This window comes from Cupressus sempervirens, chromosome 5 (assembly GCF_028749045.1).
Source record: "Cupressus sempervirens isolate cs-2001-9-10 chromosome 5, ASM2874904v1, whole genome shotgun sequence".
NCBI lineage: Eukaryota > Viridiplantae > Streptophyta > Pinopsida > Cupressales > Cupressaceae > Cupressus > Cupressus sempervirens.
The window spans coordinates 715857181-715929269 of NC_143122.1; the positions used below are offsets into that span (position 1 = coordinate 715857181).

The following is a 72089-nucleotide window of genomic DNA, read 5'->3' on the forward strand; positions in this document are numbered from 1 at the left end:
GTCATAGCCATCCTATAACCCCTCTCGATCGATATAAATTATTATAGCATGTCCCTAAGATTCCTATGACCCCTAGGGACATATGTTGTCATTAAACATGTGGAAAGGGGTCATAGGGTTATCCTATGAGTTCTTCAACCCATATAAAAAATTATAATATGTCCCTAGTGTTCCTAAGAGCCCTAGAGACATATTTTGCAATGAAATGTGTCGAAAGGGGTCATAGGTCATTCTATAGCCACTTTCAACCAATGTAAATGATTATAATATGTACCTAGGGGTTTTGAGAACCATAGAGACATATGTTGTACTGAAATGTGTCAACCTATGACCTCTTTTGAGTCATATAAATGATTATAATATGTCCCTAGGGGTCCTGAGACCCTTAGAGATACATGTTGTAATCAAATGTGTTGAAAGGGATCATAGGTTATCTTATGACCCCTTTCAAACCATATAAAAGATTCTAATATGTCCCTAGGGGTCCTAGGGCCCCTAGAGACATATGTTGTCATGAAATGTGTCAAAAGGGGTCATAGGTTATCATATGAAAACTTTCGACACATATAAATGATTATAATATGTCTTTAAGGATCTTAGGATCCCTAGAGACATGTTGTAATGAAATTTTTCAAACCCCTTTCAAACCATAAAAATGATTATAATAGGACCCTAGGGGTCCTAGGACCCTTAGAGACATATGTTGTAATGAAATGTGTCGAAAGGGGTCATAGGCTATACTATGAGCCCTTTTGACCCATGTAATTGATCATAATATGTCCCTAGGGCTTTTGGTACCCTGAGAGATAGATGTTGTAATGAAATGTGTCAAAAGGGGTTATAGGTTATCCTATGACCTGTGTCTATCCCTAGGGCTTTTGGGACCCTAAGAGATAGATGTTGCAATGAAATGTGTTGAAAGGGGTTATAGGTTATCTTAGGACCTATTTCGACACATATAAACAATTATAATATGTCACTAGGGGTCTTGGGACCCCAAAAGACATATTTTGTAATAAAATGTGTTGAAAGGGGTCATAGGGTATCCTATGACACCTTTCAACCCATATAAAGGATTCTAATATCTCTCTAGGGGTCTTGGGACCCCTAGAGACATATGTTGTCATGAAATGTGTCAAAAGGTGTCATAGATTATCCTATGACTCATTTCAACAAATATAAATGATTATAATATGTCGCTAGGAGTGCGAGGAACCCTAGAGGCATATGTTGTCATGAAATGTCTCGAAAGGGGTCATAGGTGTATCACCTATTTTAGTAGAGTAACATGAACACTAATGTATAAAAAGGATTCTCAATACTAAAAACAAGTAAACACTTATGATAGGACCGATTTGTTATCACCAAAAATGGAGGCAAACCAAGAATTGTAAGCTCCAAATGGTATAACACAATGATGCAATGGATCTGACCTTTATTGTAGGAATGTATGCTCACAAGTTATGCTTCAAACTTCAAATGGATGGGTGGAGTGAGTGAAGTAAGGTTTCAACAATGGATTCATAAAGTTATTTTTCCATTATAATGGTATTTTGGTAGTTTATGAGCTCTCAAAATAGCATTATAACTTTGCATGGAAGGTGGATGATTTTAGTGAAGGGAGAGGGTTCAATTTATAGGCCAAGGGCTTGAGGGATGGAGGGCTAAGATTCAAGGATGACAAGATGGTGAGAGAGGGTTAGGATGCACCTAAAGGGAAGTTCATGGATTGTGCTTGTTTAGTACCAATAGGGAGGTGACACTTGTCACAAGGAGGATGAGTGTGAGAGGATGGGATAAGGGTTGGTCAAAGGCTTGATGAGGGTGGTTGAGGATGTAAGGGTCATGAGTAAGGATGTAAGAGCTATTTATGGCTTTGTAAGAGCATTGAAGGTTTATGGTTGGGATATTTTGGCGGGAGTTGAGATTGTTGACTTTGCTTGAATTAGGAAAGTCTTAAGCTCACTTAGGAAAGGTGACAAGGTTAGGGGGAGATTAGGTTTGGTTTTAGGATTAGATTAAGGATGTTAGAGATGTGCAAGTGGATGGCATTCATGAGGGTGGGTGAGTTAGTGGCTAAGCTAGGTTAGTATGGGTGGATGGGGTGGATTAAGCTAAATGGAGGATTTAGAATAGGTTAGGGGCTATTAGATTTTAGGGCTTTATTTATCAAATAGATTTATTTAATAAAATGAGGTTTTTGGAATTAGATAGGAGAATAGGATTAATTGACAAATAATAGGTTATTTGACTTATCAATTAGGACTATAGATGATTAATTAAATTAATTAGCTAGGGGATGGAAAAGGTTTAATTAAATAAAAATTAAATTAATGATGCCTTTAGAGATAGCTAAATAGGATTACTAAAGTGGTGTAATCAAATTTAGGTGTCTACAATAGGTTATACTATGACCCCTTTCAAACCATAGAAATGATTATAACAAGTCCTTAGGGGTCTTGAGACCCCTAGAGACATATGTTGTAATAAAATGTGTTGAAAGGGGTCATAGGTTATCCTATGACCCCTTCCATACCATATAAAAGATTCTAATATGTCCCTAGGGGTCCTAGGACCCCTAGAGACATGTTGTCATGAAATGTGTCGAAATGGGTCATAGGTTATCCTATGTCCCCTTTCAACACATATAAATGATTATAATATGTTCTTAGGTGTCTTATGACCCCTAGAGACATATGTTGTAATGAAATGTGTTGAAAGGAGTCACAAGTTATCCTATGACCCCTTTTGACACATGTAAATGATTATGCTATGTCCCTAGGGCTTTTGGAACCCTAAGAGATAGATGTTGTAATGAAATGTACTAGAAGTCATCATCGGTTATCCTATGAACCCTCTTGACACATATAAACAATCATAATATGTCACTAGGGGTCGTGGGATCCCTAGAGACATATGTTGTAATAAAATGTGTTGAAAGGGTTCATACGTTATCCTATGACACATTTTAACCCATATAAAGGATTGTAATATGTTCCTAAGGGTCTTGGGACCCCTAGAGACATATGCTATCGTGAAATGTGTTGAGAGGGGTCATAGGTTATCTTATTACTCATTTTGACACATATAACAATTATAATATGTCCCTAGGGTTCCTAGGACCCCTAAAGGCATATGTTGTGATGAAATGTGTTGAAAGGGGGCATAGTATAAACTATAGCCCCTTTCAAACCATAGAAATTATTATAATATGTCCCTAGATGTCCTATGACTCTTGGAGACATGTTGTAAGGAAATATGTCAAAAGGGTTCATAGGTTATCCTATGACCTCTTTTCACCTATATAAATGATCCTAAGAGACATGCTATTGTGAAATGTGTCAAAAGGGGTCATGATTATCCTATGACCCATTTCATCCCATATAAATGGTTATAATATGTCCTGAGGGGTCATGGGACCTCTAGAGACATATGTTGTCATGGAATCTGTTGAAAGGGGTCATAGGTTATCCTATGGCTCCTTTCCACTCAAATAAATTATTATATGTCACTAGGGGCCCTGGGACCCTTGGAGACATATGTTATAAAAAAATGTGTTGAAAGGGGTTATAGGTGATCCTATGACCCCTTTTTACCCATATAAATGATTATGATGTCCCTAAGGGTCTTGGGACCCCTAAAGAAATATGTTGAAATGTGTCATAGGATATTCTATGACCTCTTTCAACCCATATAAATGATTATAATATTTTTCTAGGTGTCCAAGGAACCCTAGAGACATATGTTGTAATGAAACGTGTCTAAAGGGGTCATAGGTTATCCTATGACCCCTTTCAACCCATACATATGATTATAATATGTCCCTAGGGGTCGACCATTAGAGACAGATGTTGTAACAAAATGTGTTGAAAGGGGTCATATGTTGTCCTATTACCCCTTTTGACCCATATAAATGATTATATTATGTCTGTAGGTGTGTTAGGACCCCTAGAGACAGTTGTTGTAATGAAATGTGTCGAAAGGGGTCATAGGTTGTATTATGACCGCTTTTGATCCATATAAATGAATATAATATATCCCTAGGAATAATAGGAACCCTAAAGACATATGATATCATGAAATGCATCAAAAGGTGTCATAGGTTATCCTATGAACCCTTTCAACCCATATACATGAATGTAATAGGACCCTAGGGTTGCAGGACCCCTAGAGACATATGTTGTAATGGAATGTGTTGAGGCCCATATAAATGATTATAATATGTCCATAGGAGTGCAAGGACCCCTAGGGACATATGTTGTCATGAAACATGTTGAAAGGGGTTGTAAGGTTATCTTATGACTCTTTTTGATCTATGTAAATGGTTATAATATATCCTTAGGAGTCTTGGGGACCCTAGAGTCATATGTTGTCATGAAATATGTCAAAAGGGGTCATATGTTATCTTATGATGCCTTTCAACTGGTATAAACAATTATAATGTTTTCCAAGTGGTCTTAGGAACCTTAGAGACATATTTTGTAATTAAATGTGTCAAAAGGGGTTATAGGTTATCCTATGGCCCCTTCCAACCCATATAAATAATTATAATATTTCGTTAGAGATCTTGGGACTCTTAGAAACATATGTTGTAATGAAATGTGTGGAAAGGGGTCATAGGTTATCTTATTACCCCTTTTGACCCATATAAATGATTGTAATATGTCCCTAGGTGTCCTACAACCCCTAGAGACATATGTTGTAATAAAATGTTTCAAAAGTGCTCATAGGTTATACTATGACCCCTTTCACCCCATATAAATGATTATAATATGTCCCTACGGGTCCTAGGACCCTTAGTAACATATGTTATCATTTAATGGATCAAAATAGGTCATAGGTTACCCTATGACCCCTTTCAATCCATTTAGAGACATGATTTATTTCTCTAAGGATCTTAGAACCCCTAAGAACATATATTGTCATATAATTTATTGAAAGGGATCGTGGGGTACTCTATGACCCCTTTCGACTCATTTGAAGACATGATTTTTTTTCTATGGGTTCTAGAACCCCTATGAAGATATGTTATCATTAGATGGTCAAAAGGGGTCATAGGGAACCCTATGACCCATTTGAGCCTATTCAAACACATGATGTATGTTAATAGGGGACCTAGGACCCTTAGGAACATACATGATGTGTTGTAATGGGTGAAAAGGGGTCATAGGGCATGCCATGATATATTTCAACCTATTACATGAAAAAATACCTTCATAGGGCTTGTAGGACTCCTAGGGACATATATGTTGTGTTCTAATGGGTCAAATTGGGTTAAAGGATATCTTATGACACCTGTCCACCCTTTACATGACAAAATATGTTATTGTGGGTCCTATGACCTCTAAGGAAAAGCATGTTGTGTTGAAATGGGTTGAAAGGGGTCATAGGATAATGTATGACCCATTTAAATCAAATAGATGACAACTTATGTTCCTAGGATCCTAGGGCCCCTAGGGACATATATGTTGTGTTTGAATGGATAGAAAGTGGTCATCAGGTATCCTATGACCCCTAAGGACATACTTGTTATATTCCAATGGGTAGAAAGACATCATAGGTTATTCTATGACCCCTTTTGACACATTTCATGAGAACATATGTTTCTAGGGGTCCTAGGACCCTTATCATCATGTGTGTTGTACTCCAATAGGTCAAATTTTAACTAATTACATGATAACATATGTTCCTAGGGGTCCTAATACCCTAGAGACATACATGTTGTGTTCCAATGGGTCAAATGTGGTCATCAGATACCTTATTACCCCTTTTGACCCATTACATGACGACATACATGTTGTAATGTAATGGGTCGAAAGGGTCATAGGATACTCTATGGACCCTTTCAACCCATTGGAACACAACATATATGTCTATAAGGGTCCTAGGAACCCTAGGAACATATGTTATCATGTATTAGGTTGAAAGGGGTTATACAATACTCCATAACCCCTTTCTACCCATTGAAACACATGATCTATTTCCCTAGGCATCCTTTGACCCTTAGGAATATATGTTGTCATATAATGGATCAAAATGGGTCATAGGTATCCCATGACCCATTTGGACTCATTGGAACTGTACATGTATGTCCCTAGGGAGACTCCTAGGGACATACATCATCATATAGTTTATTAACTTAGGTTACTAATATATATAATATATAATAGTAGTATATGTGATATATAATTAGGGTATCCCATGACCTATATATAAAATAATTATATAATAAATAATAAATATTATTTAATACTAGATGATAAATTTTCGTAACTATATATAATTATTGGTACCCCCCAATTATGCTATAACTATATTATACTAGGACAAGATATAACTTAAAAATTTGTCCCTCATTTAAGGTTGGTAAATAAAAATCAATATTTATCTTAAAAATTGGTCTCCACTCCCTTTAAATTTGAATTTGACGCCTTGATTTTGGAACATAGATCGGGTACCCATTCTCAAATCATATACCTATTCCCAAATCGAATACCCATGCTCAAATCGGATACCCGTTCTCAAACTGGATACCCAATCAAGCAAGGTATTACATTTTTGGTTTGGTACTAGGATGGGTGGAAAAAAGTCAAAGCACATTTTGAAATTCTTTTAGGTGTTTCACAATTACATTTTTTCACATCGTAACTTTTTGGAACACCATGATCCTCCGCATAGCCAAAATAATGTGCAATTTATATTACTTAAATAGGAGAGAGGATATATATATCAAATCATTTGTCAATTATTGAATAAGCACTTAATAATTTGGTTGGTTACATTGCTACCAAGCTTCATAGTGTAAACTGAGTTGTTGCAGTGTAAGTCGAGCTTCAACATCATAAACTAAGTAGAAGATAGTGGTTCTTGAGCTTCAATATAAACTAAGATAGTCATGTTAACCAAGTAGAAGGAAGGTAGTGTTGACTAAGTTTTATTGTAAACTAAGCCCTTTAGTGTCAATCGAGTTCTACACTATTCATTGAGTTATTAATGCTAATCAAGCTAAAGTCTACTCTTGAGTGATTAATCTAGATTGTGCACCAGTGTCAATCGAGTGAAAGAGTTTTCCAAGTTAAATGTGTTTGCGAGGGTTAGAACATTACCCGAGTGGTCTTTAGAACCCAAGTATCATCAATTAGCCAACTTGGTGAAAATTGTTGAATAAGGTGTTGTAGCTGACTTAAAAAGGTAATTATTTGGATTGCTATATATGTAAGACATCTTTTTTAATCCAAATTTGTAAGCAAGATAACAAGGAAGAAGAATAATGAATGTAAATAAGAAGATAAAGGCTACAAGCAGTATTAGGAATAATAGAGTCTCATCCATCACATAAAGGGAGTAGTTCTACATCAAAGGATCGCATACAACAAATTGATTTGCAGAGAAAGATCATCTACTAGCTCATCCTAATTGGTGCATTAGCAAAAATGCTCTAACAAGGTAGACTTAACAGTCTTATGTAGAAACTCCTAACTAAGTGCATATTTTATTGTATTTCTTAAATCCTCTCACAAAGTGGACCTAACAATCCTTATTGCTCCTAATAGGGAAAATCATTAGAAATGATCAATTGTAAGCCTTAAAATTCTAACTTTATACTATAGTAATAAAGCTTGTAGGTATCATCCCCATCTAGTTTTACTTTCTATTCGAAAGGTTGTTGGATCATCAAACATTGTGTGAAGTGTTATGAATGTGTTATTGCTTTCAGTCTTTCATGCATGCAATTAGATTACAGTAGCTTATAAAGGTTTGATTGGTGAAGTAAAATTAAAGCTTTATCGCTTCCTAATTCACCCTTCCCCCCCATCCCCTAGCCTACTATACTTTTCCAATAATTGGTATTAGAGCATTGGTTCTCACATTTGTAGTTTAGCATCTTGAGAAAAGATTAGAGTGTAATGGGCACCCCTGGATGTCCCAAAAGACTAAACCAAATTGCTGAAAGGAATTATGTCAAACAGTTTGCATTCAACTTCTTAAAATCCCTTATAACTCCGGAAATCAAATGTTTATTTGTTTGTTGTGTTTTATGCATGGAATTGGTATCATACAACATAAACAAGAAAGGAACTACAATAATATGCAAAGTGGAAATGAACTGCTGCTAATAAAATGTTATTTTCAGAATTCATAAAACCAAATACATGGCAGATTTATCAACTCACTAATTACTTCAGCAATATTGTCATAATACTCCAGCCCATGCTTACGAACTTGCTGCTACAATACTTTGTCCTTCAATCAGTCCACTACCTTCGTAATACCATTCCCTCAAAGCGGCATAAGCGTCGGACAAGTAGTGAAGAAGATATGAGCAAAATACCAAATCTGCCTGTAGCCGGAAATGCAACTAAACTGCCTGATAATGAAGCCAAAAACAAAGAATTCCAAAGGCCAAACCCCAAGGGAATGACGTCTAGAATGTTACAAGAGAGGATAGATGTCCTCAAATGCCAAGAACTGAGCTGCAACTCACATACCAATTTCTTCTCATATTCAACCTGCCTAATGAAGCCACAGATGCTTCCTTTTATTCTATTCCCACGGGTCCGCTCAACTCATATGGGCAATGTGGGATAAAAGATGTGTAATATAAAACATATATTAAAATACCCCTTATGTCTCCCTTGGGTACACATCACCATAAAATAAATATTAAAGTAACACTTTAATATTTTACAATTAAATTAGACGTTACTTTAATAAAACTTCAGGCATTAAAATGTATTAGCAATCGAACTCCGAATAATGCGAGTGATAGCTCATCGGAAAGCTCTCACCGAGGAGTATCGAATCCAATCACCAAAATTGACCTGTACTGTGTCCTGCCGACTTACTAAAAATAGTAAGTATGCCTGAAACTGAGTAAATCAACTTCGTTTTGGCCCAAACTGGAAATGACTAGGCCAAAACACTCCAAGATCCCATTAAACCCTTCGTTAGCCCTCGGGACCATGTAGAACAAGGATAACGCACACACACTTGGTCAACTACTAAAATGGGGACATTACAGTCCGCCCCCCTTGAAATTGCTTGTCCTCAAGCAACCTCAGTCCAGCCTGCTGAATAACCTGCTCACTCTCCCATGTAGAATCTTCCTCCGGCAGGTCTTTCCATCTGACCAAATACTCCTCCACTATCCTGCTTCTAAGCTTCCTCTCTCTGGTATCCAGAATAGCCTCAGGTACTAACACAAGCTTCCCCTCCTCATCCAAAGGGGGTAAATCTGCAGAAGGCACTACACTCTGACCAATGGCTTTCTTAAGCCTAGACACATGAAACACATTGTGCACTCGATTGCCTTCTGGAAGCTCAAGCTCATAGGAGACTTTGCCCACTTTGCGAATCACCCTGTATGGACCATAAAATCTAGGTTTCAACTTTTCAGCTCCGCTCTTCTTGAGCGATGACTGTCTATATGGTTGTAGCCTCAAGTAAACCATATCCCCTACCTCGAAGCTACGCTCTATTCGGTGTTGATCAGCATACAATTTCTGTTGATTCTGGGCCTGTTGTATATTCTCTTTGAGCACTTTCAGGATGTCCTGACTATCCTGCAATAAGTTTTTGGCTTTGGGCACTCTACTGTCCCCCAAAACTAAATCCATGAAGCTAGGTGCTTCATAACCATAGAGTGCCATGAAAGGAGTCATCTTGATGGACATATGATAAGTGGTGTTATAACAATACTCTCCCATATGCAACCATCTGATCCAAGCCTTTTGTTGTGTAGTTACATAGTTCCTCAAATATCCTTCTGCCCATTTATTCACAATCTCTGTTTGCCCATCTGTTTGCGGATGATAACTAGTGCTAGGTGTAAGATCTGTACCACACAACCTAAACAACTCTTGCCAAAAAACACTCATAAACTTACTATCCCGGTCACTGACAATGAATCTGGGCAACCCATGTAACCTGAATATCTCTTTAAAGAAAAGCTCTGCCACCTGTGCTGCTGTGTAAGTGGACGGAATAGCAATGAAGTGAGCAAACTTCATCAAGCGGTCCACCACCACATAGATGCAATCCCTTCCCTGTACTCGTGGTAAGCCAGTGATGAAGTCCATCGAAATACTTTCCCATTTCCTATCAGGAATAGGCAAGGGCTGTAATAAACCTGCAGGAAATGTGTGTTCTCCCTTATTCTGTTGACAAACCACACACTCCCTGACATACCTCTGAACATCATCCTTGAGCCCTTTCCATGAAAACTGCTCTCGGATATGCCTGTAGGTCTTGAAGACCCCCGGATGTCCAGCTGTGGGTGCATCATGAAATGCCTTCAGTATCGCCTCTCTCAAATGTGATGATGGAATCAAATAAACCCTGTCCTGAACTCTGATCAATCCATCTATCACCTCATAGCGATCATCTTGTATGGTACCTGAAATCAATCCAGAAGCCCAAGCATCTCCGACATACTCTGCTATAATCCGATCTCTCCAATCTCCTAAAATCTCTGCCAGAGCACATAAGTGAGTTCTCCGAGATAAGGCATCAGCCACCACATTTTTCTTACCTTTGACAAACTCTATGTCAAAGTCATAAGCCTGCAATTTAGTCACCCATTTTTGTTGCCGATCATTAAGATCACGCTGGCTCATGAAGTATTTAATACTGTTGTGATAAGTCTTGATCAAAAAATGTCCACCTACCAAATATGATCGAAATTTGGCCAATGCATGCATTATGGCCAACATCTCCCGGTCATAGACAGAATAACTTTTCTCAACTCCTCGAAGCTTCCTACTCTCGAATGCAATGGGATGCTTCTCCTGCATCAATACTGCCCCAATCCCATCACTAGATGCATCACAATGAAGCTCAAAAGGCTTCGTGAAATCTGGTAGAGCTAGAACTGGACATGAAGACATTACCTGCTTGAAATGCTCAAAACACCTCTGTGCTGCCCTTGTCCACACGAAGGCTCCTTTCCTGGTAAGATCTGTCAAGGGTGTAGCAATCTGTGAGAATCCCTTAACAAACCTCCTATAAAAACCACATAAACCAAATAATCCCTTAAGCTGTGTAAGGTTTGTGGGAGTAGGCCATTCTACAATAGCTCTAATCTTTTCGGGATCAACTCGAACGCCATCTGCACTAATGATATGCCCCAGGTAAAGGAGCTCAGTCATGCCAAACTCACATTTAGATTCCTTGGCATACAATGACTCTCTCTCCAGAATAGATAACACCTCCTCTAGATGATGTAAGTGCTCCTCCCAGGTCTTACTGAAGACCAAGATGTCATCAAAGAAGATCAAGACAAATCTCCTCAGCTGCTTCCTGAATACCTGGTTCATACAACTTTGAAATGTAGCAGGTGCATTGGTTAGACCAAATGGCATAACCATGAACTCAAAGTGGCCATAGTGACATCGGAAGGCTATTTTCTCAATGTCCTTTGCTCTCATCCTGATCTGATGGTATCCGGATCGCAAATCAATTTTGGTGAAGAAGCATGCCCCATGCAACTCATCAATCAGCTCATCAATCCTAGGAATGGGATACCTATTTTTAATTGTTTTCTTATTCAGTGCCCTGTAATCGATGCACATGCACATCGTCCCATCCTTCTTCTTTACCAATACTACTGCTGAAGCAAAAGGGCTCTTACTGGGCCTGATATGCCCCATCTCCAACAAATCCTTAATCGCCTTCTCTATCTCATCCTTGTGTTTCTTTGGATGACGATAGGGAGTAATCATAACTGGTTTGGCTCCCTCCTCGAGCTCAATAACATGTTCCATCCCTCTGTCAGGAGGAACCCCATGAGGAATATCGCTAAATACTTTAGCGTGTCTATCGAGTATCTTCTGGACATCTAGTGGATGACTCTTTTCTTGTGGCTCTAGTGAAGTTGGCATAATGTGGTACTCTGCCGCCCACTCTATGTCATCATGATGAAAAAGTCTCTGCATTCTCCTCAAGGACACTATTCTGCAACCTCCATCTGAAAGCCCTCTAAGTACCACAGTTCTCCCCTCATGCTGGAATCTCATCTCCAATTTCGCTAGATTGAGTGTGAACTCAACTAGTGAAGCCATCCATGTCATGCCGAGGATGACATCATAATCTCCCATGTCCACAACATAGAACTCATCCTCCAACTCATAGCCATCTCCAAACTTGATGCGAAGATTAGATATCTTCTGAGTGCATAATAACTTATCACCGTTAGCCACCATGACTCTAAACCCATCATGCTCCTCTGTCTGTAACCCTCTCCTGGCTACCAACTATGCATCTATGAAGTTATGTGTAGCCCCAGTGTCAATAAGAGATATCACTTTCTGCCCTTGGATAGTACCCCTGACCTTAAATGTGATTGCCTTTTGGGCCCCTGTCAAGCGTGCCAACAATCTATCATCCTTAGGAATGTTGCTCTCCTCTATAGTGTTACCCTCATCTGAATCGGAGTGCTGATCCTCCCCTTCTGACTCTGACTCTTCTGCTGAAAAATACTCCATTTGATTTGCCTTAGCCTTGAGAGAACATTTATGAGATAAGTCCCAAGGCTCTCTACAATGGAAGCACAGCTTCTTCTTTCGAAGTTCATTCAAGGTTTCATTGTCTAGTCCTTTTGATCCTTCTTTGGGTTTGCTATACTCTTTCTGAAATGATTTTTTGTCTTTGTCCTTGCGGTAGGAAGAATCTGTTGAATGGTTTTTTCCTTTGTATACCAAAGGGGCTAAATCTCGTGCCTTTTTAGTTGCTTCAGCTAACATGAGTGGATCATGTCCCTTCACCCAACCTCGTAATGGATCAGCAAGACCATCACAAAATAACACCACCAATCTCCTAGGAGAGATATCAGTAACAAGTACAGACAAGCGCTGAAACTCGGCAATGTAAGCATCCATAGAACCTGACTATTTTAACTGTGCTAGCTCCTTGAAATGTAACTCGAGATCCTTAGTGTCAAATCTCCCAATCAATGTTTCAGTGAATTCCTCATAGGATGTAATCTGATTATGCCCCAAAGTCACCATGCCATGATGTCACCATTCATGTGCAATGCCATCCAAGTGCATAGCCGCATACTTGATAGCCTCCTCCTCAGGCATAGGATTTAGCTGCAAGTATGTATCTACCTTCTGCACCCAAGCTCGTGCAGTCATCTTCCCTGAAGCATCATAATAAGGTAAAGAAAGTTTTCCAACTTTCTTCCTCAGCTCAAAGTTTTGATTCCTCCCTCCTGCTTTAGGCATGTGTCTCATCCTCAAGTCCATATAATCTCTAAGAGAAATATCCGCCTGAAACTCTGGTCCACTAGCCTCCCAGTCCCTCCTGAACTGATCCTGTAACTCGGTAATCTGCGGTTCGTTTACTGGATGAACCGGATCTCTTGGTGGAAAAGTGGGTAGAAGAGGTCTCGAGCTCGCAGTCCGTGCTGGGCGTGCAACGTGTCTAAAGTTATCAGCCTCATTCCCATCATTGCCGTGTCCATTATTACCATTAATGTTATTCTCAGGACCATTGTTGTTGCCTTGGCCTTCATGGTTATTGTTTCCCCCGTTGTTATTGTTTCCCTCGTTGTTATTGTTTCTGTTGTTGGCATCACCTGGATTAATATTGACATTTGTCTAGCCATGAGCTGCAACATCATGTCCATTCGCCTATTCTGCTCCTGCTGCATACGCTGCCCCTACTCTAATGTATCCAGTAACTGTCGGAACAGTACCTCCTCCTGATCTGGACCAGCATTTCTGCCTCCGCCTAATCCTGTATTCCTGTCATCTCGATCACCCATATTATTGTCCTGATCACAGAATATCTCCTCTGTGTCTGTATGGTTGAATTCAATGTCCCCCTGCACGGATGTACTAGACTGTTTGCTTTGCAAGTCTGAAATCCTATTTTGTCTTGCTCTGGTATCGCGGAAATTATAAGACCCCTGTCGCATGCTCAAACATAAATGCTTAGCCTGTGTTTTTTACTTACTTTTTCCCTCTATCCGGCTATTCCAAATTCCCTATAAGACCTCCACAGGATGGCAGGACTTATAGCTCTGATACCACTGTAATGGGCACCCCTGGATGTCCCAAAAGACTAAACCAAATTGCCGAAAGGAATTATGTCAAACAGTTTGCATTCAACTTCTTAAAATCCCTTATAACTACGGAAATCAAACGTTTATTTGTTTGTTGTGTTTTATGCATGGAATTGGTATCATACAACATAAACAAGAAAGGAACTACAATAATATGCAAAGTGGAAATGAACTGCTGCTAATAAAATGTTATTTTCAGAATTCATAAAACCAAATACATGGCAGATTTATCAACTCACTAATTACTTCAGCAATATTGTCATAATACTCTAGCGCATGCTTACGAACTTGCTGCTACAATACTTTGTCCTTCAATCAGTCCACTACCTTCGTAATACCATTCCCTCAAAGCGCATAAGCGTCGGACAAGTAGTGAAGAAGATATGAGCAAAATACCAAATCTGCCTGTAGCCGGAAATGCAACTAAACTGCCTGATAATGAAGCCAAAAACAAAGAATTCCAAAGGCCAAACCCCAAGGGAATGACGTCTAGAATGTTACAAGAGAGGATAGACGTCCTCAAATGCCAAGAACTGAGCTGCAACTCACATACCAATTTCTTCTCATATTCAACCTGCCTAATGAAGCCACAGATGCTTCCTTTTATTCTATTCCCATGGGTCCGCTCAACTCATATGGGCAATGTGGGATAAAAGATGTGTAATATAAAACATATATTAAAATACCCCTTATGTCTCCCTTGGGTACACATCACCATAAAATAAATATTAAAGTAACACTTTAATATTTTACAATTAAATTAGACGTTACTTTAATAAAACTTCAGGCATTAAAATGTATTAGCAATCGAACTCTGAATAATGCGAGTGATAGCTCATCGGAAAGCTCTCACCAAGGAGTATTGAATCCAATCACCAAAATTGACCTGCATTGTGTCCTGCCGACTTACTAAAAATAGTAAGTATGCCTGAAACTGAGTAAATCAACTTCGTTTTGGCCCAAATTGGAAATGACTAGGCCAAAACACTCCAAGATCCCATTAAACCCTTCGTTAGCCCTCGGGACCATGTAGAACAAGGCTAACGCACACACACTTGGTCAACTGCTAAAATGGGGACATTACATAGAGGCAATGAAAGTATATAAATTGGAGAAAGCTATTGAGAATGAAAAGTTGGATCTACAATTGGCCTGTAGTAATTCAAAAAAGTGAATGAGAAGTTACTCTATAAATCATTGCAAAGAAGGAAAGAACTTATAGCACAAATGAATGATAATCTCTACATAGAAGAAAAAGTTGGAGACATTTGCCAAGATAGAAGTCCAAATTAGGCTGATGTAGCAATCAAAGATCTACTTGAAAATAATTCCACTCTACATGAATAAGTAAGAGAACACAAAAAGAGAGCAAGAGATAGTTAGCTAGAATGTGTGAGAATATGGAACAAAAGGACAATGAAAAAGAAGAAAAAATATTATCAACTGAAAAGATAGAAGAAAATGATAATGAAATTCATCACCCATCTCTTCAGCAAGAAGATTTGATAAATCAACTCAATTGTGAAAATTAAAAAGATTGCAAGATGATCCCAACATGGAAAGGAAAACCAATGAAAGGATTTTGAAATCTCAAGAAATCATGAAGTAGTTTAATGAGAAAACTCAAGTCAGACACAAAGGCAAAGGAGGATTATGCTATACAGATGAAGATCAATCATCTCAGCAAGGAGCTTAGAAGAAAAAAAGGCCTACTTGTAATCATTATGGAAAGAAATGGCATACATCAAATAAATGTTGGAGAAATGGTAAATCAAAATTTAGTGGAAAGTGTTACACTTGTAACAAGCAAGGACATAGAGAAAGTGAATGCAAACAGAAAAATAAATTTGAAGGAAAGTTTTTAAATTTCAACAAACAAGGGTACAAAACTTTAGAATGTAAGACCATTAAATGGAACCCCATAGAAAAAATTATGAAAGCTATGTTTGGTTGGGATTACAACACATGGTGTAGATGTTACTTGTGTGGTGAGTATGGTCACATTGGACAAAAGTTCATGAAGACTCACATGAGAAAGAGAGACTCTACAAGGAGTTTTTTGTATGCAAAGAGCTTGTTCATCTATCCAAGAACTGTATGGACCAAGATGTAGTTGAAAATGAGAAGAAAGCTAAGGCATATAGTATCAAAAGTCAAATGAGGAAGTAATGGATAAAGAAATATCCAAATAATGCAAGCCAACATCATGAAGGTATTGACATCTAAATCAATGTGTTGGGTGATCCAATCACCTCAAAATGATTATTCATGTAGATTACTAGAACTATGATTAAAAGAAAGCACCTCATATTAGATCCATTCAATAAGCAAGAAGATCTAAATCATAATTTTAGATGCATTGCGATCACTGAGTTGGATGATAGTTGAAGTAGTATCTTAGACCTAACTTAGCAAGGTTGGGTTGCAAGGATTTATTGAGAAAGGTTAGGTTTTGTGACCTTATTAAGCAAGGTCAATTTGCAAGACTTTACCAAGAAAGGTCAAGTTGCATGAGCTAACCAAGCTTGGGTTTAGATGGTGAGTTTGGAGTTCTAGCCGAGTTTCGAAGGAAATGGTTACTGAACTAATTGACAAAGTTATCTACTAAGTTGGTGACTTAACCAAGGATCTTATGCCTACTGAGTTGATCATCCATCACTGAGCTGTCTATAGTACAATGCATTTATGACAACTTAAAGACATATTTTGGTTAAAAGGGAATAATAAAAGGTTTTTTTTACCTAAAAATATTAGATAAAATAAAGAGTAGAGAATCCTTGAGCCCCTTGACTAATTTAGAGAAATTTTTATCATAAATTATCCTTTACCACCAAGCATTATGGAATCTTCATCTAGCAACAAAGCCAAGAAAGGATCTAAGATGTTGGTGAGGAATATAGTGTGTGAAGCCCCAAAGTTCATACTATGTCCTGCGATCACAAAGGAACTTGATCTAGTTGGCACACACTCACAAATCCTATTAAAGGTACTTTTGATCCATGATATTAGTTCATTTTATCATTGAGAAATTCAAGAGTTGGGTACTCTAGAGTTAAATTAGGCATACGAGGCATTATGTGTCTTGTTGATCCTACTTGAGTTTGTCTTGTTGATCCTACTCAAGGTTGTCTTGTTGATCCTACCTCCTTAGTCAATGTTATTATAGAAAAAAATCATTTTATGAAAGGATTGAAATGGGATTTTTATGATAAATTAGATGTATGGATTCAAAATTGTAATGCTTTTCTTTATCCATCATTTGGTTCTATTGATTTACCAGTTAAACTTTGTGGAAAAATTGTGAACACTACCTTTGTTGTTGTTCCTACTTTTGATCAGTTTCAAGTTAAGCTTGGTTTGTCATGGTTAGATGCCATGCATGGTATTTATTTACCTATTCATAAATTTCTTAAGTTTGTTTATGATGACGAAGTGAAGATGGTAAATCATAGTTTATATCACATGACTTCTAGGCCCAAGGATTTTGCTCCCATTGATTTCTTTTGGTCTTCATTACCTAATCCATGTCCTACTCGACTTGATCATACTTTCCATTCATATAAAGTCTATAAGCATCATAATATTCTCAACTAAGTTTACTTCCTATGGATCTTTATCATGGTCTTTTTCCTACACCTTTGATACCTCTTTTATCTATGGCTTCTACATCTATTAATCAATCTCCTCCTTTGGTTTGTCAGTCTCCTGATAATACAATTAATCCTCATATAGAACTTGTGAGGGATCTAATAATTGTTCCTCCTAGTTCTCCACATATTTAAGGTAAGACAAAATGTAATTGACTTGACAATGAATGTCGTAAGAAGCATCGTGCTCAAGCTAAGGCTCATAGTTCTATTATTCAGAAGTCTTTACCACTTTTGATATAACTATGAATGATGTGTTTGAAGAAGTTGTTGTTGATAATAATGTTAAGATGCATAATTATGATGATTCCATTCATATCTTAGATCCTATTTTGATTAATCTAGAGGAATATGATACTCTTAATGATACCAATGGTGTTAATGATGAATATGAAACTATTGAAATTAAGATTGATATACCTAATATGCTTTCCTCACAATTAACACTTACACCTAGTATTAAACATTGCGATTCTCAAGAAGATCCTTGTTTGGAGCTAGCTAACATTCCTACAATGTTGGATATAGTCCCTCTTGTGAGTTACCAACCTTCCCTAAATGATACACAATGAAATGGGGATAGTAGGCACACTTGATATGCGAGTCCTTCATGGTATCCTTTGTTGGGTGTCTATTTTTTGTACTATATTTCTCCTCTAATGTATTTGCTAAATGTTGTTTAATTCTTTTATATGATCTTTGTTGCTCTATTAAGTGCAAGGTGATAAAAGAATCTAACCTATTGCATTATTCCTTTATATGCATCTCTATACTTCCATATGTTGTTTCATGTTATGTTATACTTGTGCTATTGTTTCTATATGTTTCCTTGGGTAATCTACTTGGATACGCAACTTGGTAGCCCTGATTCTTTTTGGTCTCTATGTCATGGTTTGAAAAGATTCTTCTTTGTATCTCTTCTATGATATTTCCTCCTCTGTGATTGTAGTTCTACTTTCTTTGGAGAATGATGTCAATTCATTTATAATAACATCATATATATACATATATTATCTTATGATCACATTGACCCTATAGTAGGTAGATTCCTTTTGTGTTCTTTGTATATTTATGTGGTATTTCCCTTGATTTGTCTTTGTCTAGGGATATCTTTTAGTGGAAATATAATCAATGGATTTATATTTTAGGATCTCTTGATCCCTACAATTTCAAATATTTTTGATCCTTGAAGGTCGAAGGTGCCCTTAAGATTGGATCTCATTTTTCTTTTTGGTTTTACTCTTATGGAATAGAATATTCTTTAGTGTAAATTCTTGATGAGTTGACTAGTGTGTAGCCACATTCGCTAGGAAGTTCAATTCCATCTTTGTAGTTATGTAGTTTCCTTGTGTGGTTCACAATGGGACATAAGTTCTCATTAGGCAAGATAATCACACTCTTTTTCCTTTTTTCTTTTTCTAGAGATATCTCTCTTATTGTGATCTTGGAGTTGATGAAGACTTGAGTCTCTAGAGGCTTGAGGATCTATTTGTCCATTTTATTTTAATAATATTATCTTTTCATTATGAGCTACTTTACCAAGATTTTTCATTGAGTCCATACTCTTGCTAAAGTGGGGGCTAAATGTCTTGTCTTAAAATGGAAGCAATTCTATGTTAAGAGTGTTTAGCCCTTTGAGTAAGTGGTCTGGGGTCATGTCAAGCACCTTGAATGGGTCTTTCTATGGATCTAGTTCATTTTCCCCTGTTCTTCTTCTCTACCTCCATTCCTAGCCTATTTCTAAAAAAAATTTCTTTGAATTTGAGGATTTTGACTTTATGGGTCAAGGATGATTAGAAGGGTCAAGGTTGACCTTGTCCCTAACCTAGGTCAATGAAAATTTTGAATCTAATCTAGTGCAGGGTTGAATTCGTCCTTGACCCAAGGTATAATTTTTAATTTATGAGAGTTTTGGGATATTGGGCTTCAAAAAGTTTCATTTTCCCACTTTCGGGTCAGCTATTTCGGGTTTCAGAATGGTAGACTCTTAAATTAAATTAAATCTAGGTCCATCTCTAGGGGTTAATCTTAATTGGGATTTAATTCTCTTGTGTGGGCCTTCTCTAGAAGTTTGTGGCCTAGATCTCTATATAAGGAAGCCTTCTTCCCTCATTTTGACATCCATCATCCACTTATTATTATCAAGCATCTACTTTCTATGAGAGAATATGGTCCACCTACTGGAAGTGAAGATATTCTATTCATGCAGTAGTCAAGCATTGAATCATTGAAGATCTAATTCATCAAGGAGGTCCATTGTTAGCTATTGAAGGATTCAATCTCTCTAGAGCCCTCATATTGAAGATTTCTTTGTCCAGATTCATCCAAGCCTTGTCCTATGAAAAGATACATTCAAGATTAATGTTGAAGATCTAATTCCATTGATTTGAGACATCCTACATACATTTCTATAGTCATTTGGAGCATTCATACTTGTGGAATCAAGGATTCAAATCCTCCACAAGGATGTGAATATAAGAAAGGTGAATAGTTTCATTTGCCTTGTTTATACATATTGCAATTTCAATTAATTTTCAAGTTTGATTTCAAAGTGGAGGTTCACTAAAGAAAATCCCACATCCAAAAAAACAAACCATTTTTCTTGCAAATACAAGTCTGGAACAAATAATTAAAGAGTAGATTTGGGTACTCTTTTTATCAAACTTGCAGGATCCAAAAATAGAAATTTTGTCGGAGCCATATAGGTCAAGGTCAAATTTTTGGTGCACAATTGTTCCCTGGGGTAAGATGATGCCCCTCAATCTTGTTCAAGGTCAACCTCCCTTCAAAACAATAGAAGATTTCTCAATTTTCTCTATCTCGACATTTCTAGCCCAAGACAGTTGTAGAATTCCCTAAATCTGTAGACAAACATCATAAATAAAAAATTTCTAGATTTATCCTACTTCAAGGTTAGTATTTTTATTTTATTTATTTAGGATTTAAGATCATACTTGTTAAATAGAAAAACCATAGGATCTATTCTTCTCTTTACATTCTCCATTGCTTGATCCATTTGTGTATTGATGACTTCCTTGTAGTTAATCAATTTGGATCATCCATTTTGGGAATTTGGGTTGAGGATAGGTCATATTTTCTTTCTATTCAAATGTTTAATAAGTGCAAGGTTACGATGACTCTCCATGTGTCCATGTGGGTCCACAAAATAATGGGGGTATGTTCAGGATCATGGTGTGCCAAAAAGTGGTGATGTCAAAAAAGTGGAGTTTGAAAATGTCTATAAGCATTTCAAAATCTGTTCTAAGTTTTTTCCACCCACCTTGATACCAAGGCTAAAAAGTATGGGCCAAGCCTTTTTGGGTATTTGATTTCATATCGGATATACAATATAATATTGGATACTCAATATGATATCTCGTATCCGATATGAAATCAAACACTCGAAACCTATGACATAGATTTAGAAAAAAAATCGAGAGCTATTTTGCATTGCATTTTTTTGAGTTTTATCATTGTGCTCCATTTAGTATCAGATTTCCAAATGAGTATTGGATAAAGGTAAATTTTGTATTTTATTTTTTATGATTTGAATGTATATTATTATAAATTAGCTATTTTAAATAGATTTTTTTTAAAAATTAGGGTTTTTTAGTAGAAATTGTTGAAATTTAGGTTTTTTAATAGAAAATAAGTTTTGCAGATTACTAGGTATGGCTAACCCAAATGACGATAATGAGTCAAGAAAAAAATGTTCCTTTTAATCCTCAACCAAATGATCCAGTACCCCCTCAAGACCATCCACCAAATGATCCCATACACTCTCAAAAGCCTCCTCAAATTAAAGATTTGATAACTCAAAATCTCACTGAAATGAGGGTTTTGTGAAGCACATATAATAATATACCCACATTGGCTCCCTATTATCCATGTTAAACACTATAGAGGATAATATTGAAACACTTACCAATTAACACAATGCTGCTCTTCACTAGCATGGGGAAATGCGTACCATATTTGATGATGGGTTGGACTATGATGAGGTTGTGGCCCTAAATATAACTAAATATGATATAGTTAGTCTTTTTCCAAACCCAAAAACTGGTAAACTAGTAGAACACACAAAGCCAAAATTATCAATTAAATGGTACACAAATTAGGAAATGCATGCATACATTTGGGATCATTGGTGGATGGTTTTTTACATCCCTCCACACAAAAATTTAGAGGTGCCATTCTATTTCATTAAAAAAAATTATGTTGAATTTGTGTTGTACCTCAAGTGAACTATTGGAACATGAGGCCCAACATGGGTGTAGGAAGAGGAGCTCCTCAAAATATACCGTTTTCCCAGTGGAAGAAAGTTGGCACTTTTATCCTCCCTACTCATGTCTCCCCCCTACTATAGTGCAACATCCTTGTATCATTGTGGAGGCTAGCTCTTAGACTATTAGAGTCATCCATAGAGATAGTAGCCTATTGATATCCTAGGCTAGGTTAGTGTTCCCTTCCCATGTTGATGGTGATAGGACAAGTTCAACATCGATGAGCTCATCACATGTTTTTGTGCCCCATACTTGCGTAACGTGTAAGAATATTTGTATGGGTCCCATGGGTGATCTTTCTGAGTATCAATTTGTATTTGAGGATGATACACCAGACATGCATACAGAGGCTACACACCCTAACATGAGAGAGGAGGGGCACCCAGAGGCATGGAACCATTGTATTTTGGTATGTGTATACATTTTTGTGTTACGACATATGCGATTTAATTTTAATTTTTATAATAGAGTAATTTTAACTCATGTACTGACTTATACATTAATATGATCTTCATTCATGTTTAATTAATGAATAAGGAGGAGCTCAGGCAGGTTGATAATGCCACACTCTTGGTTATTTCATTTGGCCTTGAAATATCTACAGTACATTATGTAGTCTTGTCATTGTTTTTCTATTTGATATTGGAGCAGACACGGTTTCCAATATTTCCTTTCTCTTATAGGTATCACTTGTCAATGGGGGGTAGAGTGTTGGGGGTGAGGCACAACCCATTGATAAGGTAAAGGTAATTAGGTTCTTTTAAAGTGATTAAATATCAATACATTATTGGAAAATGTTTGTGGTAATGAAATTTAATTACATTCTTTATTGTACAAGGCATGGCTACTAGTGATGACACTAGGTAGATTCAGCATCGCATACGCTCTAGCATTTTCATTCATAGTGAGAGTCCCATCATATGTATAAGTATCATTTATTTGTTATTTTCCTTTTTTTCATAAATAAATTCAAAATTGACTTCTGTGATTTCCCTAGAAATTAAGATTCCTCATATCTTGAAGAGAGGAAGAAAGAAAGTTGAAATGATTCAAAAGGAAAGAAGGAAAGCAAGAAATCTAGTTCCCCTCTTCTTCTTACAGAAGGTAAGAGTAATGATATTGTAGATAAAGGAGGAGAAGAGGAACATGCTAAAGAAGATGAATCAAAATAAAAAGATCATCCTAATAAAAGGGCTACAGTTAAAAGAGCTACAAGGTCCTCTCCTACAATATTCACAAGAAGACCTACCAAATCTAAAAAGAAGCTCAAACTTAAGGATGGAGAAGAAGATGAAGAAGAAGACCAACAAATAACTTTCAAAAGGTCTTCTCCCACATTTGAACAAAGATGTAATGTACCCTTTGGGGACATTACTCATTTTCCTTTAATTTATATTATACACTTCATAAAATTCTTTTCATGTTTTTTTCCCTTAGTTTAATACTTCTCTAACATATATAATATGATTAGAAGAGACACATCTTTTCATTTAATTTGTATATTATATTATATATTAATATTATATTATTATTTATTAATACAATATTAAATTCTTTAATTAGATAACTCATAACCTATATGGCTAATATATTAATATTTATTATTGTATAGTAAAATATAATAATATTTGATATATATTTCTATATATATTATGTTAAATTATTATTTTAATATGTATATGTCTATAATGATATGTTATTATATATAAAATATATATTATAATTTATATTCAACCTTAATATTATTATATATATTTTACATTTAAATATATATACAATATTATATATTAAATATTATTTTTCTTATTTATTATAAATAATATTTTTTCTTTTAAACTAGATAATAATAATAATTATATTATTTTAATAATCTAATATTGGTAATTAATCCTTATTCCATATTAAAACCTATTCTAAAATTGGGGACATCACCAAAGACTAAGTAGACTTCAAGATGGTGGAGGTATGGCTGATTTTAAGTTATTTAAGTATGAGACTAGAACTAAGGAAGAGCATAAGCAGATAGAAGAAGCCTTAGTGACAAAAATTTCTAAGTGGAAATACTCTCCAAAGGAGTTAACCAAATAGGTTCTAGATATTGTACTAAAGGAAGTTGCACATTGTTGAGACAATGAAGTGAATGTTGCCAAGGACATTAGGGAACAAACCTTGAGAAAAGTTATGCCAAATATTTTGGACAAGGAAGTAAAGGAATCATTTAACAAGAATGAACCAAAGCTAACTCTGAAGTTCAATGCATTCCAAATTTTGTCAAATGATATTGAATTTGTTGTGCAATCAAATACAACTACATGGAAGAATATCTATGGATTGCACATTGTAAAGCCTACTATGGAGGTTGTGTAAATTGATGATGTGAATGACCAAAAAGATGATAAGGAAGAGGATGATGAAGAGGACAAGGATAATCTAATAGTAAGTGAGCATCTTTCTGAGATTTAGGATACTCAAGGTTTTGATCTTGAAAATATTGCAACAAAGGTAATGCCCCCCCTTCCTAATTCTCTAAGAAAAATATTAGTTATATCAAGTTCAGAGAAAGCTGCAACCAAGTCATAGATAATCGAGTTATACACTGTTACACCAATCACTCAATTGACTGTTGGAGCTATCTTACTGAGTTCAATGATGAGTGTTGTTACTACCACTTCATCTACCGGGCAGAAAGCTGCACTCCTCATAGCAGCAAGCCAAACTAAGTCACAAAAAGGTTTTGTAAGTAATCCCTTCTATTGTTGATGTTTCTCATATTAGTAATGTTGTCTTTGCTAGTGTTTCTACAGTAAGTGTAGTGATAGTTGAGGTTAAGCCTCAACTGAGAATAGATGATTTGAATAAAGAAAAGGAAATTATTCCTTCATCTATTCCAAAGGAAAAGGGTAAGGATGTAGAAGTCTTCACTGATAAAGTTGATATAGAGGAAGACATAATAATTCTAGACTGGGATCTGTCCAAACTCACTCTTGATCAATTGGACAACCTAGGAGAGATTGGAAAAAGAGGGAAATATTATAGAAATTGAGAGCTAAAAAGAAGAAAAGGAATCAAGTGCTAGAGGGCATAAAAGGTATATTTGTTGATGCACTTAGTATTCAAGTTGATGAATAGAAACCTATATTAGATCAATTTATTGACATAGTTCACAAGTTCAATGAAGATCTAAATGGACAAGAAAAACTACTATAGAGGGCTGAAAGGAATTTTGATCACAAATTTTTGGAGAAGGTGGCATAGACAATCGCCATTGATCAAGTGGAATTGTCCACTATTTTGTTACTTTTGGGAATTTTGTTAATAATGTTAGTTCCTTATTTGTAAAGTTAAGTGATTCTACAAATTTCACCAAGGAAATCAAGGATAAGTTGAAAAAGATATTTACTAATCTAAAGGCCAACACACACTAGTTGTCACTTGACCCAAGCACTAGCTCTACACATCTTGTGAAGATCACGTATCTAACTGACCTAGAGGTAGAGTTGTTAAGAGAAGAAGGAAGAATTTGAGTTGCATTGAAATATATTTTGAGTATGATGATTCCAGACATCCATATGGATATAATGCAAAAACACATTGCTTATGCAAAGACATCAATCCATGACAACAACTTCTCTATTGTTGATCATATGATGGACTTATCAGTTGATGTGCAAATAGCTTTGCATACCTCTAAGTTTTGCAAGAATATTGGGACAAAACATTGTCTCTAATTTTGAAGGTACATAATGACTTCCTTTCACATTTTGGTGTTACATGTAAATATGCATTTTTGGCATTTATGTCAAGAAAAGGAGGAAATATAGTTATATCACATAAAATGGATAATTAAAGATATAAAGTGGGAAATATAGTTGCATAGTAGGAATATATGTATATAGAAAAGTAGCAAACCTACAGAAACAACATTGAAAGATACAAAATAGAGTTTGTGTTAGTCGAGTGTTAGCATAGTAGTCAAAACTGAGCTACAAACCCAAGTATATTGATAGGGAGAGTTTTGACTAATATTTTTGAGTATTCATAATTTTGTTATGATAAGTTTTTTTTTTTACTAATGCCAAAGGGGGAAATTGTTGACATTATGATCAAATCATTTGTCAATTAGTGCCTAGACACTTAATCATTTGGTTGGTTACATTGTGATTGAGCTTCATAGTGTAAATTGAGCTATTGCAAAGTAAACTAAGCTTTATAGTGTAAGCCGAGTTGTTGAAGTGTAAGTCAAACTTCATAGTACAAACTGATCTTCACAGTGTAAACCAAGTAGAAGATAGCGGTATCATCCCCAGCCTAGTTTTACTTTCTATTTGGAAGGTTTCTGGGTCACCAAATATTGTGTCAACTATTATGAATGTTTTATTGCTTTTAGTCTTTCATGCATACAATTAGATTAGAATAGCTTATAAAGGTTTGATTGGTGAATTAAAGTTAAAGTTGTATTGGTTCCTAATTCACCCCTCCCCCCCCCCCCCCACCCCTCTCTCAATCACCTAGCCTACTATATATTTCTAACTAACTATATATATATAACTGTAACAAAACACCTTAAAAAAAAGTAGTATGATAGATTGAGTGACATTACTATCAAGTTTCATCTATATAGTTTTGAATCAAATTCATTGATCTATAATTCATTAGGAGAAACTCCCACTAACTCATTTTTCATGAGAAGGAACCATCCATGATTTTATTATCAAAATTAATTAATGAAATGATTTACTCTTCATTAAATAAAAAATTTGACCTCTAAATAAGTAGAAGCCATAAGAGAAATTTAAACTTGTTTGAACTCAAAAGTAACAGTGAATGATTTTAGGTCTCTTCAATTCATGTGGAGCAAACAATAAAAAGTAAATTACAACATATAATCAATAATTTATTTTTGAGGTATACCTCTACTTGACCTCTGCACCAACTCCAGAGTAGTGTGAATGCCAATTGAATGGTTTCTGAATTTAAGTCTATTCTGTTTAGGCTGCTACTTTGACATCTTGCTTGATTGGTTGTACTTCATGTGACTCTTGACGATCTGACTTGCGGCAAGAGCAGACATGAGAGACAACTCTCCCACCATAACAGCAGCTGCCACTATTCTTGCCAAGTTCTGTTCATTCAAACTTGATAGTATTGTTACTTTTGAGTTCAAAAAAGTTTAAATTTTTCTTATGGCTTCTACTTATTTAGAGGTCAATTTTTTAATTTAATGAATAGTAAATCATTTCATTAATTTTGACAATAAAATTATGGATGGTTCCTTCTCATGAAAAATGGGTTAGTAGGAGTTTCTCCTAATGAATTACGGATCAATGAATTTGATTCAAAACTATACAGATCAAACTTTATATATATATATATATATATATATATATATATATATATATTCTCCTTTGTTGTTGCTAGTTTTCAAGGACTCATTCTGGATTGGTATTTTGGGTAATTTGGGTAGCTGGTTTTGGGGCTTTACCCAACCTTGTTGTCAAGCCTAGTGCTTGGATGGTTAGGAAGCGGGCTCGGTGTCTCCTCCTCTTCCTTTTGGTGTACCTCTTTGATGTTATTATTGAGGTGGAAAGGGGTTGTGCAGCTTGAAGGTGGATCTCTTTAGAGATGTTTTCTTTCACATTTGGGGGACTTTTCTCTTGTCAAGGTTGTTCAAGTTTCATAAGTGGACAAATATGGATTTTTTTTTGGTCATGTATACTAGTTTTAAAATGGCTTTGTTGGCTTCTTGTTACCCTATGTGCCCCTTTTGGCACCTGCATTGTTATTGGTTAGTTACAACCTTGATAGAGCAATGCTTCTATTGTTTTGTTCATTATCTTGTCCATTTCGTTTTCCTCATAAAGAATTACCTACCTTATTAATTGCTTAACTATAAAATATAATTGTCAATATATAATTATAATTTGGCTTGGGGAGGTACCTTGTCTGGTAAATATCATGTCTCTGCTGGGTATCAGGAGATAACTAGACAATTATTTGGGGATGCTGAGGTCGCTTGGTGGAAGCAAGTTTGGAATAAAGTTTCTTGGTCCAAGTGCAATTTTTTCATGTGGCTAGTGGCTCACAACCACTGTCTTACATGGGATAATCTTTGTAAAAGTGGATTTCAGGGCCCCTCTTATTGTGTTTTGTGTGGTAATGGGGAGGAGTCTGTCTGCCATCTGTTCTTCCATTGCTCCTATTCTATTCAGCTATGGCACCTTTGGTGGAGTGCTTGGGGTTGCTCTTGTAGGCATGCTTCCTCTTTGCTTGAGTTCTGGGCCCGCTTAGGAAGTGCTCCCTCCAAGTCTTCTCCTCTCCATGCTGCTTGGATTGCTTGTCCTTCATTCATGCTTTGGCATATCTGGTTGGAGAGGAATCATCAAATATTCCAAGATGTTCAGCTAGATGTTTTGCATCTTTGGTGGAAGATCTCACATTCTCTTTAGGAAACTATTCATGTGAAGTATGAGCTAGATGGGGGTATGTATCTGGTTGATCTTTCTATATGCAATCGCCTCAATTTTCATCTTCAGGATGGGGCTATAGCTCAAAGGTTTCCTTCTATGTCCAAGCAGCTTCAACATTAGAGGAAGGGTCGCGTAAATTGGGATGGGCTTTGGACTCCTCCTCCCTATGGAGTTCTAAAAATTAAGACTGATGGTTCTTCCCGAGGGAATCCAAGCCCTGCTGGTATTGGGGGAGTGGCTCGTTGTAGTTTTGGTGATGTTAAATTCTTTTTCTCAGTTCATAAGGGTGATTTCACTAACAATCTCATGGAAGCTCAGGATATTTTATATGCTATGGAACAGTGTTGCTTGCGGGGATGGCATAAGATTATCTGTGAGTCTGATTCCTAGGTGGTGGTGAACTTGCTTTCTTCGCAAGAGCTTGACAATGTTAGTTGGCAGCTGGCCACTGTTGTTAATCAGATTATTATCTTCTCTACCTCTTTTCAATTAATTAGGTTCACATATATTCCTCGTGAATGGAACAGAGCTGCTGATTGTTTAGCCAAATGGGCTTCTAGTCATGATCCGGGTTGGAATATTATGTATAGGAGGCAACTTTCTTTTGAGATGGTGCAAGAATTTGATGATCTTGTTGCTCAGAATCGAGCTCTTTGTTGAGCTCTCCTTATTGTATTCCTTTTTGTCTTAATAAATTTTTACCCCTCTTTTTCCAAAACATAACACATTGATATTAAATTATAATTATATAAAAATTAATGTTATATAACTTTGTAATTAATCGAAATATCATATTTATTATAATTATTTGTAAAATTTAAAACAAGTAGTAGCCACTACCTCATATTTGTTATTCAAATAAAGTAAACTTAATATATTTATATTTAATGTTACAGTTTTTATATAATACGGTCCATATTTCCAAGTTCGTATTTTTAGATAACACACTCCATAGTTCCACGTGCGCAAATTTGTCCGTATGTGGAAAATATCTCCGCCAATGAATTAATTATTAAATTGATACACTTAAAGTCCTCACCTACCACACTCACAGGATTAACTATTATTTGTGCATATTTAAACAAAACAGTGGAAGAAAATGGTTTCTTCGGTCCTAAACAAAACAGTGGAAGAAAATGGTTTCTTCGGTCCTAAACACGAGCGTGGAACACTGACGGCACGCTTCTATATAATGCTCTCTGCACACTCCCTGTCAAAACAAAAACATAGCGCGGTGCGAGTGCAAGAAAGAATAAGGATGGCCAAAGTACAAAGCTGCAAGAAATCAGAGAATCGAGAGATAAGAAAATTTCATCCCAATGTCTGGGAGGACGAGTTTCTGCAATCTCTGTCATCGCCATATGTGGTGCTGATTTATTGTTTCTGTATACATATATGCATTTGGCAACTTCAGTCTTTAAGTTTCTGGTTATAACTGTATCAAAGTTTGGTCCTCTACATTCCAAATAGGAGTCTGTGAGTCTATGATCTGATAAGTACTGTAAGTCAAATTGTCAAATTGTGATATTGTTGATTTAATTGTGTGGTATTTGAGTCAAATTCATTGACTCATATTTCATTGACCTATAGTAGCGATTCAACACTAATCCATCTCTCATGAAAATAAATGGAACACTTAGCACTAGATCTAATGAGTCATGCTAATTGTTCCATTTATTCGTGTTGAATCGCTACTCATGAAATATGAATCAATGAATTTGACTCAAATACTACAGTGTTAAATTCTGATAGCAATATCACAGTCTATGAATTATTATTAAGATAATAAAGTGCATGAAACAGTAAAAAAATGTTGTCTTATTTATATTTGAACAGGATCCTGCATATTGCGAGAGGGTGGCAAGTTTGATTGAGGAGATCAAGGAGAAGGCATTTAATCCTCTGATTAAAGAAAGAGAAATATGTGCCTCTCGTTACGATCTGCTACACAGATTCTTCCTAGTTGATGCAGTCCAACGATTAGGAATTCATCGTTATTTTCAAGAAGATATCAAAGCACTTCTTGACTACTCTTACAAGTAACTATCTTTTTAGTCAATACATTTACCTGTACCATTTGAATCAATACATTTATATTCATCTTTTCGAACAGGCATTGGAATGAAAACGGTATTTCATGGGGGAGCCAAAATTCCACTACAGATCTGCACGCTACTGCTTTGGGATTTCGAGTTCTTCGCCTTAATGGATATCATGTCTCTCAAGGTTTCTTTTTCTCTCTCTTGAACACTAGGCTGGAAATTTGTTATTCAGAAACATTTAATTTTGACATTTTGTTTTTTTTGTTTTGATCTAAACAGAGGCATTTAAAACTTTCTGTGATGAAAATGGCCGATTCGTTATGAGGCCTGAGATTCAGTTGAGAAGTGTGCTGAGTTTATATGAAGCTGCAGAGATTTGTTTTCCGGGAGAAACGATCATGAGAGAGGCGAAATCATTTGCCTCTCGCTATCTTCAACAAGAGAACATAAACATAAGAGAGAAAAGCCAACTTTTGGTAGAGGTAGGAGCTTTTCTAGTAGAAATGTACTAAAGATAAAAAAAAAAAAAAAAAGTCAAATCATTTTCAAAATTCATTAAAACACAATTTTTTATTATTATTTTAGCGAAGTTATTATAAAATAATAGCTTTTTCCATTTCATTGATACTAACAAATAAATCATAATCTCATAAACATCTGTAGGTTGAATACTTTATGAAGAATTCATGGAGAGCCAGAAATCCACGATGGGAAACCTGGAACTCCATCGATATATTTAGACAAGATATTGATTCTTGGATGTCAATGGAGGGTATCTACAGGTCGGTACAAATAGATCTATTTGCATTGTTTTCAATATTTTTAACTTTCATGGAGTATATGGAACAAATATCTAGACTTTTAGTTGGATTTCAAATATGTAATAATTTAGTTTTATAATTTATAAAGTCATCATAAGTGTGATCCTAATAGACATAAGTTCATAAGAGTGGATGAAAATTGAACAGCCAAGTCCATTTATCCTACATAAATTTATTCTTTCTTTCTTTCAGGATGTCAAATGAGATTTCCAAAATTATTTTGGAAGTGGCAATATTAGATTTCAACATAGCACAAGCTCAACATCAAGTTGAGCTCAAGATTATTTCCAAGTAATATTTTTCAAGAAGATTTATTTTTTGTAAAATAATCCATTATGTCTTGTTGGATTGCTACTAATAATATTAGATTGAACTAACATGTATGAGGCAATATTAATATGTAGATGGTGGAGTGAATCAAGTGTAAAAGAACTTCATTTTTTCCGACATCGACATGTGGAGTATTATATGGCATATGCATGTGGATTGTATGAATTTGAATTCTCTCTAACTCGAGTTGGATATGCTAAACTTGGTGTCATGTGTACCGTCATTGATGACATGTTTGACACATATGGAACTATTGATGACCTTGCATATTTCAAGATAGCCTTGATCAAGTAATTCTAGTGCTTTTAATTTATAATTTGTGATGCCTTGTAATAATGTTCATTAACATTTTTTGAAATTATTATGCTTAACATTAACCAATGAATTAATTTATCCCCATTTTGTGGTGCTCAGTTGGGATATATCGATGATGGCTAATCTTCCTAGAATTATGCAAATTAGTTTTCAATTCCTCCATGAATCATACACCGAATTAGTCAATGACGCTGAGAAAATACATGGTCCACATGCACGAATGTGGATGCAACATTACGTAAGTCATTAGATCAGATTTATATATCAATCAATTGATGTTGGAATATAAATGTTTAAAATATTTTAAAATATTTTCTTGTGTTTTGTATGTCTTTTATTGTTGTGGAAAAATCTTATTTTGGCACAATGGCAAGATGCACAATGGAATGCTGATGATTATCTCCCAACTCTAAATCAATTTTTAAAGAATTTTTGCGACTCCACATTTGTGCCCATGGTCACACTATATCCAATGCTTTTTATTGACACATATCTCCCTGATGATATTCTAGAAAAGATTAGTAAATTTGAATATGATGTAGGAATGGGTTGTCGACTAATCAATGATTACCAAGAGTTTAAGGTATCTATTGACCAAACTTGGCTAAACCTATCTTATTATCCATAAATTGCATATATTCAAATAATATGTAAAAGTTAGTTATTGTTTTTAACGGGCTTGTTTTCTATTGAAGGACCAAAAAGATATAGTAGAGAGTGCTTCTTGGCTAGATTGTTATATAGCAGATAACCCTGGAACCACAAGGGAGCAAGCTTTGAATTATGGAAACGTCACCAGTCAGCGACATATGGAAGAACTAACTAGAGATTTCTTGTTCTATGAGAATGATATACCAACATGTTGCAAAAGGGTGTATTTTGACTATATGTATAAATGGGTCGGTTTCATATGGAGAAATGCTGATGGATTTTCCCATTCATCCAAGGGTACAAAGGATGACATAATGAAAATCCTAATGAATCCTATAACTACTTATCCATGAAAAGTTATTTTTTTTGGAGGTAAATAAGCGATACTGTATGGATTTTCATTTTTGAGATCCTAACTAGCTCCAACCAAATAGAAATGTTTTGGGAGATCAGAACGAGCATGGAGGAGGATTCTTAAATACATATGTTACAAATAATTTTAATATGTTATGATTTTGAAGATATATAGATATATTTGCATCTATAAAAATGTACTTTAAATATAACTTATACATATGATAAGGTGTAGTTACACACCATATTTTAGATTACTAGAATATATATTTTAATATAATGTAATGGATGTTTTTAGAGGTGTTTTAAATCAAAATAATGATATTTTGATAGATTTAAAAGAGATTCACATGTTCTCTAAAATGATTTATATGATTTTATCTTGATCAAAAATATTTTTGAACTTACATGTCTAGAGCATAAATATATAAAATAATTATTTTTTAAATATAAAGATAGTGTACTTTCTTTAATTGTAAACATGTCAAGTAAAATATAAGGCACTCTAGTGTTAAAACATCAAATGAATGATGTTATTGTAATGCAATAGAAATAAAATGATGATAAAACAATTTATTGTAGTAGGAATGCTCACTAGGATCAATAATCAAACTTGAACCCATTACATCCAAATTCTATTTTGCTCTCTAATTACAATAAGAATGATAAAATACTTGTGCTATGCTTCATGGAACACAAGATTGGAATGAGTGTTAGGGTTTCTCTTTGTCTAAAAATGGAAGAAATGGTTGATATAATTTGTAATTAAGAAATGAATGAATATGGTGAGATTGGGTTCAATGAAGAATTTTTTTGTATATGATCATAAATAATAGACTAATAAGTGGTCTTGTGCACTAGATATGAGTTAAAAATGTTTGAACTCAGATACAATGGGTAAAAGTACAAAGTTATGTCACCTTTCAAGCTGACTTATCAAAATGATTGAATTTGAGTATTTCTATCTAGAAATCTGTTTTCTTCAAACATATGATCTTGATAAATTTACTCTAGCTAAGTTATCTATGGTCTCACACTTTTCCAAATGGAAATGTCTATTAAATGCATGTTTTATGCTAGTTAGTATCCAATTACTAAAGAAATAAAATTATTTTAGAAAAATCATGTTTCAAAAACTCTTAATATTATTTATGATATTTTTAAAATAACATATAAACCCCATTTTATAGAGCTCAAAGTCCAAAATATTCTCATTTAGAGTTCATAGAGTTTTAATTAGATATAGCATTTTGTATTTAAAATATTCTACAAGTACATATTTTAACACTTGAGAAGATGTCAATTTTGAGAAAGAACAAATATTAAATCATAAAAAAAAATTAAAAATGATATGACGTTCTAGAGGAGAGAGTCCTCTTCTAGAATGTATAATTTTTCTTTTGGTTGGAATAGATATATTTTGAAAAATGTGGTGGGAGATGAAAATTATTGATTTGAGGTAAGTTGAAATTTGAATCATTATAGAAGAAAAAATAAAGGTCTAAAGCCAATTTCTATTTTTGATTGTTCTACATACATATATTATCTATAACATAGTATGAGATCAACAAAAAATAAGTTTATCTCCATCTAGTTTTTATGGTGGGAACTAGACTCCTAATTTCCAATGTTTTTTTATCAACCAAAAAGATATATTTAGAAAATAGAAAATTATATAATTTCTTATTCCAAATAATTATTAAAAATTATAATCCTAAACTTCATCCACTTCTACTCATTTCATTAGTTTACTTCATTTTCAAATTTTAAATCATAATACCAATCTTATGGCATTGAAGGTGAACAATTATACTTTTGTTGGCCTTTTCCTTTGCAAAAGGGCTACACAGGTTTTTGTTTTTACCCCAATATTTTAACCCAAATCACCAATGAAGGGTGACAACGGGTGTAGAGGGTGATTGGAATCATATATGATAGTAGAAGAGGCTCTTGATCTACCAAAACATTATGTAGAGGTAGTGGATCTATAGAGGAATATAATATAGTCCTATAACTCAATCTGTATTTCTTTCATATAACACAGGCACATTGAAAATGGGAAAAATATTGGAACAAAGGTGTTTATCATAGTTGAAACACTATAAAGGAATTGAACTTAGAATTTGTTTAAATTTTCAAAAAGGAGATTTTTTTTCACTAGTAGTATAGGCTTGAAGAAATATTTTTCCTTCACAAGTGTCTAATTGTTGCAACATAGAAGTCTTTATACACACTAATGTACGACTCAAAATGTAAACTAGATGAAGAAACATAGATGGAATACATACATTTTAAATCTCATTTATTCTCTATTCATCAAACAACCTTCCAGAATATTCAAAAATTTATAAAATAACTAAAAGTTCTTTAAACTAGAAAATTCAAAAAAAAATCTTTTTAAGGAAAAAATTTGAAATCTTGAAATTTTACATTTTTGGTAATCTACAAAAGTAACTCTTAGAAATATCATAATTAATGTAAACTTTCCTTAGCTTCTCTCTCCTCTTTGTTTGGTACTTTTTCCTTCACTTGCATTGCCACGCTAGTAATCTCAACATACACCTCCTCCGATGGGACTATCCCTATATGGAGGATGAAGTTGTCCAATTTTTCTCCCCCATATCACAATCCTTCTTATCCCTTAAATTAGAGCCCCTGATTTTGAGTCTTTAGAGAAAATATAAGTAATAACTTCATCTGAATCGAAGCAAAATTTCACTCTAATTTCAGCTTTGATCTAGAAAAAAAAATTCCCTAATAATGATGATGAGAGATTGAGTCATTCATTCTAGGACAAACAAGATTCTCAAGAAGACTCAACCCATTCATCTCAATGCTTCCCTACTGTACAAGTAAATGGAATTTGGGGAATCTTGTTGTCTTCTTCTAGTCCACAATATTCATCAAGAGAAAACAAAATTCATTTTGGGGGCCCATAGGTTATCCCTCATGGGGAACACCACTTTCCTTATCACTCAAGGATATCCCTGCTATCATAAATCCTAACTCTCTACACTAAAATCTTGAGTAAATAGTCTCACTCCCCAACCAAATTTAGTGGTTTCACCCAAGGGCTAACTCCTTCAAACTATTGTCATATTGAAAAGGAAAATAACCTTTAAACATTGTTAGTTGGTGAAACTCTTCATATGTGGATCAAGTAATTATTTTTCAACTCAAAAATGATATTTATTATATAGAATTTCTTTAGAATCTATTAAGAATTATTATTTAGGAGAGGTAAATTCATCTTTACAAGATTTCCCTTTCTCTTTTTTGACAAAACCTAAGTTTTAATCCTCTTTCCTAAAAACTAATAAGCATTCCACCTTGGCTTCATTTGGTAGTTCTTTGAGTCTCCTTGTTAGAAGGTAAAGTTCACCAAGATAACTAAGGGTTGGGGTGGGGGTGGTGGTGAACTTTTTTTTATCTAACTAATACAACTTTTAATAACCTTAGTAATTCCTAAACATGTACTAAGTGTATATAACAACCACAAAAAGATACTCATACATAATAACACCCAATCTATTAACTAAGGAAACCATTGATTGGAGGGAAAGCTCTAGTGGGAACGATATCTAAAAAATGATGCACTAATGCATAAATTCGTTGTGAAAGGATAGACCATGTTAGGATTCAATGAAGTGCATTTAGTATATATAAGTCCTTGTTAGAAGACTTTGAATCCTTGTAATGCGATTCCAACCCTGCTAGGAGTCATGGAAAGCCTACTAGGAGTTGTGGAAGGTAGAAGGACACATTATCTAAGTAGCTTATTAGGAAAATGACTTAATTAATTGCTCAATTGATCTTGAAATATGTTTCATAGAATGACTATCCTTCATACATAAACTACACCAAAACCTTGCCCAATCTCAACCTTAGGATCACTAAATCTTGTAACCAAGTTTTTCCTCTCACATTAAACTTACAATCACCTCTTTCGCATATAATACCGCATTATTTATATCACAATAAAGGAAAAATGTTTTCTTTATACCAAGTAAAAATATTAATGATTGAGTCAACCTTGAGACTTTCCCAATTATAATTACAATATAGTGCCTCATCGAGATTTAATTTATTACATGTTACATTACACTTCCATTATTACAAAAAATAGTTGGCTTACAGTTATCACAAGTTTTCACATGTACACTTCTAGAATTAGTATTCTAAGATAGGATATCACTAAAATTTATTTTTCCTCTATCCAACTTTTCATAACAAGATTCTATCTTTGTTAGGAGATATATGCTGATTACAGGTACTACTTTGTGTAACCGGTCTCTAAACGTTGTCTACAATAGATATGAAATAACTATCATCAATCTTTGACTTTACACTTGCACAATTGGACACATGATTAGGACACTCCATAGAATACTTACTCAACTACATGAATCCTGATTTGTCAACCACAAGCTTTTCTTTCTTGTTCTCTATCTACTAGTCTATCAGTCTTTAAAAAAAATGATATCTTGACATCAATGAAAACCACTATCAAGAATGCCACATAGAGTCATTCTAATAATCTCTCAAATTTAGTAGCAATGCGTAGGATAATCCCCCAAATGAACTCCATTAGGATTCATGCTAATAAATTCCACTTTTTTCATTTATTGCAACATATATGACCCTAGGGCTAATTTTTAATTTCTAGGAGTTTTGGGATATTGGGCTTTGTAAAGTTTCATTTTCTCGCTTCTTGGTCAGTTGTTTCAAGTTTCAGAATGATGGACTCCTAAACTAAATTTAATCTAGATCAATTTCAAGGGTTTAAGGTTAACTATTATTTAATGCTCCCATGTCAGCCTTCTCTAGAAGTTTGTGCCCTAGTTCTCTATATGAGTAAGTCTTCTTCCCTCATTTTGATATCCATCATCCACTTATTATTATCAAGCATCCACTTGCTATGAGAGAATATAAGATCCACCTACATGAAGTGAAGATATACTTTTCATCAATAATTCAAGCATTGAAGCATTCAAGATTTGATTCAGTGGGGAGGTACATTTTTATGTATTGAAGTATTCGATCTTTATGGAGCCCTCTTGTTGAAAATTTCTCTATCCATATTCAGCTAAGCCTTTTCCTATGCAAAGATACATTCAAGATTGTTGTTGAAGATCTAATGCAGTTGATTTGAGACATCCTACATACATTTCTACATTCATTTGGAGCATCCATACTTGTGGACTCAAGGATTCAAATCCTCCACAAGGATCTCAATATAAGCAACGTGAATAGTACCATTTATTTTATTTATAAATTTTGCAATTTCAATTACATTTTCAGGTTGATTCCAAACTAGGTCTTGACCAAGGAAAACACCTCATCCAAACAAAAAAACTATTTTCTTGTAGATACAGGTGTGGAACAATGAATTAAAGAGAAGATTTGGATACCCTTTGTGTTAAAATTGTGAGATCCATGAATACAAATTTTGCTAGAGAAATGTAGGTCAAGGTCAACTTTTTGGAAATAATTGTGCCCTGGGGTAACATTGTGCCCCTCTATCTAGGTCAAGGTTGACCTCCCTTCAAAAGGATAAAATTTTTCTAGGTTTTCTCTTTCTCAACATTTTTAGTTTGGTATAAGTTGTAGAATTCCTCGAAACTTTATAGAGACATAAAAATCTGCATTTTCTAGATTTATCCTACCTTAGGGTTAGCATTTGTCTTTTATCTATTTAGGATTTAAGCTCATACTTCTCAAATAAAAAGACCATAGCATCTATTCTTTTCTTCATATTCTCCATTTCTTGATCCATTTGTGCATAGATCACTTCCTTTTGGTTAATCAATTTGAACCCTTCATTTTGGGAATTTTGGTTGAGAATAGGTCCTATTTTCTTCCTATTCATTTTGGTGAACTAGACACACTTACCTCCTACCTTTTGTTGAATTAGATGTCCTACTTTGTTTTGTAGTGTTAAATTTCATTTCATATTGGGTAGGTCTTTTCTTGCATTAGGATTAGATTTAGTTTATGATCTTGCATTTTAAAATAGAAAAATACAATTAAAAAATTACAAAATCCCTTTCAAAATAAAAATATATTTATGCTCTATGTTTTCTTAGTTTAGTTCATTGCATTGGTTTATGAGCTTTATTACTTCGAATCCTACTTCTAATATTCAGGTTAGGTGTAGTCGTAGACTTATGGGTACCTTTGAGCCCAAGTCTTCTCCTTTCCTTAGGAGTCTAGATGAGACTTTGATTCTTCTTGATTCTAATCCTCTTATGGAGAAAAATTCATCTCACTCATCTCATGATGAGGATGATACTTTAAGAGTTCCTCCTGAATAAGTCCAAAGACTTTAAGCTAAACTTGATAAAATGAGTAATTATCCTATTCAAGAAACCATACTGAAGATTCTATTCAAGCTGTAGAGGCTCTTAAGAAAGTTATTCATGATAGTGACCAAGGTGTTAATCTCTAGCATGGTATTACTCACCTTGTGCATTCTAGTGTTAAGCCTTTAGCTCTAGAAGGTCATGATTTAGGGTTGATTCCTCCTGTCACTTGTGTAGAACCTTCTTCTATGCCTTTCCCTAGTGTTCCTACTTATACTCCTTCTTTGGTGACTATGACAGTTCCCTCTATTCCTATGAGTGTTCTTCTTGTCTTCCTTCCTCTATTACAACCTTCTTATCATAATGTTCCTTTTACTTATTCTACTCCTCTAACAACTATAGTTTCTTGTGTTTCTTGAGTTGTGTCTTCCATTCCTACAACTTCTTACACTTTACCTAGTGTTTCTAATGTTTCTATTCCTCCTATTTCCTCTCATGATTCCACACTTATTAGTATTTCTCAAACTCTGTCATCTTTACAACAACAACTTTCATCTTTGACTAAAAAAAATTTAGTATTCCTATGCATGACATGGGAAGTCCATTGTCCAAGGATATTATTTATACTCCCATTCCTTAAGAAGTGAATATGCCTCTTTCTAAGAATTATAATGGTAAGGGAGTCACATTTCATAATGTTACAATATTTCAAATTCTTTGTAGTGATTATGCTCATGATCATAGGATTTTAGCCAAGTTGTTTGCTTGAACTTCTTGGGACAAGGCTTTAAAATGGTTTTTTTGTAACACCCCGCCAAGGGATCTAAAAGAACTGACCTAAAGTTTTACTAAGTTTTCCAAACATTTTTTTATAAAGAATAACATGTACAATAATCATAAAGTAATGGAAGCAATAACATACAATCATACATAAGCAAACATAATAGATTACATTCCTTAATGACCCCAAGATGTTGAATCAAATTTAAATTTAAATAATACTAGGTCTGATAAATAACACATCCACATGAAAGAATAATTACAAATTGAAGTCCATTTAAATAATATAAATTTGTTTTGAATGCCACTTGGCAATAAAATTTGGAATGCACAATCATCCACTGTACATGTCATAGGGTAAGAAAGGTTGAGAGAATATACATTTATAAAATATATTATATCATCCCTTTCGGATCCATAATAAAAGTACAATATAATAAGTAAAATCGTCCTAATATAGATATAACCATCCACCATAATACACAAAGATAGAATGAAAGGAAATGCAAAACAAGGAACTCTAGCCATGACATCTACAAATGGATCTCAATGGTAAAAGTAAAAAGCACTACTAGCTGACCTCATGGTAACCCAAAAGGGTCCACTCCCACCATGTTGAGGAGATAGTCTCAAGTCCCAAACAAGATACCAATCCCAAAAATCAAATGTAATATCTAGGTCAAGGAAATCCCTAAAAGTCATCTAACTCAAAGCTTCCAAGATAATATGACATCTAGACCTAAAGGAAAACAAGGACATGTAGGGAATCTACTATGCAAGTAGGCAAGTCTCATCACACTAACCAATTCTAGAGTTACCCTGGTAGTCTAACATGACTCCAGCCCTTTAGTGACTCTATGCAACACTGGTATCATTTTGTACTGAGAAGGCATACTAATGATGCATGGTTACAACCAAGCATCCTCTCTACTCCCATCCAATTTTTTAGTAGCACTCAAGGCATGGGGAAGGAAAGAAAAAGACTCTTATTAGGTTCATTTTACTCTCATTTAGTGTAGTGTTTTCACTTATTAAATAACCTACAATGGGTTACCTTGGCAGCCACATTGGGTCCTGACCTCCATTGCAAGCCACTTCTTGACATTACATATAGATAAGCTACCCTAAGCTCATAAAGGTACAAATCAAAGAATCATAATTTTCACCTCAATCCTATATAAGTTGATATAAAAAACTATACACAATCAAATCTAGAAATTTGAAAGTGTTAGCATAGATTGTGGAAATCTAATAGATCTTATTGATACCCTTCATGGGAGGGAATTATTTGTTAAGTTCTCTAGCATCCTGATGATGGATCATGTAGTATGATCCAAAACATTGATGTAAAAAAACTATACACAATCAAATCCAAAAATTTGAAAGCATTAGCATGGATTCTGGAAATCTAATAGATCCTATACAAGTAACTGGAAATCATCAAAAGATAATTCACATGAACACCTTAGTTCTTTACAAGAAACTAGAAAGGATCCCAAAAATAACTGATTGATGACTCAAAGATTAAGTCAAGTATGTCATAACATTCATCTCGTAATCACACAAGAACATTGAAAGCAATAACAAACAATATAACCAAACTCACCATAGAGCATACTCGACACATTACAATGGTTGAGTTTAAAAAATGAAAATTCAAAGCATCATCATAATATAAAAAAAATAGAACTCTCAAGACTCTAGTAGATGTCCTACAACTGGTCAACACTCTAGTCAACCCAAACCTAAAACATAAGACAACATATAGATAACAATGTAGTTTCTTAGTTTGGTTTGATTTTGAAACACATAGTTTGAGTTAATAGCAAGGTTTAATTTTTCGTTATCAATGCAAGCTTCTAAATATATGATGGTTACATTTTACCCTTACAACTTAACCCTTTTCCCATATTTGAACATAAGGCATAATTGCCCTTATTTGATTACAATTGCATATTCTAAAATAATTTAAAGATAATTATTTATTAAATTATTAGAATAATAATTATTGATTATCTAATAAAATAATTATAATCTTATTAAAAAATCAAAATCAATAATAATAATAAAAAAATAAAATAAAGTATTTATTAGATAATATTTATTATTAATTAAACTTAATTAAACTAAATTTAATTTAATTAATTAATAACTATTAAGAACCCAAACTATATTAATAATTAATTAATCAACAATTAACAACGTTTAATAATTGAATTTATTAATTAAATTTTAATTATTAAAAAATAAAATAATTTTTTAAAACAATCTCATAAGGAGAGCGTTTAAGGCCTACACAATCGGCCATTAAAGTCTAGGCTACTGTCATAGTCATCCTGCAACCATAGTAGTAGTACAATGTACTAATACTACTGCCACAATACCACTTAGAGCAGCCACAAAAAAGGTTCACTGGTAGAAAGGTTAAAAAGGAGGGAGGTCGGGGTTTCCTGGCCCCGCCTCACCTCAAAATTTTCTTTTTTATAATTTATTTTAAAATATTTTTTTTTATAAGATTTGTTTTAAAACAACCCCCCCTCCCCCCTGCCAAAGAGCATATTATATATATATATATATTCTATGAATACTCTGATAGGGAAAATATGACAAACCAACCAAATTTATAAACTAAAATTTCAATTTCTTTTAAGATCCACCCCAATTTAGTTAACATCCTTTAAATCTACAGAACAAGGGTTTTATTGATATTTTCAATCCTTACATATATAGAAGCAAAAAATATGAATACTAGTAATTTCAAAATGAAATAGTGAAAGACTCGTCATAATGAAATTTGGAAAAATAATTCAACTAGCATGATGAAGATAGGGAATTTGAAGAAACATAATTCATTGGGTGAATAAAACACAAGGCTCTACCTAGTTCTGATGCTAATTTGCAATCACTTGAAGATTGAGAGAGAAATCTATACTCTCAAAACCTTCTCTTTGAAAATTCCCTTCTTTGAAATTCTCAGTCCCTGTGAAAGGAACTCTCAATCACTGATATGGAGTTCTTCCCTAAAATCAGGGCATTGATAGTGTGATCACATGAGGGAACTCATTGCTCACAATCTTTGAACTCTTTATTATTATTTTTTTGGGTAATCATGCACACTTTATGCAATTTAAAATATCTTTAATAAATTAATTTCTCTTTCAGTCTTTAATTTATTTTTGAAGCATTTTTTTTGATAAAATATTTATTAACTTAAGTAAGAATAATATTTAGAATTTATTTAAAAATGATCTCCTAAATATATTATTATTAAATTAAATAAATATTATTACGCTCTAAACTTATACTATACTATAAGTGTCTGAATCTTTTGATTTAATAGTTTTTTGTCAATATCATTGCCAGAATTGTCATGATACTGAGAGATGTTATTCTCTAAAATATAAGGTTCGAGACTTAATTGATTCTAATTCTTTATCTATTGATCATTTTGATGATAGTGGGATTTTTTTTGTGTCTCCTCCTAATCAAAATCTATAAGTATATATGAATCTTTACCTACAAATGATACTAATACTTTTTCTTAGCCATCTTCTATGGATATTGTATATGATTTAAAGATGGATGATCTTAACCATGTTGTTAATCAAGTGGAGCATGTGGTTTAATCTATATGTCCACCTTAGCCCACCTCTAGTCTAGTCTCAAGTTATAGCTCCACCTCAACTAAAGCCTAAGCCCAAATTGAAGCCTCAACCTTAAACTCGACAACAAACTAAGAAAAAAAAAACCTTAGGAACTTTTGATTACCTTTGATGATTCTAAGCTTACTAAAGCTCCTGATGGTCCCCTTTATATTCCCTTTATATTTATGCTAAAATATCTTAGATACCTACTCATAGTTCTATTGTTGATCCTACCTCCTTAGTCAATGTTGTCACAGAAAAAAATCATTTTACAAAAGGATTGTAATGAGATTTTTGTGATAAATTAGATGTATGGATTCAAACTTGTAATGGTTTTCTTTATCCATCATTTGGTTCTATGGATTTCTGATCAATTTCAAGATAAGCTTGGTTTCCTGTGGTTAAATGCCATGCATGCTATTTCTTTATCTATTCATAAATGTCTTAAGTGTGTTTATGATGACAAAGTGTAGATGGTAAATCATAGTTTATATCACACTTCTAGGCCTAGGGATTTTTCTCCCATTGATTTCTTTTGGCCTTTATTACCTAATCGATGTCCTACTAGACTTGATCATACTCTTCATTCATATCAAGTCTATAAGCATCACAAGATTCTCATGTTATATTTACTTCCTACGGATCTTTATCATGGTCTTTTTCCTACACCTTTGATACCTCCTTTATCTATGGATGATACATCTATTAATCAATCTCCTCCTTTGGCTTGTCAGTCTCTTGATAATATAATTAATCCTCATATAGAACTTGTGAAGGATCCAATGATTGTTCCTCCTAGTTCTCCACATATTTCAAGTAAGAAAAATGTAATTGACCTAATAATGAACATTGTAAGAAACGTTGTGCTCAAGCTAAAGCTCATAATTCTATTATTAAAAAGAATTGGAGATCTAATTCATCAAGGAGGTCCATTATTAGCTATTGAAGGATTCAATCTCTTTAGAGCCATCTTGTTGAAGATTTCTATGTCCATATCCATCCAAGCCTTTTCCTATGAAAAGTTACATTCAAGATTAATGTTGAAGATCTAATTCCATTGATTTGAGACATCCTAGATACATTTCTATAGTCATTTGGAGCATCCATACTTGTGGATTCAAGGATTCAAATCCTCCACAAGGATGTGAATATAAGAAAGATGAACAGTTCCATTTACTTTGTTTATACATATTGTAATTTCAATTACATTTCAAGTTTGATTTCAAAGTGGGGGTTCACCAAGGAAAACCCCCCATCAAAAAAAAAAACCATTTTTCTTCCAAATACAAGTGTCAAACAAAAAATTTAAAAGTAGATTTGGATACTCTTTTTGTCAAACTTGTGGGATCCATGACGAGAAATTTTGTCAGAGCAGTATAGTTCAAGGTCAAATTTTTGGTGCACAATTGTTACCTGGGGTAAGATTATGCCCTTCTATCTTCTAAAGTCAAGGTTGCCCTACCTTAGAAAGGACAAAAGATTTCTTGGTTTTCTTTGTCTCGACATTTCCAGTCTAGAACAGGTTGTAGAATTCCCTAAAGCTATACACAGACATCAAAAATCAAAATTTTCTAGATTTATCCTACTTCAAGGTTAGTATTTTTCTTTTATCTATTTAGGATTTAAGCTCATACTTCTCAAATAGAAAGACCATAGGATCTATTCTTCTCTTCATATTCTCCATTGCTTGATCCATTTGTGCATTGATCACTTCTTGTGATTAATCAATTTGGATCATTCCTTTTGGGAATTTGGGTTTATAATAGGTCATATTTTCTTCCTATTCAAATGTTTAAGAAGTGCAAGGATGCAATTACTCTCCATGTGTCCATGTAGGTCCACAAAAGGATGGGGGTATGTTTAGGATCATGGTGTACCAAAAAGTGGCAATGCGACAAAAGTGGAGTTTGAAAATGTCTAAAAGCATTCCAAAATCTACTCTGACTTTTTTCCACCCATCCTGATACCAAGGCTTAAAAGTATGGGCCAAGCCTTTTTGGGTATCTGATTTCATATTGGATACCCAATATGATATCTTGTATATGATATGAAATTTGATACTCAAAACCTATCACATAGATTGAAAAAAAACTCGAGAGTTATTTTACATTGTAGTTTTTTTGAGGTTTATTGTTGTGCTCCATTTAGATATCTGATTTCCAAATGGGTATTCGATAAAGGTAGATTTTTTATTTTATTTTCGATGATTTGGATGAATATTATTTTAAATTGTCTATTTTAATTAGAATTTTTTAAAAATTAGGTTTTTTATTAGAAATTATTGAAATTTAGGGTTTTTAATAGCAATTAAGTTTTGTAGATTAATAGGTATGGCTGACCCAAATGATGATAATGAGTCAAGAAAAAATGTTCCTCATCATCCTCCACCAAATGATCTATTACCCCCTCAAGACCATCCACCAAACAATCCCGTACACCATCGAACGCCTCCTCATCTTAAAGATTTGATAATTCAAAATCCTACTGAATTGAGGGTTTTCTGAACCACATATAACAATATACCCACATTGGCTCCCATGTTATCCATGTTAAACACCATAGAGGATAATATTGAAACACTTACTAATTAACACAATGCTGCTCTTCACTAGCGTGAGGAAATGCATGCCATATTTGATGATGGGTTGGACTATGATGAGGTTGTGGCCCTAAATATAACTAAATATGATATAGTTAGCATTTTTCCAAAGCCAAAAATTGGTAAACTAGTAGAATGCACAAAGCCAAAATTATCAATTAAATGGTATAGAAAAGAGGAAATGCATGCATACATTTGGGATCATTGTTTGATGATTTTTTACATCCTTGCACACATAAATTTAGAGGTGCCATTCTATTTCATTAAAAAAATTTATGTTGAATTTGTGTTGTACCTCAAGGTGAACTATTAGAACATTAGGCCCAACATGGGTGTAGGAGGAGGAGCTCCTTAGAACAGACCCTTTCCCTAGTGGAAGAAAGTTGGCATATCTATCCTCCCTACTGATGTCTCCCCCCTCCTCTAGTGCAACATCCTAATATCATTGTGAAGGCTAGCTCTTAGACTATTAGAGTCATCCATAAATTGAGTAGCCTATTGAATTCCTAGTCTAGGTTAGTGTTGGCTTCCCGTGTTGGTAATGCTATCATGAGTTCATCATCGATGAGCTCATCACATGTTTGTGTTCCCCATACTTGCATAATGGGCAAGAATATTTGTATGGGTCCCATAGGTGATCCTTCTAAGTATCAATTTGCATTTGAGTATGATACACTAGACATGCATATAGAGGCTACACACTCGAACATGAGAGAGGAGGGGCATGTAGAGGCATGGAGTTTATCTATGGATACATGTATTTTGATATGTAATTTTGTCATTTATGTACACACAAATAAACATATTAATTTAGTATAGTATTGTTCAATTTATCATGGATCATGTGTACTGTTCATGTTTATGGAATATCATTCACTTTAATCATGTTTGTTATATTCAATTCAAATGCAATAATTTTTGAATAACATTTTAACAACCTTTAGTATCAAATCTTGAAGCAATATTAAATTTGAAATGATATCATCTATGTTTAATTTGAAATGATCTTTTTAATTCCTTAAGATGTCACTATGGTTCACCCCCCCAAACACACTTAAAGCACCTTGGATAATCTTCAATATGGGTTGGCCGCAAATGATGGAGGCTCTATATGGCTAGAAGAAGAGTGTCACTAGGTTTCACCCACCCATTCGAAGCTAATATCACTGATGATTTGATAACAAGATTAGTGGTTTCATAGTTACGTAGTGATGCACCTATGAACTGAGGCATACTACAAGTTTTGACATCGAGAAAAAATGTTGTGCCAAATCCAAACAGAATGTGATCTCTTGAAAATGAGATAGATTATTGTAGGCCTTATCATGACCATCTTGTAGAATTTGGCATTTAATTGACAGTCCCCACAAGCTCTGAGTTATGACCCTGAGAAGATCAACCTTGAATTGTACCTAGAGCACCTTGGAGACTCTTTGATATGGGATGGTTGCGAATGATGGAGGCTCTTTGTGGCTGGAAGAAGAGTGTCACTAGGCTACACTCACCCACCAAAAGAAAATGGTGCTGATGATTCAATGCCAAAGTCAATAGTTTCAAAGTTACGTAGTGATGCACCTATAAACTGAGGCACATTGAGGGTTTTGGCATCGAGAAAGATCACTAGAAAGAACCCAAATAGAATGTGATCTCTAAAAAATGAGATAGATTATTTTAGGCCTTGATATGATTGTCCTATAGCATTGACATTTCATCAGTATCCCACAAAAGCTCTGAGTTATGACCCTTAGAAAATTGACCTCAAAATGCATTTAGAGCACTTTGGAGACTCTTCAATATGGGGTGGCTTCGAATGATAGAGGCTCTCTACGGCTAGAAAAATGGTGTCACTGGGGTCCAAACCACTCATCCAGAGCTAAGCACTAATGATTTTATGCCAAGATCAATAGTTTCAAAGTTATGTAGTGATGCACCTATGAACTGAGGCACATTGTGAATTTTGGCATCAAGTTAGAGCATTGTGCCGAATCTAAATAAAATGTAATCTCTCAAAAATGAGATAGGTTGTTTTTGGCCTCAACATGACCATCTTGTAGAATTTGGATTTTCATCGATAGCCTACACAATCTCTGAGTTACAACGCTCAGAATATTGACCTTGAAACACACTTAGAGAACCTTGGAGACTCTTTGGTACAAGGTGGCCACAAATGATGAAGGAACTTTGTGGAAATAAAAAGAGTGTGACTAGGGTTCACCCACTCATTCGGAGCTAATGATGCTAACAATTTGATGCCAATATCAATGGTTTCAAAGTTACATAGTGATGCACCTATGAACTAAGGTATACTGCAAGTTTTGACATCAACTAATATCACTTTTTCAAATCCAAGTAGATTGTGATCTCTTGAAAATGAGATAGGCTATTATAGGCCTCAGTGTGATTGTATTTTAGCATTTTACATTTCATACATATCCCCCACGAGCTCAAAATTACGATCCTTAGAATATTGACCTTGAAACACACATAGAGTACTTTTGAGAATCTGTGGTACGGGGTGACCATGAATGATGGAGGATCTTTGTGGCTGGAACAAGGGTGTTAATAGTGTTAGTATTAAGTAAAAACATTATTTTTTACCTCTTTCAAGTTTTTGGCATTGTGCACAATGCAAGTTTGGTGCTAGTATGTATTAAAATAGTAATTTTTTAGGTCCCTCCACATAAATTGCATTAAGTAAAAACATATTTTCTCTTACACTAAAAAATCCAAAGTTTAAATTTTTAATATCTCAAGCATTTCATCATTATTTCATCAATAAAAATTGTAGTGTCAAAAATTGTAGTGTCAAAAATAGAATAGATTTTTCTTCATTCTACTCCTTATTTAGTTTTTTATCTTCATGCATGGCTACTCTTCATGATGTACATACATTCCAATATCATAAAAAATATTACTAACTTATTGCGTTAAAGAAGATAATCATTGGTTCACATAATCATTATCAACAAAAGAACATAAACGTAAATATACCTAGTCAAGTGTTCATGTAGGGTCTCTAATAGGGCTTCATGATAAATATTAGTAATAGTAAAAGGTTCTTTTACTTTTGGTCTTTCTTGATGCTTCAACAACTTCACATTTTCTATTAGAATAAGATATGAATATATGAGAGTTTTTGTGTGATTCTAATAGACTTTGAATGCAGGAATTCTTTTCCTCCTAAGCATGCATTTTCGTAGCCATGTTCTCGGAACAACAACTGAACTAGTGGGATATGTGAATCCATCATCACCTATGATCAGTTGTGCAAGATTTTTTTTTTACCTCTTACACAATGTGCTAACAAATAATTTGATTTCTCATCATTCCCCTATGGTGCAACCAATGCAAAGATATGCCCTGGCTGATAAGATCCAATAGATGGTTATGCTCAAGTAAACTTTCCATGTCTTCATCTTTGATAGAGGGTATATAGGAAATGGAGTAAGGTAATTTGGAGCCCATGTGTCTACCCACTCGCTTGACTCATAGTGATCCCAATCACATTGTAAACAACTAGGAAAAATGCAAGTTAGTTGTCATGTCCAAACGGTCCATGTACTAGAATCAGAGCTCTGAAATGAATGCACTTTTGGTGAGTCTCTCACAATAGCACAATCTGATTTATCACCTATAGACTATTACTCAACCAACCAAAAGAACTTGTGTACTACTAAATTAGGAGTCCCACCTATGATAATGTTGAACTACACCAATCAAAAATTCTATGAGCATTAAGAAGCTCCCCTCCTCAAATAAGCAATTTCTCCTTAACTAGAACTCTCTTAACACATGTCCCTTCTCCATCGTGTTCCTCTTTCTCATGGATAGACTCAAAAAACTCCAAATATGAGGAACACCCCTCTCTCAATGCATCCTACACAATCAATAAAATATGCGAGCATTCTTGAATTGACCTGTGTAATTATGTAACCAAATTATATTTCTATCCATAGCAATGCCATGCTCTTGTAAGAAATCAAAACAATGTTGCATAAACTCATGAGAGTTAGATCTATCATCACTCATGTTAAAATGGTACTCTTTAGTAATCTTTCGATTATCTTCTGCACTATCAGGGGCATGCCTATATATTATGTGGACAAAAATAGCAATCTAAATAGAGTTGTAATACTAAGATTATGTCTCATTATGAAGTTGCAATGTGTAGTTCTCAACAAAGTCAACAACTGATATAATAGTGCCAATGGAAAAAGTCTCCTTACAAATTCTAAATCACTAATCTAACCATTGAGACTTGTGTGAATGCCTTGCATACTTGTAGAAAATATTTGTCTTGAAATCTAAAATAAAACTAGACATAATGATTTCTTTTGCAACCAATTCACATCTAGAGCCCTCACCCCTACTCTTCAGTGTGTATTTCACTATTTCATATTCCATTTTAAAACTATTTTCCTCCTAAGATCTTGTTTGCACCCATCATGGAAACATGTGTTAAACTTTGATAATGCACCAAATTCTGAATACTTCTCATATAAACAAGCATTTCTATAAAAGAAACAACCATCAACTCTGACATAAAAATTGATCTAGCAAGCCTCTTGATGATTTTGGAAGCCCACTAGCACCACAATTCTCCAACATTTATTTGCTACACAAAGTAGAATTGACAGAGCACAATAGTTCATGGTGCATAGAAAACTCAACATGATATTTGCAACATCATCTATTTCAAATTTTAAGTGGCACACAATAAAATGGCTTCAAAGATTGAAAAGCCCTTTGTGATATATGCAATCTTGGATGACTCTCTCTAAATTCATTGAACAACATAGTTTGACTTACCTCCAAATAAAGTTTAGGATGTGTTGTGCAATCTTTGATGCCAATTCTCAACTTCAACACATCTTTAGCATTGGGTGATATTGTTGCTAGAGTGCCAAAATTGTGCAATTTCTTCCATCACATTATCAAATAGCTTCTTAGCAAAATGTGGAAGTCTCCCACTGAAATCCCATGTTTTATTTTGAAGAGAATCATCAATTCTCTCTCATCTACTATGTACTCTTCTCAAAGTAGTACAATTTAGGTTCAAGTCAATACAAGTTTGTCTCACATATCTACCCTTTCTCAAATGATTACTTAACAAAGAGGTTGTAATAACCATTCAAGTAGCTCTCTTATCCTTTTCCCTACCATTTTTCCAAATGACATGGGAGCATTGAAAAGATTCTTCACAATAATGGAATTTCATTCCAATTTTTTTTATGATGTGAATCTTCAATTTGGAAAGCATAGGTCTCATCTTTTGCATATTTAATAAGTGAATAAAGAGTTGACAATCCTCCATCACTATCTTATTTTCAAAAAAATCTCATATAGTCTTGAAGCCCAAAACTAAATGGTTCTCTCTGATTTTTTTCCTTCCAAATTGGTAATAATCATTTCATCAATTTCAATTATCCATTTTGGTGTTCTAGGACCTTCATGTTGATTATAATTAGGAGATATGTAATATTCATATGCATTTTTATTTTTGACATGGTCAATCATGCAATTTACATTGTGAATTGGTAAATTTTCATTCTCCAAATTTTCATTCTCCAAATTTTCATTCTCTCAATTTTCATTCCCAACATTATCATTATCAATTGATACATTTTCATTCCCCAACTGGTCATATTCATTATCTGACTCTATGATTTAACCTTCGATCAATACCTCATCAACTTCATTCACATTTAACATACCTCATCTCTTCCATTGAATATTTACCTTTTCTCTATCCCTATATGCTTCAATGCCTTCATTCGATTCCTTCCTTTTGCATTGAGCCTTTCAACAACTACTACTCCCCATTTAGACAACCATATTAAATACCTAATCATACTTTATAATAACTTTTTCAATTGTATGGTCCTGAAGAAATCATTTTTCTTCAAACCCATGAAAATTGACCCCAAAAAGTGTCATTGTTGGGTCTATAATGACAAAATCTTTTGCAAATAGTATGCTGGTATTATGAGTATAGATACCCAATATGGATGCCCAAATCTTGGAGGGAAGTCAAAATTTGGAAAGTGTATGAAATGTGAAGAAAATTGAATATTATTACTAATTAGTATTTTATTAAATATAATATAGTAATATAAATGACTATTATTATTATTAAATATAATATATGACCTGTTTGGTTTGGTCTAATTTGTCAAAAGGGGTCATAAGATAACCTATGACTCCTTTCAATCCATTTCATGAGAGCATATGTCCCTAAGGGTCCTAGGACCCCTAGTGACCTATTTGGTTTGATTGAATGGGTCGAGAGGGGTCATAAGACAACCCATGACCCCTTTTGATGCATTTCATGATAACATATGTCCCTAGAGAGCCTAGGGAATATAGAGACCTATTTGGTTTGATCAAATGCATCGAGAGGTGTCACAAGATAACCTATGACCCATTTCGATGTATTTCATGACAACATATGTCCCTAGGGGTCCTAGATATTTGGTTTTATTGAATGGGTTGAAAGTGGTCATAGGATAACCTATGACCCATTTTGATGCATTTCATGACAACATATGTCCCTAGGGGTCCTAATACTAGTAGGGACCTATTTGGTTTGATTAAATGTGTCAAAAGGGGTCATAAGATAATCTATGACATTTTTAGATGCATTTCATGACAACATATGTCCCTAGGGACCTATTTGGTTTGATCAAATGAGTTAAAAGGGGTCATAGGATAACTAATGACCCCTTTTAATACATTTCATTACAACATATGTCTGTTTGATCGAATGGGTTGGAAGGGGTCATAGGATAACCTATGACCACTTTCAACAGATTTCATGAAAATATATGTCCCTAGGGGTCTTAGTGGTCTTAGCTATTTAGTTTGATCCCTAGGGACCTATTTGGTTTGATTGAAACTGCCAAAAAGGGTCATATGATAACCTATGACCCCGTTTGATGTATTTCATGATAACAAATTTCTTTAGGGGTCCTATGACCCCTAGGGACCTATTTGGTTTGATCAAATGCATCAAAAAGGGTCACAAGATAACCTATGACCGCTTTAGATGTATTCCATGATAACATATGTCCCTAGGGGTCCAAGAGACCTATTTTGTTTGATCAAATGCATTGAAAGGGGTCATAGGATAACTTATGACCCCTTTCAACAAACTTTTGAGACCTATTTTATTTGGTTGAATGGGGTCTTATGATAATCGATGATCCATTTTGATGTATTTCATGACAACATATGTCGCTAGGGGTATTAGCAGCATAGGGACATATTTAGATTGATAGAGTGCATGGGAAGTGGTCATAGGTTTTGATGCATTTCTTGAAAATGTATGTTCTTAGGGGTCCTAGGACCCCTAGACATCTATTTGGTTTGATCGAAATCATTGAAAGGGTTCATATGATAATCTATGACTCCTTTCGATACATTTCATGGAAACATGTCCTTAGGAGACATCTGACCCCTAAAGACCTATTTGAATTTATCAAATGCATCAAAAGGAGTCACATGATAACTTGTGACCCATTTCGATGCATTTCATGACAACCTATGATCCCTAGGGACCTATTTGGTTTGATTGAATGCATCTAAAGGGGTCATAGGATAACCTATGACCTCGTTCGAGGCATTTCATGATAGCATATGTTTTGAGGGGTCCCAAGACCCCTGGTGACCTATTTGGTTTGATTTAATGGGTCAAAAGGACTCATAGGTCAAAAGGGGTCAGAGGATAACCTATGACCCCTTTTGACACATTTCATGACAAAAGATGTCATTAGGGGTCCTAGGACCCCTAGGGACCTATTTTGTTTGATAGAATGGGTTGAAAGGGGTCACAAGATGACCTATGACCCCATTTTTTGCATTTCAAGACAACATATGTCTCTAGGGACCTATTTTTCTTGATTGAATGGGTTGAAAGGGGTCATAGGATAACCTATGACCCCTATCAACACATTTCATGACAACATATGTCTAGGACCCCTATGTATCTATTTGGTGTGATTGAATAGGATGAAAGGGATCATGGGATAATCTATGACTTCTTTTGATGCATTTTGTGACAACATATGTCCCTAGGGGACTTAGGCCCCATAGGGACCTATTTGGTTTGATCAAATGCATTAAAAGGGGTCAAAGGATAACTTATGACCACTTTCAATGCATTTAATGAGAACATATGTCCCTGGGGGTCCTAGGACCCTTAGGGACTTATTTTTTTTGATCAAATGCATCAAAATGGGTCATAGGATAACCCATGAACCCTTTCGATGCATTTTATGACAACTTATGTCACTAGGGGTCCATTCTTCAGAACCTATTTGGTTTGATGGAATGCGTTGAAAGGGGTCATAGGATAAACTATGACCCCTTTTGACATATTTAATGACAACATATGTCCCTAGGGGTCCTGGGACCCCTAGGGACCTATTTGGTTTGATCGAATGCATTGAAAGGGGTCATAGGATAACCTATGACCCCTTTCGATGCACCCTAGTGACCTATTTGATTTAATTGAATGCAACAAAAGGGCTCATAAAATAACTTGTTACCTTTTTTGACGTATTTCATGTCAACATATGTCCCTAAGACCCATAGGGACCTATTTGATTTGATCAAATGGTTCGAAAGGGTTTTAACACATTCGATGACAACATATGTCCCTATTGGTCATAAGACTGCTAGAGACCTATTTTCTATGATCAAATGCATCGAAAGGGGTCATTGATAAATTATGACTCCTTTCGATGCATTTTATGACAACATATTTCCCTAGGGTCCTATGACCCCTAGGGATATTTTTGGTTTGATCAAATGGGTCGAAAGGGGTCATAAGATAACCTATGACACTTTTTAACACATTTCATGACAACATATGTACCTAGGGCTCCTAGGACACCTAGGGACCTATTTGGTTTGATTGAATGTGTCAAAAGGGGTCATAGGATAACCTATGACCCCTTTCAACATATTTCCTGACAACATATGTCTCTGAGGGTCCTATAACTCAATCTATAATTCTTTCATATAACACAGGCACATAGAAAATGGGAAACATATTGGAACAAAGGTGTTTATCTTAGTTAAAACACTATAAATGAATTGACCTTAGAGTTTATTTAAATTTTCAAAAAGGAGAATTTTTTTCAATAGTAGTATAGGCTTGAAGAAATATTTTTCCTTCACAAGTGTCTAATTTTTGCAATAGAGAAGTCTCTATATACACTAATGCATGACTCAAAATGTAAACTAGATGAAGAAACATAGATAGAATACATACATTTTAAATCTCATTGATTCTCCATTCATCAAACAACCTTCAATAATATTAAAAAAATTATAAAATAACAAAAAGCTCTTTAAACTAGAAAATTCAAAAAAAAGATCTTTTTGGGGAAAAAAATTTGAAATTTTACATTTTTGGTAACCTACAAAAGTAACTCCTAGAAAGATTATAATTAATGTAAACTTTCCTTCGTTTCTCTCTCCTATTTTTTTGGTTCTTTTTCCTTCACTTTCATTGCCATGCTAGTCATTTCAACTTACACCTCCTCTGACGGGACTATCCCTATATGGAGGATGAAGTTGTTTTTCTCCCCCATATCATAATTCTTCACATCCCCTATCCCAGAGCCCCTGGTTTTGAGTCTTTAAAAAGAAAAAGTAATAACTTCATTTGAATTGAATCAAAATCTCCCTTTAATTTTAGCATCAATCTAGGAAAGAAATTCCCTAATCATAATGAGGAGAGACCAAATCATTGATTCTAGGACAAACAAGATTTTGAAGAAGACTCAACCTATGCATTTCAATGCTTCCCTACTGTACAAATAAATGGAATTTGAGCAATCTTTTTGTCTTCTTCTAGTCCACAATATTCATCAAGAGAAACCAAAATTCAATTTTGTGGCCCCACGGATTCCCCCTCATGTCGAACCCCACTTTCCTTATCACCCAAGGATATCCCTACTATAATAAATCCTAACCCTCTACACCAAAATCTTGAGTAAATAGTCAAACTCCCCAACCAAATTTAGTGGTTTCACCCAAGTGTTAACTCCTTTATACTATTGTCATATTGGAAAGGAAAATAACCTTTAAACATTGTTAGTTGGTGAAACTCTTCATATGTGGATCAGGTAATTATTTTTCAACCCAAAAATGATATTTTATTATATATAATTTCTTTAGAATCTATTAAGAATTATTATTTTGGAGAGGAAAAATTCATCTTTACAAGATTTCCCTTTCTCTTCTTCGACAAACCCTAAGTTTTAGTCCTCTTTCCTAAAAACTAATAAGCATTCCACCTTGGCATAGTTTTGGAGTTCTCTGGGTCTCCTATTTAGAAGGTAAAGTTCACCAAGATAACTAAGGGTTGGGGTGGGGGTGGTGGTTAATTTTTTTATCTAACTAATACAACTTTGAATAACCTTATTAATCCCTAAACATATAATAAGCATATATAAAAACCACAGAAAGATACTCATACATAATAACACCCAATCTATTAAGTAAGAAAACCGTTGATCAGAGGGAAAGCTCTAGTGGGAATGATACCTAAAAAATGATGCACTAATGTATAAATTCCTTGTGAAAGGATAGACCATATTTGGATTCAATGAAATGCATTTAGTAAATATAAGTCCTTGTTAGGAGACTTTGAATCCTTGTAAGGAAATTCCAACCCTATTAGGAGTCATGGAAATCCTACTAGGAGTTGTGGAAGGTGGAAGGACCCATTATCCAAGTAGCTTATGGGGCAAGATGAAAAAATTCATTCGCCAACTAATCTTGAATTACCTTTCATATGATAACTATCCACCATACGTAAAATACACCAAAACCTTGCCCAATCTCAACCTTAGGATCACTAAATCTTGTAACCAAGTTTTCCCTCTCACATTACACTTACAACCACCTCTTTCACATACAATATCACATTATTCATATCACAATAAAGGAAAAATGTTTTCTTTATACCAAGTCCAAATATTAATGATTGAGTCAACCTTGAGACTTTCCCGATTATAATTACAATATAGTGCCGTATCGAGATTTAATTTATTACATGTAATATTACACTTCCATTATTACAAAAATAGTTGGTTGACATTTATCAGAAGTTTCCACATGTGCACTTCTAGAATTAGCATTCTAAGCTAGGATATCTCTAAAATTTATTCTTCCTCTATCTAAATTTTCATAAAATGATTCTATCTATGTTAGGTGATATATGCTGATTACAAGTACTACTTTGTGTAACATGTGTCTAAATCTTGTCTGCAATATATCTCAAATAACTATCACCAATCTTTGACTTTCCCCTTGCACAATTGGACACATGATTAGGAAACTCTGTAGAATACTTCCTTAAGTACACGAATCCTCATTTTTCAACCACAAGCTTTTCTTCCTTGTTCTCTATCTACAACTTTGTTAGTCTTTATGAAAAAATGCTATCTTGACATCAATGACAAATATAGTCAAGAATGCCACATAGAGTCATTCTAACAATCTCTCAAATACACTAGCAATGCATAGGATAATGCCCCCAAAGGAACTCCATTAGGATTCATGCTAATAAATTCCAATTTTTGCATTTATGATAACATATATGACTCCAGGTCTAATTTTCAATTTTTAGGAGTTTTGGGATATCGGGCTTTGGAAAGTTTCATTTTCCCACTTCATGGTTAGTTGTTTCAAGTTTTAGAATGGTAGATTCTTAAATTAAATTTAATCTAGATTAGTTTCAAGGGTCCAAGGTTAATTCAGATTTAATGCTCCCATGCCAGCCTTCTCTAGAAGCTTTTGCCCTACATCTCTATATAAGTAAGTGTTCTTCCCTCATTTTGATATCCATCATCCGCTTATTGTTATCAAAAATCCACTTTCTATGAGAGAATCTAAGATCAACCTACATGAAGTGAAGATATACTATTCATCAAGAATTGAAGCATTGAAGATTGGATTCAGTGGGGAGGTCCATTTTTAGCTATTGAAGGATTCATTCTTTATGGATCCCTCTTGTTAATGATTTCTTTGTCCATACTCATCCAAGCTTTTTCCTATGCAAAGATACATTTAAGATTGTTGTTGAAGATCTAATGCCATTGATTTGATACATCCTACGTGAATTTCTACATTCATTTGAAACATCCATACTTGTGATTTCCAGGATTCGAATCCTCCAAAAGGATTTCAATATAAGCAATGCGAACAATACCATTTACATTGTTTATAAATATTTCAATTTCAATTACATTTTAAAGTTGATTCCAAAATAGGTCTTGACCAAGGAAAACACCCCATCCAAACAAAAAACTATTTTCTTATAGATATAGGTGTGGAACAATGAATTAACGAGCAAATTTGGATACCCTTTTCGTTGAGCTGGTGAGATCCATGAATAGAAATTTTGTTGGAGCAATGAAGTTCAAGGTCAACTTTTTGGGGCACAATTGTGCCCCAGGGTAAGATTGTGCCCCTCTATCTGGGTCAATGTTAACTTCCCTTTAGAAGGACAAAAGATTTCTAGGTTTTCTCTGTCTCAACATTTCCAGTTCGGTATAATTTGTAGAATTCCTCAAAACTTTACACAATCATCAAAAATCAACATTTTATAGATTTATCCTACTTCAAGGTTAGTATTTTTCTTTTATCTATTTAGGATTTAAGCTCATACTTCTCAAATAACAAACCCATAGGATCTATTCTTTTCTTCATATTCTCCATTGCTTAATCCATTTGTGCATTGATCACTTTCTTGTGGTTAACCAATTTGGATCTTTCATTTTGGGAATTTGGGTTGAGAATAGGTCTTATTTTCTTCCTATTCATTTTGGTGAACCAGACACACCTCCTATCTTTTGTTGAATTAGATGTGCTATCATGTTTTTTGCTGTTAAATTTCATTTCATATCAATGGTTAGGTCTTTTCTTGCATTAGGATTAGATTTAGTTTATGATCTTGCATTTTAAAATTGAAAAATACAATAAAAAATTATGCTTTATGTTTTCTTACTTTAGTTCATTGCATTGGTTTATGAGCTTTATTACTTCTAGTCCTACTTCTAATCTTCAGGTTAGGTGTAGTTGTAGACTTATGGGTACCTTTGAGCCCAAGTTTTCTTCTCCTTTCCTTAGGATTCCAGATGAGACTTTGATTCTTCTTGATTCTAATCCTCTTATGGAGAAAACAAATTCTCACTCATCTCATGATGAGGATGATTCTTTGAGAGTTCCTCCTAAATAAGTCCAAAAACTTTCAACTAAACTTGATAAAATGGGCAATTGCCTTATTCAAGAAATCATAATGAAGATTCTAGTCAAGCTATAGAGGCTCTTAAGAAAGTCATTCATGATAGTGACCAAGGTTTTAATCTCTTGTGTGGTATTACTCACCTTTTACATTCCAATGTTAAGCCTTTAGCTTAGGAAGGTCATGATTTAGGGTTGATTACTCCTATCACTAGTGTAGAACCTTATTTTGTGCCTTTCCCCAGTGTTCCTACTTATATTCCTTCTTTGGTGATTGTGAGGATTCCCTCTATTCCTCTGAGTGTTCCTATTGTGTCCCTTCCTTTATCACAACCTTCTTATCATAATGTTCCTTTTACTTATTCTACTCCTCTAACAACTATAGTTTCTAGTGTTTCTCAAGTTGTGTCTTCCATTCCTACAACTTTCTACACTTCACCTAGTGTTTCTAATGTTTCTATTCCTCCTATTTCCTCTCATGATTCCACAATTATTAGTTTGTCTTAAACTGTATAATCTTTACAAAAAAATCCTGCATCTTTGACTAAAAAATAATTAGTATTCCTATGTGTGACATGGGAAGTCCATTGTCCCAAGGTATTATTCATACTCCCATTCCTTAGGAAATTAGTATGCCTCATCCTAAGAATTATAATGGTAAGGGAGTCCCTTTTACTAATATTAAATTATTTAAAATCCTTTGTAGTGATTATGCTCATGATCATAGGACTTTAGCCAAGTTGTTTGCTTGAACTTTTTGGGACAAGGCTTTAAAATAGTTTTGTTGTAATACCCCACCAAGAGATCCAAAAGAACTGACCTAAAGTTTTGCTAAGTTTGCCAAACTTTTTTTTATAAAGAATAACATGTACACAAATCATAAAGTAGCAAGAGCAATAGCATACAATCATACATAAGCAAACATAAAAGATTACATTCCTTAATGATCCCAAGGTGTTGAGTCACATTTAAATTTAAATAATACTAAGTCTAAAAAATAACACATCCACATGAAAGAACAATTACAACTCCAAGTCCATTTAAATAATATAAATTTATTTTGAATGCCACTAGGCATAAAAATTCAGAATGCACAATCATCCACGTTACATTTCATAGGGTATGAAAGGCTGAGAGAATATAAATTTATAAAATAGCTTACATCATCCCTTTTGGATCCATGAGAAAAAGTACAATATAATAAGTAAAATCATCCATCGTATAGATATAACCATCCTCCATAATGCACAAAGATAAAATGAAAGGAAATGTAGAACAAGGAACTCCTACCATGACATCTATGAATAGACCTCAATGGTAAAATTAAAAAGCACTACTAGCCAACCTTGTGGTAACCCAAAAGGGTCCCCTCCAACCACACTGAGGAGATAGTCTCAAGTGCTGAACAAGATATCAATCCCAAAAATAAAAAGTAATATCTAGGTCAAGGTAATCCCTAGAAGTAATCAAACTCAAAGCTTCGAAGATAATATGACATCTAGACCTAAAGAAAAACAAAGACATGTAGGGAATCTACTATGCAAGTAGGCAAGTGTCATCACACTAATCAATGCTAGAGTTACGCTGGCAATCGAGCTTGACCCCAGCCTCTTAATGACTCTATGCAATACTAGTATCCTTTTGTACTGACAAGGAATAGTAATGATGCATGGTCACAACCAAGCATCCTCTCTGCTCCCATCCAAGTCTATACTACCACTCGAGGCATGGGTGAAGAAAGACAAAGACTCTTATTAGGTTCATTTTAATCTCATTTAGTTTAGTGTTTTCACTTATTAAATAACCTACAATGGGTTACCGTGGCAGCCACTTTGGGCCCCAACCTCCATTGCAAGCCACTTCCAAACATTACATATAGATAAACTACTCTAAGCTCATAAAGATACAAATCAAAGAATCATAATTTTCACCTCATTCCTATACAAGTTGATGTAAACAAATTATACACAATGAAATCTCAAAATTTGAAAGCATTAGCATGGATTGTGGAAATCTAATAGATCTTATTGATACTCTTCATGGGAGGGAATGATCTATTAAGTTCTCTAGCATCCTAATGATGGATCATGTAGTATGATCTAAAATGTTGATGTAAAAAAACTATACACAATCAAATCCAAAACTTTGAAAGTATCAACATGGATTGTGGAAATCTAATAGATCCTATACAAGTAAATGGAAATCATCATTTGAAAGATAATTCACAATAACACCTCAGTTCTTTACAAGAAACTAGAAAAGATCTCAAAAATAACTGATCAATGACTCAAAGATTAAGTCAAGTATGTCATAACATTCATCTCATAATCACACAAGAACATTGAAAGCAATAATGAACAATATAACCAAACTCATCATAGAGCATAAAAAACACATTACCATGGTTGAGTTTAAAAGATCAGAATTCAAAGCATCATCATAATATCATAAACACATAACTCCCAAGCCTCTGTTTGACGTCCTAAGATTGGTAAATACTCAAGTCAACCCAAACCCAAAACATAAGACAACATACAGATAAAGTGTAATTTTGTAGTTTGGTTTGATTTTGAAACACATAGTTTGAGTTAACAGTAAGATCTAAGTTTTTCTTTTCAATGTAAGGTTTTGAATATATATGATGTTTACATTTTACCCTTACAACTTAACCCATTTCCCATATTTGAACATAAGGCACAATTGCCCTTATTTGATTACAATTGTATATTCTAAAATAATTTAAAGATAATTATTTATTAAATTATTAGAATAATAATTATTGATTATCTAATAAAATAATCATAATCTTATTACAAAAATCAAAATCATTAATAATAATAAAAAAATAAATATAAATCTTTATTAGATAATATTTATTATTAAATAATCATAATTAAATAAAATATAATTAGATTAATTAATAAATATTAAAAACCAAAACTATATTAATAATATATTAATCATTAATTAATTAAAAATTAAAAAAATTTAATAATTAAACCTTATTTATTAAAAACAATTTTAAAAAAAAAAAATCGTATAATGAAAGTGTTTAAGGCCTACACGGGTCACCATTAAAGGCTAGGCGACTGTCGTAGTCGTCCTGCAACCACAATGAGTAGCCATGATAGAGATTCACTACTAGAAAGGTAAAAACAGAGGGAGGTGGGATTTGGTTGACATGCCTCCCATTAATTTTTTTTTTAATATATATTTCTTTTAAGATTTGTTTTAAAACAAACTCCCCCACCTCCAAGAGTTTATATATATATATATATATATTATATTCTATCATGTAGTGCCTACCCTTAGGTTGTATTTTTGCTATTATTGTCAAGCTCCTTTAGGGCTAGTCTCATGTTGATGGTTAGCAACATTGTTTTGAGACTATCAGATATTGTGCTATGGATTCAGTTTATTATGTGACGAGATAACTTAGACTTTGTATTTAATGTATGCATGATGATCATTACATTGCTTTCAGTTATTGATGATGATTAGTTAGATGGTTTATTATCATATGTGTTTTTTTATGGATACTTACCCCATACTTGCATGTGTATGGTGTGCGCGTTTGTTCTTATGTATGGCATGTCTGATGTGGCTAAGGAAGGGAGTCATAGTCACCTGCTAGTTGGGATCTACACGATGCACCACTTCCTGCCATTGCCTATTTAGTTTAGTATATATTATGCTTGTACATGTGTGATTTTTGTATAGGTTGCAAGTACCGAGTATCGACTTCCCTGAATTGCCAGGATGAGCATACCCTATCACGTTATCTCAATGATAAGAGAGGGGAGATAAATTCTCAAGTCCAAATCCCAACCCTTTAAGCCATTTGTCCTAATTGGAAAATTCAAACAAGTATCTAAGTTGAGTACCCTCCGAATATGTTGGATAACATAATTAATGATATAAATCCTTGGTTTAATTTTGTATGTATTTTGGCTATGATGGATTTTCGTATTTTACCCTTGTGAGTCTTTGATGTATTTTCTATTAATTAAGCCTAATTAAAAGATTTAAGTAATGGTTTAAATTAATAAAAAATTAATATGGTATTTTAATATTTATTTTATTTAATTGATTGGAAATTAAGTAAAATAATTAAATTGGAAAATAAAAGTTATAAGTTTAAATTTGGAATGTGACAATATTTATTTTAATAATAATATATTTGGAGTTCATTTTTAAATAAATGACTAAATAATATTATTATTAAAGCTAATAAATATTTTAGCAATAAAGTTTTGAAAATGAAATTAAAAATAGAAAATATATTAAAATTATTAAAAGATTCTAGATTTCATGTGATTAAAATATAAATATATTAAGATAAGAATAAGTGGAATTATTAAAGTTAGTGCATAAGATTTAATAAATAAATAAATAAAATTAAAAAGAGTAAAGTAAATATTATATTAATTATTGTGCATTATTTTAATATTTAAGAGTTTGCAAATTCTCGAGAGTTGTCATGTAGACAACACAAAAGTTTGGACTCTAAGTATGCACTAGTTGTCTACACTTAGGAGTTAGCATTTTATTTGAGCACATGGTGTCTACAACCTTATGACTCATCTAGAAGGTTGAAGAAGACTCATGCTTGGTTGTCATGTTTATCTTCTATTTGTTTCTAGACACATTCTTGATGCATCTTAGAGGCCTTTAAATAGAGACTCTCCTAGTGTGTTTGGATAAGCTTCAAAGCTTACATGCATTTGAAAAGCTCATATGCTTCTACATGCTCATATGTTTCTACATGCTTCTATGCTTCTTCAAGCACTTCTAGTCACGTGAAAATTTCCGTTGGCTTGGATCTTGGAAGAATTGCGAATGTTGGAGAAAGAAGGGATTTGCTATGGATTTCTGAGGGATGGAAAATTAGCATCAGTGTCTAGGTGTATTCATGATAATCACATATTCTATTTGCACTCTTTCTCTTCCTATTTTCATCATGTCTGTTATTTGTGTCTGAAACTTCTCTATGATTGAATTTGTAATTTGAAATTGGAATCTAGATATGTATTTATTTGGTTGCAAAAGAAATCAATAGAGAACCCATTAGAAAACCTTAGCTTCAATTTAAGAAAGAAATTAGATTTGAATTGGGTTTGGGTTTGAATTTATATTGTGAAATTAGATAGACAAGATTTGAAATTAAAATAGAAATTCTAAGTTGAAAATTTGAATGGTTAGATGTAATATTTCTATCAAATTATATTTTCAGATGCATACAGACAAACCTATTAGATGGATGAATGGGTAAATTTAGAGAACAATTAGCTTTTAGGAGAAATTCTTAATTCATCACAAACTGCCCTGTCGCTGCCCCTTGGATCGACCCGAACTCAATAATTCATAACATTTTGTTGTGATCGAATTTATTCGATCACTCTAGTCAAAATTGGCGCAACTTGGCCCTCTATAACATATTTCAATTTCAGCCTGATCCAATAGTTCATTAGGGAGATATGGCCCTCGTACTGAGACTATTTTATTCAAGGACAAATATTTCTCCATTTTCCATAACGAAGAGTTCTTTATGCTTAAACTTTACAAAAATAATATATCAAAGCATGGAATGAATTAAAGATATTATTACAATCTTCCCTTAGTAGAATCTTATTTTTATGCATTAGTTTTATATGATTTATTACCTAATCTAATTTAATTAAGATTAGTTAATAGTAGAAGAAGTATAATTAATCTATTTATCAACCAACATAGGAGGTATTTAGTTGAGATAATAATATTGGAGATTTATTATAATTTTTTATTAGTAAAGTAATAATTTGAACATTGATGGAATGATACATAGTTGACTCTTAATGAACGAAACTATTATCAGCTGATAATCATGTAGTTATTGACATAGCTACTAGTTAATTTAATCGTAGAATTAATTAAATTTATTTGATAATAGAGTTTTATTTGTTTTATCAAGGAAATATTAGTATTCATTGAAAGAATGATGAATGTGGTCATTATAGATTTATTAATAAGATTCTCAATATAGCTTGTTATTAAATATTAACAAGTTATTATTATTGAACTATGAATATGAATATTTGTGTACTAGATTATAGTTGACTTTTAACTTACAAAATTATAGTTAGTTATTAGTCAATTAATATTAATTGAAACGTTGCCATGGATATGTAAATTATTAATTAAATTAATTAGAGTTAATTAGATTTAATTAATAATTAAGTTATGTAATAAAGTTTTAATTGATATGCTAATATCGATTCCTCTAGCAAAGTTGCGAAGTATGTGCATCGAAGTTGACAAGTCATACTCTCATGGCTTGATTAATAACTTTACATATTTAATGGTTATTAATGACGATTTAATTATTGCAACAATTAAATCAAGAGACTTAAGATTTAGTAATATTTAATTAAGTTTTAATTAAATGATATAGGGTCATGGATTGTGTACCTATGTGCATTATTACTTAACTTAATGATTTAATAAAGCATGATGTGTTAAGTAAGGCTAGTTAGTCTTGTTGTTATCTACTCATTCAAAGATTGGTAATTGGCTCTCTTATTTAACGAATAATGATCTTTTGATTATGTTGAAAAGTTGAATTAATGATTAGAAAGAGTTATTCAATTAGTAACATTGATCTTAGCAAAATAAAGAGAACAATTTAGTTTAAGGTCAATGATGATCAGTTTAATGAGTAAAATATTTATCTTTAAGTTATTCTCAGAATATTATTTTAATGATGGAAAAAATAATGCTATCGAAGAAAAAATGGGTTGACTTGTAGGTCAAATGATTAAACTTAGACACTTGAAGTATACTTGAAACAAAAACTGAAGCTCTACACTTAATTCAACTAGGTGATTTTAGAAAACCAAAACATGTGTTTGCATTGTGTATTCTCTATGCTTCTTATGTTGGGTTTTGGGTTGACTAGATTGTTGACGAGTCTTAGGTTGTTGCCAGAGGCTCAGGGGTTATGCGAATGTGATGGCATATTGATCTTATTTGGTCTCGATCTTTATAAATCCAACCATGGTTATGTGATGGAATACTCTATGAGATGTTTGTAATTCTTGAGTGAAGCTGAGTTATATGTATCTGAGACACTTAACTTAACCATATTTTTGAATCATCGATTAGTTATCCTTGGATTAGTTTCTAGTCATCATGATGAGACTGAAATGTTGATTTATTTCTTTATGATGTCATGTTGTGACATGTTTGACTCAACCATTTTGGAGTCATCGATCATTATGATATTGAGACATTCTTGGTTGCTTGTTGAGAATCAATGAATATTGTGATTTATTTTGAGATATATTTTGGTTATTGAGAACCAATGATTATTATTATTATCAGTGATGCCTTCAATTGCCAATAGAGAACTGTTGTGGTCATGATTTTCTATGGATGACTTTTAGATGCTCATGGATATTTGATGATTTTTTTTATGAATTATCTTTTGGATTTTTTTTCCAGTCACATGTATAGGACTGGGGTGATTTTATAATTTCATGAGCTTAGAGTAGGTTATCTATTTGTAGTGTTGGGAAGTGGCTTGCAATGGGGGCCGGGGCCCTAAGTGGCTACTAGGGTAACTCATTGTAAGTTTGGTTAATAAGTGATAACATTTACACACTAAATGGGGATTAAATGAACCTAAAAAGGTAATTGTTTTGGTTCTTTCCCACGCCTTGAGTGCTTGTACAAACTAGGATGGGAGTAGAGAGAACACATGGTTGCAACCTCGCATTCCATAGTATGCCTTGTCAGTATGAGAGGATACTAGTGACCACATGCGGATTAATATGGACCCATGGAATTTAGCTAACTACCAGGGTAACTTGTACATGATATATGCGATGATACTTTTCTGCTTGCAGAGTAGGTTTCCTACATGTCATTGTGTGCCTCTGAGAATTAGATGTCAGTTTTGCGATTAGAACCTTTGAGTTAGTATACTTTTAGGATTCTTGGATATAGATTGTATTTATGCTTTGTGGTTTTGATAACCTGTTTGAGACTTGAGATTATCTCCTCAGTACAGTGGGAGTGGACCATTTAGGTTCCACGCAGTTGGGTGGTAGTGTATTTCCAGTCTTATCATTTGAGATCCATCCGAGACACCGTGGCTGGAGCATTTTTGGTTCGTATTTATCTTCATTCTATTCTTAGATCATTATGATAGATGATATACCTTATGATGGATGTAATTACTGGTATGTTTCTTATATAGATGATTTGCATATGTTAGATGATTTATCTTATGCTTTACTTGTGTTAGATTACTTTCTATATTTGATGTAGTATGATTTAGGAGTGACATGCCTACTATATTAATACCGATGATCTCTTCGGTGCTTTGGGATGTTACGCATGGAGGGATGGCTAGGATCCACGATTGTCTAATGATGCTATTTACGGTTGGAAGGAACCGTGCACTTAGTTAGTTATGTTTTGTGATATATGGTTATTTTTTATGATGGATTTTTATTCTTTTAAGTTTTTCATACCTTGTGACAAGTATAGTGGATGATTGAACAATCTAAAATGTAATTATAAAAAAGGACACTTGTAATATTGTTTAAGAACATTGGATGTAACATTGCTAAGGATGTGATGTTAGATGAATAGTTAATTTAGATGTGATACAACGTTAAGGGATCTTTAAAGAATGTACAACTATTATGCATGTTATGTTTACTTTCATTTGAATTGTTTCTATTGCTTCCATTACTATGTATAAGTTGTGAATGGTTTATATTTCATGTTTTAAAAAAAAAATTGTTTAGCAAACTTAGTGAAAATTTTAGATTAATTCTTTGGATCCTTTGGCAGGGTATTACATTTGGTATCAGAGCCCCAGTTTCAACATTGGGAGCTCTGGGTATATTTGAATGCCATTAGTCGTTAATTAGCTGAACAAAATAAAAACTTTGAACTATCATATGTATTTTTTTTTTCAAACTGAAAACTTGAAACTAGGTGAACTGAAACAAAACTTAAAACTATTACTTGCATATTTTTCATACTTCAACACTTAGCTTTCAAAATTGAAAATTATACTTAAACCTAAACGAGGGCAAAACTGGAACTTGAAACTCATTATAGTTGCAAAAACATATATCTTTCATCTATGATTTAAGGTAGTATGCTCTTGATAATCTTTGTAAGCATTAAGTTGCTCTTGTTTACAATGTATTAAGTGATCTATTTTAGTAGTTGTTAAAAGAGTGAATGTTGGATCGATATGATTTTTAGTTTATCATTAAACGAAAATAGTATTGCTCCAAGTGTGTTGTAGTGTCACCTGTTGAATCATATTTCCCTACGGGGGGAAAGGGTTCAATGGGACCCGCATAGTGAGTAACTCAGTTCTTTATTCTTGCAGGCTTCTAGGAGTAAGCCTAATTCTAGGGGGGTGGATGTAGTGCCTACCCCTAGGTCGTATTTTTGCTGTCATTGTCGAGCTCTTTTGGGGCTAGTCTCATGTTGATGGTTACCAGCATTGTTTTGAGACTATCAGATATTATGCTATGGATTCAGTTTATTATGTGATGAGATCATTTAGACTTTATATTTCATGTATGCATGATGATCATTACATTGCTTTCAGTTATTGATAATGATTAGTTAGATGGTTTATTATCATATGTGTTTTTTTATGGACACTTACCCCATACTTGCATGTGTATGGTGTGCGTGTTTGTTCTTATGTATGGTGTGTCTGATGTGGATAAGGAAGGGAGTCATAGTCACCTGCTAGTCAGGATCTACACGATGCACCACTTATTGCCATTGCTTGTTTAGTATAGTATATATTGTAATTGTACATGCGTGATTTTTATACAGGTTGCAGGTACTGGATATCGACTTCCTTGAATTTTCAAGATGAGCGTACCCTATCACACTATCTCAATGATAAGAGAGGGGAGATAAATTCTCAAGTCCAAATCCCAACCTTTTAAGCCATTTGTCCTAATTGAAAAATTTGGACAAGTATCTGAGTTGAGTACCCTCCGAATATGTTGGATAATGTAATTCGTGATATAAACCTTTGGTTTGATTTTGTATGTATTTTGGCTATGATAGATTTTCATATTTTACCCTTGTGAGTCTTTGATGTAGTTTCTATTAATTAAGCCTAATTAAAAGATTTAATTAATGGTTTAATTTAATGGAAAATTAATATGGTATTTTAATATTTATTTTATTTAATTAATTGAAAAATTAATTAAATTATAAAATAAAAGTTATAAGTTTAAATTTGGAATGTGACAATATTTATTTTAATAATAATATAGTTGGAGTTCATTTTTAAATAAATGACTAAATAATAATATTATTAAAGCTAATAAATATTTTAGCAATTAAGTTTTGAAAATAAAATTAAAAATGAAAAATATATTAAAATTATTAAAAAAATTTAGATTTCATGTGATTAAAATATAAATATATTAAGATAAGAATAAGTGGAATTATTAAAGTTAGTGCATAAGATTTAATAAATAAATAAATAAAATTAAAAAGAGTAAAGTAAATATTATATTAATTATTGTGCATTATTTTAATATTTGCGAGTTTGCAAATTCTCGAGAGCTGTCATGTAGATAACACAGGAGTTTGCACTCTAAGTATGCACTAGTTGTCTACACTTAGGAGTTAGCATTTTATTTGAGCACATAGTGTCTACAACCTTATGACTCATCTAGAAAGTTGAAGAAGACTCATGCTTGGTTGTCATGCTTATCTTTTAGTTGTTTCTAAACACATTCTTGATGCATCTTAGAGGCCTTTAAATAGAAGCTCTCCTAGTGTGTTTGGACAAGCTTCAAAGCTTACATGCATTTGAGAAGCTCATATGCTTCTACATGCTCATATGTTTCTACATGCTTCTATGCGTCTTCAAACACTTCTAGTCACGTGAAAATTTTTGTTGGCTTGGATCTTAGAGGAATTGCGAATGTTAGAGAAAGAAGGGATTTGCTATGGACTTCTGAGGGATGGCAAATTAGCATCAGTGTCTAGGTGCACTCGTGATAATCACATATTCTATTTGCACTCTTTCTCTTCTTGTCTTCATTGTGTCTGTTATTTGTGTCTGAAACTTCTCAATGATTGAATCTATAATTTGAAATTGAAATCTAGATATGTATTTATTTGGTTGCAAAAGAAATCAATAGAGAGCTCATTAGAAAACCCTAGCTTCAATTTAAGAAAGAAATTAGATCTGAATCGAGTTTGAGTTCGAATTTATATTGTGAAATTAGATAGACAAGATTTGAAATTAAAATAGAAATTCTAAGTTAAAAATTTGAATGGTTAGATGTAATATTTTTATCAAATTATATTTTCATATGCGTACGGACAAACCTATTAGATGGTTGAATGGATAAATTTAGAGAACAATTACCTTTTAGGAAAAATTCTTAATTCATCACAAACTGCCCTGTCGCTGCCCCTTGGATAGACCCAAACTCAGTCATTCATAACTTTTTATCGTGATCTAATTTATTCGATCATTCCAATCAAAATTAGCGTAACTTGGCCCTCTCCAACATATTTTAATTTCAGCCTGATCCAACAGTTCATTAGGAAGATATGACCCTCATACTAGGATTGTTTTATTCAAAGACAGATATTTCTCCATTTCTCATAACCAAGAGTTCTTTATGCTTAAACTTCACAAAAATAATATATCAAAGCATGGAATGAATTAAAGATATTATTGCAATCTTCCCTTAGTAGAATCTTATTTTTATGCATTAGTTTTATATGATTTATTAACTAATCTAATTTAATTAAGATTAGTTAATAGTAGAAGAAGTATAATTAATCTATTTATCAACCAACATAGGAGGTATTTAGTTGAGATATTAATATTGGGGATTTATTATAATTTTTTATTAGTAAAGTAATAATTTGAACATTGATGGAATGATACATAGTTGACTCTTAATGAATGAAACTATTATCAGCTGATAATTATGTAGTTATTGACATAGCTACTAGTTAATTTAATCGTAGAATTAATTAGATTTAATTGATAATAGAGTTTGAATAGTTTTATCAAAGAAATATTAGTATTCATTGAAAGAATGACGAATGTGGTCATTATAGATTTATTAATAAGATTTCTAATATAAATTGTTATTAAATATTAACAATTTATTATTATTGAATTATGAATATGAATATTTGTGTACTAGATTATAGTTGACTTTTAACTTATAAAATTATAGCTAGTTATTAGTCAACTAATATTAATTGGAACGTTGCCATGGATATGTAATTATTAATTAAATTAATTAGAGTTAATTAGATTTAATTAATAATTAAGTTATGTAATAAAGTTTTAATTGATATGCTAATATCGATTTCCTCTAGCAAAGTTGTGAGTATGTACATTGAAGTTGACAAGTCGTACTCTCATGGCTTGATTAATAACTTTAGATATTTAATGATTATTAGTGATGATTTAATTATTGCAACGATTAAATCAAGAGACTTAAGATTTAGTAATATTTAATTA

At 33.6% G+C, this 72089-nt stretch overlaps 1 protein-coding gene across 1 annotated transcript; it reads left to right on the plus strand.

Moving 5' to 3' along the window:
- Positions 1 to 29720: 29720 nt before the first annotated feature.
- LOC149557996 (sesquiterpene synthase Cad-like) lies at positions 29721 to 32974 on the plus strand. Its single transcript, XM_089786076.1, has 10 exons — positions 29721 to 29828; positions 30299 to 30501; positions 30576 to 30688; positions 30784 to 30986; positions 31168 to 31286; positions 31518 to 31616; positions 31730 to 31945; positions 32070 to 32208; positions 32314 to 32553; positions 32666 to 32974. Exons 1-10 carry the CDS (start codon positions 29721 to 29723, stop codon positions 32972 to 32974), a joined length of 1749 nt encoding a protein of 582 aa, XP_089642202.1.
- Positions 32975 to 72089: the final 39115 nt, after the last annotated feature.

Coding starts and splice junctions, on each gene's coding strand:
- LOC149557996 (XM_089786076.1), top strand. CDS start 29,721: ATGGCCAAAGTACAAAGCTGCAAGAAATCAGAGAATCGAGAGATAAGA. Junction 31,946..32,069: donor TTCAAGATAGCCTTGATCAA/GTAATTCTAGTG, acceptor TGTGGTGCTCAG/TTGGGATATATCGATGATGG. Junction 32,554..32,665: donor ATGATTACCAAGAGTTTAAG/GTATCTATTGAC, acceptor TTTCTATTGAAG/GACCAAAAAGATATAGTAGA.